The sequence below is a fragment of the Lactuca serriola genome, chromosome 3 (assembly GCF_051521515.1).
Source record: "Lactuca serriola cultivar US96UC23 chromosome 3, Lser_US96UC23_V15, whole genome shotgun sequence".
NCBI lineage: Eukaryota > Viridiplantae > Streptophyta > Magnoliopsida > Asterales > Asteraceae > Lactuca > Lactuca serriola.
This window is the reverse complement of record NC_136410.1, coordinates 209,297,443-209,369,531: the sequence shown is the minus strand read 5'-3', so window position 1 is coordinate 209,369,531 and position 72,089 is coordinate 209,297,443. Positions and strand designations below refer to the sequence as shown.

Below are 72,089 nucleotides of genomic sequence, written 5' to 3'. Positions count from 1 at the left end.
CGGCCATTCTTTCCCAATCAACCTCATGCCGGTCCAAATTAAAAGTTTCGACGTCATAGTCGGCATGGATTGGTTATGTCTTTTTCGCGCCAACATCCTGTGCTTTGAAAAAGCAGTTCGTCTTAGCCTTCCTAACGACGAAACATTAGTGATTTACGGCGACAAATCAAGTAAAAACCTTCGTATCATTTCGTGCATCCAAGCTCGAAAGTGTTTACGGAAGGATTGTCGAGCATTCCTAGCACACACCGTCGATACGAGTCAGGAACTGAAGGACATCAAGAACATTCCAGAAGTACGCGACTTTCCCGATATCTTTCCAGAAGAACTACCGGGATTACCACCACAACGCCAAGTCGAGTTTAGAATCGACTTAGTTCCAGGGGCTACCCCAGTAGCAAAATCGCCTTATCGCCTAGCACCAGCACAGATGCAAGAACTTTCCAGTCAGCTTAACGAACTCCTTCAAAAAGGATTCATTAGACCAAGTTTCTCACCTTGGGGAGCACCGGTCCTGTTTGTAAAGAAGAAAGACGGATCGTTCCGCATGTGCATCGATTACAGAGAACTGAACAAGCTTACTGTCAAAAATCGCTATCCTCTACCCCGTATTGACGACCTATTTGATCAACTTCAAGGAGCAAACTACTTCTCGGAGATAGATCTACGATCCGGATATCACCAATTACGAGTGCTAGAAGGGGATATTCCCAAGACAGCCTTCCGAACTCGTTATGGACATTACGAATTTGTAGTGATGCCGTTCGGATTAACCAACGCACCAGCAGTATTTATAAACCTAATGAATAGGGTGTGCCGTCCTTACTTAGATCAGTTCGTCATCGTCTTCATCGATGATATACTTATCTACTCCCGAAGTAAGGAAGAGCATAGTCAGCACTTACGAAAAGTCTTAGAGACATTGCGATCGGAGAAGCTCTATGCGAAGTTATCTAAATGCGAATTTTGGATTCGAAGAGTCGAATTTTTGGGCCATGTTGTTAGCGAGAAGGGGATACACGTGGACCCTTCCAAAATTAAGGTCATTGAGAACTGGTCGGCACCAAAGACACCTACAGAGATTCGTCAATTTCTAGGTCTCGCCGGCCACTATCGCAGATTCATAAAGAACTTCTCTAGCATTGCGAAACCTCTTACTACATTAACCCAGAAAGGCGTGGCCTTTGACTGGGAAGCGAAACAAGAGAAGGCGTTCCAAACGCTGAAACAGGCCTTGTGCACCGCACCGATACTATCCCTCCCCGAAGGTATAGAAGATTTCGTAGTGTATTGCGATGCATCAAAACAAGGACTTGGTTGCGTTCTTATGTAGAGAGGGAAGGTTATTTCTTATGCCTCCCGACAGCTTAAGACACACGAAGTGAACTATACGACCCACGATCTTGAGTGAGGAGCAGTGGTATTTGCTCTGAAGATCTGGAGACACTACTTATACGGAACAAAGAGTACTATTTTCACCAATCACAAGAGCCTTCAACACATTTTTGATCAGAAGGAACTCAACATGCGACAACGATGATGGGCCGAGTTACTCAATGACTACGAATGTGAAATTCGTTATCATCCCGGCAAGGCCAACGTGGTAGCTGGCGCCCTCAGCCGATAAGAATACACTGGACGGAGAGTCAAATCTCTGACTATGACTATCCATTCCCACTTATCCACGCAAATTAATGAGGCTCAACTGGAAGCTTTGCAACCTGAAAATGTGGTGAGTGAATCCCTGAGAGGAATGGACAAGAATCTAGAAATCAAGGGTGGCGGGGCATATTATCTCATGGACCGAATCTGGACGCCGAAACATGGTGGTTTCAGAGACGTAGTCATGACCGAAGCACACAACACGAGATATTCCGTTCACCCAGGTTCAGATAAAATGTATCTGGATCTTAAGAAACTGTACTGGTGGCCTAACATGAAAGCAGAAATTGCTACCTTCGTAAGTAAATGCCTTACTTGCGCTAAAGTTAAGGTCGAGTATCAGAAACTGTCAGGATTACTACAACAACCGGAGATACCAGAATGGAAATGGGAGCGGATTACTATGGACTTCATAACCAAGTTGCCCAAGACGACGGGTGGACTCGATACCATATGGGTCATCGTCGACAGATTGACCAAATCCGCGCATTTCCTACCAAAGTTCCCTGGGGACTAGGCTAGACATGAGTACAACCTACCACCCACAAACAGACGGGCAAAGTGAGAGAATGATACAAACTTTGGAAGATATGTTGAGAGCCTGTGTGATTGACTTTGGAAAGGCATGGGATTCCATTTACCCATTGTCGAATTTTCATACAACAATAGTTATCATACAAGCATAAAGGTTGCTCCGTTTGAAGCCCTCTATGGTCGAAAGTGCAGATCCCCTCTGTGCTGGACTGAAGTTGGCGATACCCAGTTAGCTAAAGGACGAGTTCCTGAAAGCACTCTCACCGGTCCGGAAATCATACGAGAAACGACAGAGAAGATTGTTTAGATTCGAGAACGATTGAAAGCCTCTAGAGACCGACAGAAAAGCTACGCTGACCAAAGGAGGAAACCTTTGGAATTCCAGGTAGGAGAACACGTGTTATTGAAGGTCTCACCGTGGAAGGGTTTAATACGCTTTGGAAAGCGGGGGAAACTAAATCCAAGATACGTAGGGCCTTTCGAGATTCTTGCCAGAATCGGCCTGTGGCTTACAAACTTAACCTACCGCGTGAACTTAGTAACATACATCCAACCTTCCATGTCTCGAACTTGAAAAAGTGTCTGTCCGATGAGACTCTTGTTATTCCACTCGACGAGATCGAGATCAACGAGAGCCTCAACTTTGTGGAAGAACCGGTAGAAATCATGGACCGAGAGGTCAAACAAACAAAACAAAGTCGCATACCCATCGTGAAGGTTCGGTAGAACGCCAAGCGGGGACCTGAATTCACATGGGAACGCGAAGATCAGATGAAACAAAAGTACCCTCACCTTTTTCATATTCACTAGTATCCTTACCACTTTAAATTTCGGGACGAAATTCCCTCTAACGGGGGGATGATGTGACAACCCGAGAATCGAAGGTCTCGACAATGGTAATTTAGCGGTAAAAAGTCTGGCAAAAACCGACGTCAGATAAAGAAGTTATGAATTTCTAAAGAAATTCCTTAAACACGATATTTTAAAAATAAATAATAAAAATAATTTCGAAATTTGCTGACGGAATCTAAATGAAAGTTGTAGAGCGTATTCTCACCTACGCGTGGGTATAAAGACCATCGAAAACGGAATTCGTATGAAGAAGATATGAATTTTAAAAGTTTATTAATTAAATAAAATATAAATTTAATTATTAATCCTTGGTATTATCCGAAGGGGAGTCATCATATAGGGCCGAGTTATGCCCCGCGTAAGCTCGTACGCCCCGCGTACTAAAATCCTAGGCTTCGGATTGTCCACGTCTCGCCCTATGCGAAGCTATGCCCCGTCCCATCCGAGTCCGAGGCAGTCGAGGATCCTGTCATGCGTGACGTACGCGTACGCCCAGCATACCCTCGTACGCCCCGTGTACCGAGGCGGTTCCCAGCCCTTATAAAAGGGATGCGAGGGTTCCGAAGAAAGGGATCCATTTCTCTCATTTCTTTTGCGTTCTTGCCTTGTTTTTCGTGCCCATGCTAACCTGAAGCCCTGGTCATTTTGCTCAAGTCCCGAAGATCGTTTGTACTCCCGAGAATCCCGAGAAAATCCGTTTTCCCGAGACGAAATTCTGCCCGGTTTCTATCTCGCTTTCTTCAAACTTTCAAGTGAGTTCATACCCCTTAATTAACCTTTTAAATGTTCTATAAATGCTTTTATATGCTTTCAAGGGGGGAATACAAGTAAAACACACGAGTATCATCGTGTGTTATATAAAGAATTATTAAATACTTTTATTTAACCAAATCATATGTGATTTATAAACTTTATAGGGAACTCTCGTATATAAAATATATTACAATAGTATTCTATCTTTTGAAATATAAATTGTTGTAATGCATGTATAAACTAAACATTTTGCTTAGATTATATGTATACGTGTCTACCTTAGACACTATAAAAATCTATACTTTCATATCAAGTGATTCATTTTCTAGGGATTTCTAAACAAATGAGACACACTTTTAGAAAGCTATAATAGGTATAGTTTTACGAGAATTTTGCTAACTTGTACATACTAGAAACACAATTTTCAAGAAGTCACTTTCATATACAAGAACAAACGAACATTTTAACACGTAAATTTGTTTTTATACTAAGACTTGTGAGACATTAACTTCACGTACGTTCGAGTACCCATTTCAGGTCCTGTATTATATACCATAATCCCTTGGAGGGGGAGCATGGTGTTTGTGTATAGATCTATACGGGCTTGACAACCCGCGCCTTGACTGTTAGATACATTCCACTATTTGGGGTGACAAACGTCATAACATTCCAACGCCTGAAGAACGTTGTGTATAGGCATTCCGAGTCAATAGTATGGTTATAAAACTCACATGGGGTATTAAAAATACATTGATTTACGAGGTTTTCAAACATATTGGTTATTTTACACATACATACATTTTCTAGAAACAAACATTTGTCTTGTTAGAAGGCTACATTTATGTTAGTAGAAAATATGGGATTTTCTAGAAACAAACAAACAAAAACAAAACATTTCATTTTCAAACAAACATTGTCATTTAATACTTATGAAACTCACCAGCTTAAATGCTGATCTACTCTTTCAAAACTACTTGTATGTCACACGGATTCAGTAATTACAGGTATCAAAACAGCTTTTGAAGAAGGGACGCTGCGTCGTCAGTTTAAATTCATATTTTGGCATCATATTGTAATTGGTTTTGAACATGTACTTTTAACAATGTAAACTTTCAATTATATATATGATGGTTGTATTGCTTTCTTTACTATGTATTCATTTGTTATGCTACCACATGAAGTCATCCGCCCCCGAACGTTTCCGCCGTTTCGGTTTGGGAGTGTGACAGACGTCATGTAGTATCACAACCAATGTACATAGTAAGCGTAGTAAACACAACCATTACAATACATAGAAGTATTTACATTTGTTTGAAAAACAAAGTTATACATGTTTGTAGATATATACATCCAAAATGAACAAAAGTTAAGACGTGTCTTCTAGACGCTCCGTCTTCTCCAAAAGATCGCGAGGTACCTGTCTAATGTGGACCTGAGAATACAAGCAGTTTGAAAATCAGCACAAAGCTGGTGAGTTCATAAGTGGTTTGTTTTCTGAAAATGAACAAGTTTCCTTTAGTTTTCTGAAAACGAACAAGTTTCCTTTAGTTTTCTGAAAACAGTTGTTATCCAAGAAAATCCCATATTTTCTTATAAGAAAAGTCTAGTTATCCAATGTTACACAGTTTGGTTAAGAACAATTGAGTTATCCCAGGAAAAACACTTATTTTCCTAAAAGTTGGTTATCGAACAATTGAGTTATCCCAGGAAAAACACTTATTTTCCTAAAAGTTGGTTATCGATCCGGAATGAAGTGTACAAGTATCTACTATACTTGCATTGTTAAGAGAAGTTTCCTGAAAACCTGGTTATCCTTGTAAAGTGCATTAGTTTTAACACGTATATAAAACTAATAAGCAGAAAGTAAGCCAATTACTAGGCTCATTATTACGAACAAGTAAATCTCTGTTATCTAAATTGCAAGTTCCATAACCATACGATAGACTAGATATGGCAATAAGAAGTCCAATATATTTATATGACTTTTGTCACCCTTGAACCTTTCGGTTCGACTGTAGCTTGCAGCCAGGTGCGGGGTAGTCAGCCCCGTATAGATCTATACACTCAAGTCACGTTCTCCCTCCAGGAGATTCTGGTTACAAGGGCGGTCCTCCACTCGCGTATCTCTGTGGAGTGTTTCTGAGGACGTGTCTCCAATTTTTAAGAATAACAAATTTACAAGTAATAACGCGGAAAAAATCCTGTTTCAAAAGGTGGTCCTCTACTCGCGTATCTCTATGGAGTGTTACCGAGGACGATTCAAAAGTACTAAGCTAATGCTTTTAATAGTAATGACATGGAAAATCATTTGTGAAATATAAAATATTACATTTTATAACAAGTTTCACAAACAGTTTGGAAACTAACTCTACAAGTTAAACAGTTGGTTCATACGGGTTCCAGTGTTAAAAGCATACGATATATGAAACATTTCAAATGAAATAATAAGTTTGAGTACAAGATATTCTTATACTTTTGCTTGTATTCCCCCCTGAAAACATTGAAAACACAGAAAAAGGTGTAAGGGTATGAACTCACCAGACGAGAAATGTGTCGGCTAGGAAGCTAAGTGTCAGTTCGGGGCTTGATTACACGCGAGGTTCCTATGTAATATGAAGAGAAATATAATTGTATCTAATTAGAGTTTGAACTACTAATTAGATAAGAATATACACTCCGAGGCACGAAAACACTTCATTTCAAGTGTTCGGGGTGATCCGGGTAGCATCTAAGGGGGTGTATGGCCTAAATCTGGAGTTTTCTCTTCAAGAGTAAACTCCTAATGGAGATTATGGCCCATAGAACATATCCCCATGAGTTTACGGCCGTAAACTCATGGGTGGTGGGTTCTTGGTTTCTAAATGGTCTTATAACACTTGTGGGGTGATGCTAGGATTAGTTCTAAGGCTATGAAGGGGATTTGATCAACATATGGACCATTTATGGAGTTTACGGCTGTAAACTAGGAGTTTACGGCCGTAAACTCTCAAGTACTCGTTCCTTATGTGTTTTGGTGTCCCTAGGTTAAGTACAAGCGTTTCTAGTCCAAAGTACAAGCCATGGAAGGAAGTTAGGGCACCATTTGACCACCTTATAAGAGTTTACGGCCTAGGAACCATTTATTGGGGGGTTTACAGCTGTAATCTCCTAAGAAGATGGTTTCTTTCATGTTTAAGGCCCTTAACACATTGGTGGATGGTTCTAGACATTATTCCAAGGCTTAGGAGGTGTTTAAGGGGCATTTTAACACCTTAAAAGGTGTTTACGGCCTAAGAAAGGGTGTTTACGGTCCAATCATGTTCTTGGGCCGTAAACTCGTGTTTACCCCTCAAATGTTAAGGTTTTGGTGTTCTAAGTCCAATCTTGTAAGCCCCTAAGTCATATCTAAGCTCCAGAAGTGTTTTGGAAGGGTTTTGGGGCTTCAAAACCCCATTTATGTGTGTTTATGGCTTGGGGATGTTCCTGGGCCGTAAACACAAGTTCTTGGTCCTTTTTCATGAATTAAACACGAATTTGAAAGTCGAACATGTTATACTATGAGCTAGGATAGATTACATACCAAATTGGAGCTTGAAAGGGGTGATTTCGGATTAGAGATTGAGTTTGTAGAGAGAGAGAGAGAGAGAGAGAGTGGAAAAGTCTCAAATAAGGCTCACTCAACTTTATATATGGTTTGAGTTTGAGGCTCAGTGGAAATGTACCCGATACTGACGTTAAACAAGGCTTATGGTTGTACCCGATTAATTTGTCGTAACCCGACGTGGTCGAAACTAAAAATTTTCCAAATAATAATTGGGGTGTTTTCATGCGTTACTAATGGGTTTGAACACTCACGAGGTCATAATGAAAGTATCAAATTAAATAATCTAATTCAAGATGTAAACGGAATAAATCGATAAAGACGAGTTTTATTGACAAATACGGGTTATAGCGATGGAATAAACTTCGGGTTGTCACATTATCCCCCCGTTAGAGGGAATTTCGTCCCAAAATTCAAAATTAAGATACAAATCATGGATTTGGAAAGAGATGCGTGTATTTCTGTTTCATCGAGTCTTCGTGCTCCCAAGTGAAATTGGGTCCCCGCTTGGCATTCCAACGAAGCTTCACTATCGGGATGCGGCTTTGTTTCGTACGTTTGATCTCTCGATCCATGATTCCGATGGGTTCTTCCATGAAGTTCAGGTTTTTGTTGATCTGGATCTCATCAAGTGGGATTACTAGGGTTTCATCAGATAGGCACTTCTTAAGATTCGAGACGTGGAATACAGGATGGATGTTGCTAAGCTCTTGAGGTAGTCGGAGTTTATAGGCTATAGGACCGATCCTAGCGAGGATCTCAAAGGGTCCTATGTATCTCGGGTTAAGTTTTCCGCGCTTTCCAAAGCGTATCATGCCCTTCCAGGGCGAGACCTTCAACAGGACATGATCTCCAACATGGAATTCCATAGGTTTCCGTCGTTTATCGGCGTAACTCTTCTGTCGGTCTCGTGAAGCTTTCAGTCGATCTCGAATTTGGATGATTTTCTCGGTGGTTTCGCGGATGATTTCAGGACCAGTGAGAGCATTGTCGGGGACTCGACTCTTGGCTAGCTGCGTGTCCACTACCTCGGCCCAACACAGAGGGGATCTGCACTTTCGACCGTAGAGGGCTTCGAACGGGGCAACCTTGATACTGGTGTGGTAGCTGTTGTTATACGAGAACTCAATCAAAGGTAAATGGGTGTCCCACGACTTTCCGAAATCGATGACACATGCTATCAGCATGTCTTCCAGGGTCTGGATAGTTCTCTCACTCTGTCCGTCAGTTTGAGGATGATAAGTTCTACTCATATCCAGCTTAGTTCCAAAAGCTTTCTGAAGGGACTGGCAGAACCTTGAGGTAAACCTGCTATCTCGGTCGGAGATAATGGACACAGGCACACCGTGCAGTAGGACTATCTCTTGGATGTAGACTCACGTGATTCTTTCCATCTTGAATGATTCTTTGATCGAAATGAAGTGAGCGGATTTTGTCAAACGATCGACAATTACCCAAATGGTATCGTACCCACTCGGAGATTGGGGTAACTTGGTGATGAAATCCATGGTAATCATCTCCCATTTCCATTCAGGTATCTCGGGCCGCTGGAGCAGACCCGAGGGCTTCTAATACTCGACTTTTACCTTGGCGCAAGTCAGGCACTTGCCCACGAATGTAGCGATTTCAGCTTTCATGTTTAGCCACCAGTATTGCTTCTTGAGATCCAGGTACATCTTGTCCGAACCCGGGTGAACAAAGTATCTGTTCTTGTGAGCTTCGTTCATAACTACTTCTCTGAAACCTCCGAACTTTGGGGTCCAGATTCGGTCCATGAAACAATAGACTCCGTCACCTCTGATCTCAAGCTTCTTATCCATTCCTCTCAAGGCTTCATTCGACACGTTCTATGGTTTGAGGGCTTCTAACTGGGCTTCTCGGATTTGCATGGATAAACGGGAATGGATGGTCATCGTTAATATCTTCTCCTTGCAGCTTGAACTCTCCTTTCGGCTCAGGGCATCTTCTACCACATTGGCCTTGCCTGGATGGTAGCGGATTTTGCACTCGTAGTCACTGAGTAGCTCTACCCATCACTGCTGCCTCATGTTTAAGTCTTTCTGATTGAAGATGTGTTGCCGGCTTTTATGGTCAGTAAAGATCGTGCACTTAGTTCCATAAAGATAATGTCTCCAAATCTTCAGTGCAAAGACTACAGCTCCTAACTCCAAGTCATGAGTCGTGTAGTTGACTTCGTGTGCCTTCAGCTGTCTCGAGGCATAAGCAATAACTTTTCCTCTCTACATAAGCACACAGCCTAAGCCCTGATTGGACGCATCACAGTAGACGACGGAATCCTCCGTCCCTTTGGGTAGGGAAAGGATAGGTGCGCTGTACAAGGCTTGCTTTAACGTTTGGAACACAGTTTCTTGCTTTTCACTCCAACAAAAGGGTACACCTTTCTGTGTCAGAGTAGTCAGGGGTTTGGTGATTATGGAAAAATTCTGGATGAATCTCCGATAATAGCCGGCGAGACCCAAGAATTGACGGATTTCTGTGGGTGTCTTCGGTGCTGACCAATTCTCTATCACTTTGATCTTGGAAGGGTCCACGTGTATACCATCCTCGCTTACCACGTGACCAAGGAAAGCTACTTTCCGAATCCAAAATTCGCATTTGGAGAATTTCGCGTACGGCTTTTCAGATCTAAGGGTTTCCAACACTAATCTCAAGTGTTTTTGTGATCTTCCTTGCTACTGGAGTATACAAGTATATCGTCAATGGACACGATTACGAACTTATCCAGAAAGGGGCGACACACCCGGTTCATCAGATCCATGAACACTGCCAGTGCATTGGTTAGACCGAAGGGCATCACTACGAACTCGTAGTGTCCATATCGAGTCCTGAATGCTGTCTTGGAAACATCATTCTCATGAACTCGAAGCTAATGGTACCCTGATCTAAGATCTATCTTCGAGAATTCTTGAAGTTGATCGAAGAGGTCATCTATTCGAGGAAGAGGATACCGGTTCTTGACGGTCAATTTGTTCAACTCGCGGTAGTCGATGCACATCTGGAAGGATCCATCTTTCTTCTTTACAAACAATACCGGGGCTCCCCAGGGTGAGGAACTCGGTCTGATGAACCCTTTGTTGAGTAGCTCATTAAGCTGGCTGGATAACTCCTGCATTTCTGCTGGCACTAATCGATACGGAGATTTGGCTATGGGGGTAGCTCCAGGAATTAGGATGATGCGAAACTCAACTTGACGTTCGGGAGGAATTCCCGGGAGCTCTTCAGGAAAGACATCAAGAAAGTTACAGACTTCGGGGATGCTCTCGAGGTCTTTAACTTCCTATTTCTCGTTGATTACATGGGCCAGGAATGCAGAACACTCCTTTCGCAAGAGCTTTTTAGCTTTGATGCAGGAAATGATGCGAAGCATAGAGCTAAGCTTATCGCCATAGATCATGAGAGTCTGGCCAGAGGGGAGATTGAGACGGATGGCTTTTTCGTAACAATGGATATCAGCATGATTGGGACTCAACCAATCCATGACAATGATAACATCAAAGCTCTTTATGGAGACTGGCACAAGATCGATGGGAAAAGAATGGTCGTTCAATATAAGGGTACAACTTATGAATATATCGTTAGCGCTTTCTTTCTCACTGTTAACCATCTCGACGGTAAATATTTCGGTTAATGGTTGGGGATTATGTTTAAGAAGGCGTTTGAATGAATGGCTAACAAAACTATGTTCAGCACCAGAATCTAAAAGGATACTAGCATAAGAGTTGTCAAGAAGGAATGTACCCGAGACAACGGTGGGATCGGCGACTGCCTCCTCTCGTCCCAAAGCTAGGACTCTCCCAGTGTTGCCAGCTGTTGCCGCCTTGGGGCAGCTCCTCTTAAAATCCCTGACTTCACCACATCCGTAGCTGGCCTGACCGACACCCGCTTCGGAAGATTGATTTGTTGATTGGGTTGGCGCTTTGCAGAATCAAATCGTATGCCCCTTTTTACCGTAGTTGGAGCATGACAGATCACGACAGGGGCCGGGGTTATGGTGGAAGTTACACTTATCGCATCGGGGAAGGGTACCAACATACCTACTGGTAGGTGCTTGAGTTGTAGAACCAACGACAGAAACAACAGCAGGGGCAGTAGCAGCGCGGACTGCCACCGTTTGCTGCTTCTTCGAGGACTCCTGAGAAGGTTGACTTTTCTTCTTCTTCTTCCAAAATTTCCTTTTCTCACCACACTTCTTTGTCGGTTCAGGAGTGGTGGCCGCTTCCTCAAGGTCATCACTATGATCAATCAAAGTTTGCGCTAAGCTTTTGGCGCTGTCGTAGGTATCTGGCTTCGCAGCTAAAAGGTTACCCTTGGTTGGCCGGGTCAACCCCCAGATCAACCTCTCTATATTTTTACTCTCCGGGGTAACCATTCCCGGGCAGAGAAGTGCCAAGTCATCAAATCTTGAAGTGTAAGAGGCGATATCGGAACCTTTCATCTTCAGGTTCCAGAATTCATGCTCTAGCTTCTACATTTCGCCCGACGAGCAGTACTCTGCAAGAAGAAGTTCCTTCATGGCCTCCCAACCCATAGCATTGGCTACAGGTAGGGTTAGGGATTTGACTCGGCCGTTCCACCAAGTCAGGGCTTTATCAGTGAAGGTGCAGGCAGCGAACTTCACCTTATCAGATTCGGAGCAGGCACAGATTTCGAAAATAGATTCGATTTTCTCGAACCACCGAGTTAGGGTAATGACACCTCCAGTGCCATCGAAAGATGTGGGTTTCGTGTTCATAAAGTCTTTATAGGAACACTCCTTCCGGTGTCCCTAGCTACCTTCTTGGTTTTGGGATTGGGTACCCCCTCCTGAACCACCGGAGCCACCGGAGTTCATTTGAGACATGGCGGCTGCCACAGCAGCAGCAACAGCTGCTTGGAATATCACGAGATCAAATTGAGGAGGAGGTGGTGGTGGAGGAGGATTTTTGTTCTTTGAGCTGGGTCTTTTCCTTGGAGGCATCTTGATCTAAAAATAGCCAGGAAGGAGAGGATTATAAGTCCTCTGAATTGAATCAATGGATATGGAATAAGAGATATCTCATTATGACATATATAGGGCTCTATAAGCGATAAGCAGGAAAGAGTTATCAAAGCAGATAAACTATCGCTAAAGAAGGAACGAGTAACAATACTCGGAATGAATTTCTACAACGTATTCGGTTTTTAGCTAAAATACTCGCATAGTATTTTATGTTTCGCTGCGACAATGACTCGATGTTTGAGTATTAGGTAAGTTTTAGGCATGCTGCACACCACAGTCACTCCCAAGCACATGTTGGCCGTGTCTCGAATGAATATAGTTGATCATGCTATATTGACCCTAGACACGACTACATAACTGCCCAGGTTTAACCGCAGGGTACAACACCCAATTACTTATGTTTTGTTCTACTCGAGGTTACGGATTCTGGCGGTTAGGTATACTTGTATACTTTTGAAAAGTACTTATATTTTAAAGTATACTTTTAGTTCAGAGCACTTCAGCCCCTTAGTGTTTATAGTCTTATACCATATTAGGTTCGGTATACTAGTTCACTATAAACAAGGGCTCTGATACCAATCTGTCACACCCCAAAACCGATGGCGGAAACATTCCGGGGCGGAGGACGTCATGTAGTATCACAACCAATGTACATAGTAAGCGTAGTAAACACAACCATTACATTACATAGAAGTATTTACATTTGTTTGAAAAACAAAGTTATACATGTTTGTAGATATATACATCCAAAATGAACAAAAGTTAAGACGTGACTTCTAGACGCTCCGTCTTCTCCATAAGATCGCGAGGTACCTGTCTAATGTGGACATGAGAATACAAGCAGTTTGAAAATCAGCATAAAGCTGGTAAGTTCATAAGTGGTTTGTTTTTTGAAAATGAAGAAGTTTCCTTTAGTTTTCTGAAAACAAACAAGTTTCCTTTAGTTTTCTGAAAACAGTTGTTATCCAAGAAAATCCCTGATGGAACCTTGACCCTGATAAGACCTTGCTTCTGCTTCACGGATGAACTCTTCTTGGTTTCCTGGTTATCACTGCAAGATCACAGAGAATAAGGGTCGTCAGCCGCTTTCCGGGAGGGGCTCCCGGAAGAACGCTCCGACGGTCAAGTAAGGGGATGATTTAGGGTTTGTGTATGCGTTCTCTAGAAGGGCTAGAGAACTTACCTCACTGGTCTGAGAATGCATCCTTTTATTCCTAGCGCTCCTGCCTGGTCCGTACCAGATATGATCGCTTTTGGGGAGACAGGATCAGAGGCGCTAATTGGAGGGTCGTGCGCCCTCAACCGCTAGAGCGCTCTCATTGGCTCCGACGATAATGCTCTGATCCTATTGTTTGTCTCCTGACCGTACCTTTTGTCTTGGAGCAAGGAGCGTCAATTGGCGGGCGCGAGCCTTCCGCCTAGGCGTTTCGCTCCCGGGGGCGCCAGCGGGTGCTGAGCCTGCTGGGCTGGGCCTGGCTGGTGTGCCCGGCTCTAGGGCTTGGACGCGGCTCTACTGTGCTTCCCTAGGCACGCCATCAAGTCCCCCAGTCCAGTAGCCGTAGCGTTGCAGCGCTAGTTACGACGTTTTGGACATAATTGATTGACGCGTGTTCGTTTTCCTCTATCCGCCACTTCGTTTTTAATGGCGATGTGACTGCGCGTCACTGCTGGCAGTTACGTCATTATGTCAGACATTTAAATGTCCCGCCTCTTCCCCTTCTTTAAGAGGGTATTTGCACAGTTTCTTTCGCTTCATCTGTTCCTCCCTTTCTCTTCGTGCTCATCCTTCTTTCCCTTTCATGGCTAACCTTCTCGGAATCGTCCCTTCTGTTGTCGAGTATCGACAATTGGAGACCACGTATGGCTTATCTTCCTTAGAAGGTGTGGAATTTCCCTCTCCTGGCTCTAGCATCTTTTCCCCTCCCCCTGGCAAAATTGGGGTTTTCCTGAAAACCCTGGACACCGGTATACGATTTCCCCTGACCGACTTTCAGGAGGAAGTCCTTCAAAAGGATGGCTGTAGTCTTCACATGTTGACCCCCAATGCTGTTAACAAAGTGGTTGCCTTCGAGATGATATGTAGGGCAAACGGGTACCTTCCTGACTACTTTGTCTTCAAGTTCTTCTTTCGATTCCGCATCACCGGAGACAAATGTACCTTCTCCGTCCGGCGAGGGGGACACGCCTTAGTTCCCGATGGGCGTACCCCCAAGAACTGGCAGGATAAGTGGTTATGGGTGAATCAGGAGCTGGTTGGAAGTGGCCGCTACCGTGCCAATGCATTCGCTGATACCATTCCTAAGATTTTCCCCCACAACCAAGGTGTTGCCGATTATCTGAAGAGTGTGCATGTATCCGCCGAGGATTACTCTGAGGCGCTTCTTTCTGGGGTGGGGATGAGTCCTTCTTGGAGGCGGCGTGGCAAGATGGCGGTGTTCTTCTCCGTCGTTGATGGTCAATGTAGTATCTTCCCCCTTTTCTTTTCTTGTTTCTCCTTGTTGCTTCCATGTTTTTAATATTTCCATTATGCTTTCCCCCAGGCACTGAGTCTTCTTTGTCTATGGATGAGGTGTTGCGTAAGCGCTATCGGAGCAAACTGGAGTTTCGTGAGGTAGACCTGGTCTGTGGCCTGCCCCCTCCTCGCCGGGCAGACCGGCTTGCTCTGACCACTGCTCCTCCTGTTCCTCCAGTAAGCTCATCAGCGTCTGAGGAGGATCCGCTGCACGCTCGCCCCATCTCCTCTGTCATGCCCCTGGGCGGCGTTCCCTCTTCCTCCCTGGAAGACAGTGAAGATAGCAAAGGAGGTATCATTGCTGATGTTCGGCGGATGCAGGCGAAACGGAAAGCTATGCAAGCCATGGGCGATCCGGTTACTGGTGCTCCCCCTGCCACCAAGAGAGTGCATACTAGGCGCAACTTTTCTCGCCTGCTGAGTTCGATGAGTTCCACACCAGTGAGTTCCACATCCACTGGCGTGGTTGTGATTCCCGATGATGATGCGTAACAGTCTGAGGGAATCAATAGGGCGACTGAACAGCCCGTTATTTCAGATTTTTCTTCCATTCCTTCTCCGACTATCCCGTTTGTTCCCTCCAAGCTTTCTCCGGCGAAGGGCTTTGGCCCCCATGGGCCGGTTACAGTTTCCAAAGATGGTGGCCCTGGTGATGGTGCTTCTGGGTCTATGGTTTTTGTGCCATCTTGGGATCTTCGCAACGATTCTTGTCTTTCTGTGCGTGCCAATGCTTTGGAATTCTCGCGCCACGCCTTCCCTCCAGCTGCAGTTGGGGATATGGAGGCGATGGGTAATCCTGCCCTTGCTCACAATATGGCTTACGCTGCTGCACATGCCATGTTTTATCTTGTTGCAGGTTCCCGGCGTATCCATACCCTTGGCAAGGTGGAGGCCACACATGCCACCTGTGGATCGCGTGTGGCTAGTTTGGAGCATCGTCTGAGTGAGCTTGGTGATGATCTTCGTTCTTCTGAGAAGAAATGTGAGTTGCTGGCATCCGAGAAGAACATTCTTGACGAGGCTAGGGCTGCATTGGAAACCAAGGTCGACTCTCTCACACAAATGAATGAAGGTTTAATGATCCAGGTTGAAAGTCTTGAGCGTGATGTTGTCGATCGCGACAAGCTTGTATCGTCACTGCAGTCAGATGTGGACGCTGCTCGGCGAGACTTGGATTGGTTGTTGCACGTCGGTGTTGTTCGTATTGTTGATAAACTGATAGAGCACCCTGACTTTACCAACGCCATCAGTCTTATCCGCCATGCTACGTACATGGCTGGGGTTGAGTCTGTTTAGAAGACTTCAGGTGGCGGTGGGAGTGGGTAGGCGGTTGTTGGTGCGTCTCCTGTTGGTCTCGTGGTTAGTATAAATGATGCTCTTTTGTCATTCGCTAGTATGGATCATGCAAATCTGTTAGGTTTAGGGGAGGTGGGTATTGAAGGTTTGCGGGAGTTATGCTCCTTTGGTGGTTCAGAGGGTACGCCTGAGAGTATTGTAGTTCATGAGATGGTGCTGGTGACGGGTGCTGACATAGAAGGTGATGTTAAGGATCATGGGTCTGGTGGTGGTGAGCGTGATTTTGGGGCGAGTGCGGGTGATGGCAACGTTAGTGAAGTTGTTGTGGATGATGGAGAAGGCGATGGTGGGGTGGTTGGGGAAAATGCTGGAAAGAGTGTTGGGGAGGAGGCTGTGGCAAGTGAGAAGGATGTTCGTGGGGATGGTCTGGAGTCGTAAGGTTTCTCTCTTTCTGTTAGTTTAGTATGTGATGTTTTGCCTTGTAATGTTTGAACTTCTAAATAGTATTTCGCTTTCCTGGATGTATATTTGGCCTGTTTTAGGCATTATCTATTGTCTACCTGTTTTGTTTTGTGTTTGGCTTGCTCGTTTACTGTGCACTATTCAGGATATACAGCGCCTTGATCTACCGGGCACTTTGCTTTGCCCTTGCTACCATTGACACACTAAGTGTCCATATTGGAGGCACTTAACATCCATGATTGGATTTCACATGTAATTATTCAATCATTACACTAATACGCTAAGTATATAAAAATCAGCAATTGCATTATCATTTCATTAACCGCGGGTTTTTTGAATACACTAAGTGTTGAACTCATGACGCTTAGCATGGTATTTTTAAATACACTAAGTATTGGACTCATGTCTCTTAGCATGGAATTATATATACACTAAGTATTGAACTCATGTCTCTTAGCATGGAATTTTAAATACACTAAGTATCAGGTTCATGTCATTTAGCATGAACAAATATACTCTAAGTATTTTGGGTGCGATACACTCAATGAGACGTCAACCAACTGGGGGCGGAGCATATTATTTCATGAACTGCATTTGGGTACCTAAACTTGGGGGATTCAGAGAGGTAGTCATGAATGAAGCCCACAAGACGTGATACTCCATCCATCCAGGTTCAGACAAAATGTACTTGGATATTAAGTAACATTATTGGTGGCCTAACATGAAGGCAGGGATTGCCACCTATGTTAGCAAATGCCTTACTTGCGCTAAAGTAAAGGTGGAATATCAGAAGCCCTCAAGACTATTACAACAACCAGTAATTCCCGAGTGGAAATTGGAGAGGACTACTATGGACTTTGTGACCAAGCTACCCAAGTCATCAGATGGATTAGACACGATATGAGTAATAGTCGACAGATTGACGAAATCCGCTCATTTCCTGCCAATAAAAGAATCCTACAAGATGGAGAGGTTGACGAGGATATACATCAAGGAAATTGTGAGACTCCACGGAGTGCCAGTGTCTATCATCTCAGATAGAGATAGTAGATTCACTTCGCGTTTTTGGCAATCACTTCAAAAAGCTCTAGGAACACATCTCGACATGAGCACTGCTTATCATCCACAAACGGATGGTCAAAGTGAACGAACCATTTAGACACTTGAATACATGATTCGCGCATGTGTGATAGACTTTGGGAAGTCATGGGATACCCACTTACCCTTAGTTGAATTCTCATACAACAACAGTTACCATACGAGCATCAAAGTTGCTCCTTTCGAGGCGATGTATGGACGTAAATATAGCTCACCGTTGTGTTGGGCTGAGGTAGGTGACACCCAGCTAGCGAAAGAACTGACATCAGAGAAGACATTAACGGGACCAAAGATCATACGTTAAACAACGGAAAAGATAGTTCAAATCAGAGCTCGACTACAAGCATCACGCGACCGACAGAAGAGCTACACCAATAAACGGCAAAAGCCCTTGGAGTTTCAAGTCGGAGATCGGGTGTTGTTAAAAGTCTCTCCCTGGAAAGGGGCTATTCATTTTGGAAAATGGGGAAAATTGAATCCACGATACATTGGACCTTTCGAGATTCTTGCCCGAATTGGTCCAATGACGTATAGACTGCAGCTACCCGCTGAGCTCAGCAGTCTACACCCCGTGTTCCATGTTTCCAATCTAAAGAAGTGCTTATCCGATGAAACCCTCGTCATTCCCCTTGATGAAATAGAAATCAATGAGAATCTCCTGTTCATCGAAGAACTAGTCAAAATCATGGACAGGGAGGTGAAGCGTACTAAGCAAAGTCGCATTCCAATTGTGAAGGTACGGTGGAACGCGAAGCGTGGGCCAGAATTCACTTGGGAATGCGAAGACCAGATGAAGCAGAAGTACCCTCACCTATTCTCGCATTCTCAAATCTAGCTTACAAAAGAATTTCGGGACGACATTCCCTCTAACGGGGGGTGACGTCACAACTAGGAATTTTGATGCCTTGTAAACATCGAACAATGATAACAAATGTGAACCAACAATGTGAAAGCATGTATGATGCTTATTCAATAACAACAAAACTTCAATCAAACACTGCAAATAGTCAACAAAGAATTAGAAACCCTAGAAATCCCGGTTTAAGTCCATTTTGGACTAGGATTTCCTTATTGGGCCCAATGGGCCAATAAGCTTCCAATTTGACTATCTTGGGCTTAGAACTCTTAAATGGGCTCTAACTAAACCCACTTCCATTTATTTTATTATTTTGGGCCATATTGGGCCTAGAATGAAATAAAACACCTTAATGGACCTTATTCGGCCATAACTAACCTAATTAGCCCTAATAAGCCATAAAAATCATTTTTAGATTTATTTTGGGCCAAGAATCATTTAATTGGGCCATAATATGGATTAAACACCAAAGGCCCAAAATTTCATACTCTTTCTCTAATTCTCAGCCCAACCTCAAGCATTAAGAAAGAAGAGTTGACTTTCCATGCCACCTTATTTTTACATATTGGTCTTCCATGCAATTCATCCCATGTTCCCATGCACACATCACTTCAACACTCTCTCTTCCTCTCTCTTTTCTACCTTCGGCCAAAAACCACAAAGAAACACACACACATCTCACTTAAACGCTATCAAAGAAACTCTCTCCATTCTTCATCAAGTTTTTGAGATTTAGGAAGCTTTTCAAGGAGATTATCCCACAAATTCATCATCTAAGGTAAGATCATGCTTGGATCTATGATCTAGATTCTTTGTTTTATTCAAAATCTCTTCCTAATCTATTCAAACTCATGATCACTCTCTTAGAAGCCTCTAAGTTCGAGATCCTCCAAGAAGACTTGCTAGGATCGAAACTTTCTTCATTTCTTCCTTCAAAACCGAAACCACAACTCAAGGTGAGTTTTATACCTCTCTCTCTTTGATTTTCTTATGTTTTATGGGGGAGAATACAAGAAAATGTGTAGATCTATGTGTATGTGTATGCTATGTGTGATTTTATGCATGTATGTATGATTTTATGTGTTTTTGTGACGAACATGTAACTAAAAAGGGGTGTTAATTCGAGATCTATGACATGAGAAAGTAAACAAACATGATCTAAGTTATTTTACACCAAACAAGTCAAGATTAATAACTTATAAGATTGTGTTAAACATACTTCAATATTAAAACCCATTTTTGGCCTTAAATTGTCAAATATACAAAAATTTGGGTTAAAAGTTGCCAAATCACGGTTTCTTAAGGGTCAAAAGAGTCAAAACAATTTCAATAATTGTTTTTCTAAATATTAAAATTTTCAAAGGACTTGAAATGTAAATTTTTAGCTTAATGGGCTAATTTTGGGCTTTTCGGCCCAATAAGCCCAAAAATTGCGAAAAATGACATTTAAAAGGGGCTGAAATTACAATTTCTTCAAAACGGGGGATAAAAAGTGTAACAAAACTATTTAAAGGATTGAAAATGCTTTTTATTCCTAAAAAGGATTAAAAAAATGTAAAGTTTTTGGATTTTGGGCTAAAAGTGTAAAAATTGCAAAAAGTTGGGCTGTAACCGGAAAATATCATTCTGGAAGGGCTGAAACTGTTAACAAAATAAGTTTCGAGCTAAAAATGTCATTTCAACAAATCTATGATGCAAAAGTGTCAAGGAAATGTTTTAAGGACCTAAAATGACTTTTCTTTTATATTAAGGACTACATTTGTTATCTTACAAAAGAAAGGGGCTGAAAAGGTCAAACCACTATTTTTTTTAAACCAATTATTTTATTTATAGAATATTGAGTCAAAAATACTAATCTACGGCTTACCAATCGAAAGACAAATACACGTATAATTTCAAATCATCGTTATTTACAAATCGATCTGTCTCGGGTCGATACAAAACAACAATTGTTAAGTCGAACTCTCTAATAGATATGCGATACCTAAGACAAGTAAACATTCGACACTTGGGCTTGAAAGTCTCAAATCATTCTTGTTGGACCTTGCAAGTCCATTAACATGATCTTTGGGCCCAAGGGATAATGCTTACATGTTATTGGGCCTTCTATGACCCAATTCCATGTAAAGGGACCTTAAATGGCTTCTTAAGTGCTATTGGGTCCTAGTGATCCAGTAGTATTGTCATAAGGTCAAAGTAATCAAATGCGACATGGGCCAACGTGTCTTTCGCATCCTCGATAGCCTAAAATAACTCACGGAAGTAGCAGGACTTCGTACTCCTCTTCCCCTCGTTTGTTAAGCTTATGAGTAATCAAAGTAAATAGTTTCAGGTTGTTAATCATTAGTAATCAAGGTCGTTTGGATTAAGTGAGTGAAAACGGGCGACGCCTCTAAGGATCGTTCGCAGACTGTAGTTATAACTAGTCATTATCATGCACGGTTATAACAACTCACAAACCTTAATTAATCCAACACCACCCGAGTAATCAAGGAAGAGTAATCAAAATCATTCATTGTGGTCACTACAAGAAAAATGGGCATCTGTGACTAAAAATTTAGAGACTGATTAATGAGTCTCGAATACCATGTATTTAGGACTGATTAATCAGCCCTTGATTCTATTGGGGACTGATTTCAATGTGTGAATCATTAGAGACTGAACAACCCTATTAGAGAATGAAATTCAGTCCCTAATATATTTGCAGTGAAGTACGTTTGGAGGATATCTTATTAGGGACCGAATTTCAGTATTTGATATACTTACTCAATTTTTACATTGGAGTGAAGCCTCGTAGGGACTGAATTTCAGTCATTGATAGACTTACGATGGTTTTCTTTTTTAAAGAAACTTATTAGAGACTAAATTTCAGTTTTTGATAGATTTGCACCAATTATGAGTTTAGAGGGAAACTTATTAGAGACTAAATTTTAGTCTCTAATAGATATATATTAATTTAAATGTTTAAATAATTCGAAATCTATCTTTATTCCATTTATTAATTATTTTCATTTTTTTTATGTCCCCTTCTCGTTTCCCCCAAAACTTTCATTTTAAGAGCCTTTTATTTTTTTATTCCCTCCTATTCTCCCACTCCCCTCTCACGGATTTATCTTGGCTGTCATCAGTTATATTTTCACAACACCCGCAAATGGCAGTCATGCCTAACCAAAAAACCCTATAATCCCTAACGACTAAAAACCCTATGTTCATCGCTGCCGCACCATCGATCCACTCCACTGTCGTAGATCCTCGCTCTCCACGTTGCAGTTGCCTTCAATGACCTTCGCTCTATGTCGCCACCACCGCTTCGTTGATCTAGCTCGACACCTCTATCGACGACCGTCTCTTCCGCACCCTTTGATACATTTTCCTGATCTCTTATTAAAAATGTGCAATGATTAAATCTCAGAGGTAGGTTTAAGATCTATTCATTTGTTCGGGGAAAAACATTTGCAATTATAGATCATTTCTACTTGATATTTCTCAGACAGTCATTATTTTTCACTCAAAGAGTTTCGTGTGTCTGTGTTTGCATTTAAATGCTTGCTTAATGTTTGTTTTTGGGATAAGAGATACAACAACGGAAGATTTCAAGAAAAAAAAACCGAGACATCTCTTTTTTGCGAGATGTTTCTTTACTAAAAATAGAATTGTGGAGTGTTTGGCACCTTTATCATTTTTTGCGTGTGTTTTCATGTATTTAGGTCATCTGAGGTTTAAACAATTCTCTATCGCTCTCTCACACAAAAACACAATTACAACACACAATCACAAGCATAGTTTGCATCTTAGGTTTTTATCACATGTTGTTACAATTCACAGCCTGCACGCAAATGGCATTTCAGTTGCTCAAAATTCCAATAGTTAACAGGCTCTCATTGCTTGTTAAGATTGAAGTTTGAATCTGATGTAAAATTTATGATTTCATAGATATGATAGAGAAATGAAGCTATCACATGGTTGATGATATGGCTTATGTTGTTAAAGTTTGAATCTTTTGTTGTATCTGGCTCTAGATTGTTTTTCTATAAGGCTAATGATTTGTTAGAAGAAAATTTCATACAGGGTGGGATTCTTTTTTGTTTCCAGTTTCCCCTGTGGAATGGAGGTACTCAGGTGAAAGACATAATGATAGCATATTATTTTCTAGTGGCTTCAAATTGTTAGCAAGTTGATCCAAGTAAGAGATGATGTGTAATGTGTTAAACATTCATGAAGAAAAGTGTTTGTGGGCTTCTAGGTGATATCTATGTGATTTGCAAAATTCTTAAATGTAAGAAAACGGGGGATACATTAAAGAGGACCATTTGGAGAATGTTGTTGGCCTAACATGGAAATCTAATATATTTGACTTTATGTTTACACTTAGAGCTATCTTGTGGGCCAACTACCTTATATCCATTTATCTATGATTATTGTTTGTTTGTTTCAGTTCAAGTAAGTTATTGATATACCCTTCATTCTAACAGCTGCAGTTTGGTATGAAAATGTATATGTAAACAAGAGCTATCGACGAGGGAAGCTAAACCATGGAAGGAAAAGAAAACTCCATTGTGATTTGGTAAGTTTATATGATTTTGGTCATCCCAAGTTTGACTCTGAGACAAAATTTCTGTTAGTTTACATTCTTGAGAATTTTTAAAGTTACTTTAATAATGTAGGTTCTATACATGTAGGGATGTTATGGATAATTATTATAATAACTATTGTATTGTGTTGTAGTATCAACTAATTCATAATTTTTTTCATCTTGTAAGTCACATGAAAGATTGAAATGGATAATTATTATAATAACTGTTAACTCACGGCTAAAACAGCCTTTCAAAACAAAAAGAAGTCAAGGCCAAAACTGCTTGGGACCGAATTTGCAACTTTTGAAAAAATACGGTGACCAAAAATGTAATTTACTCTTTTATTTATTTTTTTCTCTCTTTCGCTATTTTCTTCAAAGTTCATTTTTTTGTTGTTTGTGCAAAGAAATATTTGCTCAAAAGGAATGTTAGTTGGGCTCAAAACAATATGAAGACCTCGCTTAAAATGGTATGCCATAATTCATGAGAAAATGGTAATGTATTTGTTTTGCCATTTAAATATGTTTTTTTTTATCTTGTTCCATCTTGTTATATTTGACAAAAAAATATGAGCCATATTTTATTATTATTTTCAAATGTAACAGACCATCATTTTTGGGGCAGGTCAAGATGCTAGTAGATTTTTACAACCAATCAAGTGAAGTAACCTACAACTGAAGGAGTATTTCAGTACTTTCTATCAGTATAGTTGATATTTTTATGTTGATTATACATTTAACTTCAGTTATCTTAAGAATAGATATGTAAAATTCCAATATACAAACAGTTTCTTTTTGTTATATACATGCTTTGTTTGTTTCTTATTGGCTTCTTCTAATAGATACAAGTATGTAAAAAAAAACATAATAGGAACTAAATGACATTGAATCGTAGACCATTCTCTAAAAAAACAAGGTTAGAGACTGAATGACAGTGTATCTAAAATTGACATTCAGTAACTGAAAAATCATATTAAGGACCAAATGATATTGTATCTGAGACGGATATTTCGTCCTTTAAAAATTAGGTTAGAGATTGATACTGAAAAAATCATGTTAGGGACTGAATAACATGGTATCTGAGATTAATATCTAGTCATTGAAAAGTAATATTTAAGACTAAATTAGATAGTTTGGAAGACTGATATTCAGTCCCAGAATGATAGTTTTAAGGAAAGATATTCAAGACTAAACTGAACATGATAATATCAAAGACTAATATTTAGTCTTTGAAATATAGTATCTGGGACTAATATGACATAAAATAGAGATGTCAATGAAACATTAGAGACTTAATAATATATTATTAAGAGCTGATATTTAGTCCCTAAAAGATAATATCAGAGACTTATATGACATCAAATTGGGGATTTGATGAAAAAAAATTAGAGACTAAATGAGATATTGATTTTTTGTCCTTGATAGTTTGATGTATTAGGGACTGATGTTCAGTCTCAGATACATAAAAAATAGACTATCTAAGACTAGGTCTCGGGGACTGGATGGGGACTAGCTAAATCATTCTCTGATTCTCATCAGAGATTGATTATTAACCATCGGAGACTGATTATGTCAGTCTCCGATACCCCTTTTTCTTATAGTGGGTGGTATAACAATTCGAGAAACCATTGTATTTTATGTTTTGGGATACATCGGGTTTTTTGGGGAAGTTCAACATTTTCACTTGTACGATAATACTAAGTTCTTCAATTATACATGTCTTTTTGAAATCATCATGCATATATGTACGGATCTTCACACTTTTTTTACAATGGTCTTTTCAGAAAATATCGGATTTTCTAGGTTTTACAAACTACACAAACCATTTTACCACAACATACTTATGAACTCACCAACATTCCATATGTTGACCGTTTTTCAAAATAACTTGTATTCTCAGGTAACATGTAAGCCAGGGAAATAAGTACCAAGTATGTTAGGGTGTTTTGCTTATGAAATCTATCAAACAATTTATGTATGGATTTGTAAAATAATGTACTTGATGTGAACAATTCCAGTTGTAATATATTGATGCATGATGATGTTTATGTTATGATTCATGTATATTCATTGTCATGATATTCAATTTAAGTCACGCGAGCCCTCGGACGTTTCCGCCGTCTGGTTCGGGGGTGTGACATAAAAGGTCCTTAAACAAGCTCTCTCAAAGCATGGGGCCTTCTTTGAGTGCAAGAGCCACTCCTTTCTGCCTTGTAACCCCTCTAAGGACCTAGATCCGAAACATCAACTCCAAACCATGCTTGCAATCATGGTTGGTGACCAAAATGGCTTCGAGAAGCCCTAAAACTTCACAAAACGGGATCTAGCAAATGGAAGAGCAAGGTACAAACTTTTTACCTTCAATGAGCTGAAAATGGTGCACAAACTCGGATCCCTTTAGCCTCCTCTTGTTCCTTCAATGTTTTCCTTCCCTCCTTGGATCATAAAAGCACCAAAGTTACTCCAAATGCCTTAGATTGATTCAATAACGGCTAGAGTTTGCTATGGGGGTCTTCTGGGAGCAAATGGGACGAAGGAGGCCGAGTTAAAGTGTTTAAATATGGTGCAAACCCTCAGATTAGGGTTTTTGTCCAAACAGCGTCTACTCGTCGAGTCCGGGACCCGAATCGCCGAGTCCATCGCTTAAGTCCCATGTCCCTTCTCGCTTTTACTCGACGAGTTTGACCTTCAACTCGCCGAGTCCAAGGCCAAAATGCAAAGTATTTAACAAAAGAATACGTACCAAGAACCAGGTGCTACAAATATCCCCCACTTATTTTAGACTTCATCCTCGAAGTTTGCTGCTCGATCCTGAAACAGCTCGGGGTAATGTTCCATCATCTCGTCCACCGGCTCCCAAGTTCACTCCGACCCCTTCCGGTGCTGCCATTGCACCTTTAGGAGTTCCACTATTTTGTTCCCTAGATCCTTCGACTTCCGGTCAAGGATCGCTACAGGCCGCTCGATGTAATTCATGCTGTCATCAACCTGAATGTCCTCCAAGGGTACCACTGCTGAGTCGTCCACCAGGCACTTTCGCAGCTGAGAAACATGGAAAGTGCTGTGTATCTGACTGAGTTCGGCTGGCAAATCCAGCCTATATGCCACCTTGCCCACCCCGGCTATAACCCTGAATGGTCCAATGTACCCGAGTCCCAACTTGCCCCGCTTCCTGAATCGAATAACGCCTTTCCATGGCGATACCTTCAGGAGAACCATATCCCCGACCTGGAATTCCAGGTCTGATCGGCGCTTATCGGCATAGCTTTTCTGCCGACTCAGAGCAGTCTGAAGCCTGCTCCGGACCTGCTGGATCTTCTCTGTCTTCTTGAGCACTACCTCAGTGCTCCCCATTACGCTCTGGCCCACCTCGCCCCAACATATCGGGGTCTTGCACTTCCTCCCATATAGCATCTCAAAGGGAGGACGATCAATGCTCGCATGATAACTATTCTTATAGGAGAACTCTGCCAATGGAAGGTAGGTATCCCAACTACCCCGAAGTCTAACACGCATGCTCGCAGCATTCCTCCAGGGTCTGGATGGTCCCCTCGCTCTGACCATCCGTCTGCAGGTGAAAGGCGGTGCTAAAATGCAGACGAGTATCCAGCTCGTCATGTAACTTCTTCTAAAACCTGGAAGTGAACCGCACATCCCTGTCCGAAATCACAGAAACTGGCACACCGTGTCGCGCCACCACCTCCCGGATATAGATGTCGGTCAAATTTTCGGCTGAGACGCCCTCTTGAATTGGGATAAAATGGTCACTCTTGATTAATCGGTCGACAATGACCCAGATCGAATCCACTCCCCGCGCGGTCCTGGGAAGTTTGATGATAAAATCCATCGTGATGTCCTCCCATTTCCACAGCCGAATATCCAACGGTTGCATCTTGCCGTGAGGTCTCTGATGCTCAACCTTGACCTTCCTGCAGGTCAAGCACCGCTCCACAAACCATGCCACATCCCGTTTCATGCAGGGCTACCAATAATCCAGACGAAGAAATCTATACATATTCATCGCCCTGGGATGAATGGAGAACCGATATTTGTGCGCCTCCTCCATCAGAACTTGGCGCACACCCCCGTGGTATGGCACCCACACCCTATGGTGTAGTGTCAGTAATCCTCGACTGTCATAGTCGAAGGAGGAAACCTGCCCCACGATCTGCTCGCTCTTCCGATGTTCCTCCTTCACGGCCTCCTGTCGGGCCTTCCGAATTCGCTCCAACAACGGAGTCACAACTGTCATCCTCAGATAGATATCCATGATTGGCGCTGCCTTGCGGCTAAGCGTGTCGGCCACCACATTGGCCTTCCCGGATGGTAAAGGATCTCGCAATCGTAATCCTTTACCACGTCCATCCACGGATGCTGCCTCATGTTTAGATTCGGCTGATCCATGAGGTACCTCAAACTCTTGTGGTCCGTGTAGATGGTACAGCGAAAACCATAGAGGTAATGTCGCCATATCTTGAGGGCGAATACAACAACCCCCAACTCCAACTGATGCGTCGGGTAGTTCGCCTTGTGAGGCTTCAGTTGCCTCGACGCGTAGGCGATGACATGCCCTCTCTGCATCAATATTGCGCCTAATCCTGAGATGGATGCATCGCAGTACACAACAAAATCCTCCATGCCCTCTGGCAGGGCTAAGATTGGCGCCTTGCACAATCTCTGTCTCAGTGTCTCGAACGCGGCCTGGTACTCAGGCCCCAACGAAAGACCACGACCTTCCTTGTTAACCTAGTTAGGGGTACGGCTATCTTGGAGAAATCCTGGATGAATCTTCGATAGTAGTTGGCTAATCCTAGGAAACTCCAAATCTCAGATGGAGAATTCGGAACCCCCCATCTCATCACGACCTCCACTTTGGCCGGGTCCACTGAAATCCCGTTCTGGTTGACGAGATGCCCAAGGAACTGCACCTCGCGCAACCAGAACTCACACTTGGAGAACTTAGCATACAAGTTCTCCCTCCTCAAAGTCTTTAGAACCTCTCACAGATGCTCCTCGTGCTCCTCGTGCGTCTTGGAGTAAACCAAGATATCATCAATAAACACTATCACAGACCGGTCTAACATCGGTCTACACACGCGGTTCATGAGGTCCATGAACACGGCAGGAGCATTGGTGAGCCCGAAGGGCATCACCACAAGCTCGTAGTGGCCATAGCGCGTCCGAAACGCAGTCTTCTATACATCCTCCTCTCTGACCCTCATCTGATGATATCCTGAACGTAAATCAATCTTGGAGAACCAAGATGCTCCCTGTAGCTGGTCAAAGAGGTCATCAATCCTCGGGAGTGGGTAACGGTTCTTCACCATTACGTTGTTCAGCTCCCGATAATCTATACACATCCGATGCGACCCGTCCTTCTTCCTCACAAACAGAATCGGGGCTCCCCAGGGAGAACTACTCAATCTAATGAATCCCTTGTCTAACAGCTCCTGGAGCTGTGTAGACAACTCCTGCATCTCAAGAGGAGCCAACCGATACGGTGCCTTGGCTATCGGAGCCACACCAGGGACTAGGTCGATCCTGAACTCCACCTGCCTCTCCGGAGGTATCCCTGGCAACTCCTCAGGGAATACATCCGTAAACTCTCGCACTACGGGCACATCGCCCACTGTCGCCTTATCCGCCTCCCTGGTATCCATAAGATAGACGACATATCCTGCACAACCCTATTGAAGGTAACGCCTAGCTCTCGCTGCTGAACATACTGCTGGTCCTTGCTGTGGCCTCTCGCACTGAACTACAAACTCTCCCCCACTTGGGGTCCTGATCCGAACCAGCTGCTGTGCGCAATCTATCACTACCCCATTGGGGCTCAACCAATCCATGCCTATAATCACCTTGTTCCCTCTCAACGGAATAGGAACCGGGTTCACCAGATAACACTCCTCGAATAATCTCAGCACATTGTGTCGGAATACCGTCGATGCTCGCACCGATCGGTCATCGACAATCTCTACCTCTAAAGGGCAATCCAACATGCCCGAAGACTCAGGAAACTTCTTGCTAAGCGCAAGAGAGACAAATGATCGGGAAGCACCTGAATCAAATAGTACCTGAATTAGGATACCGTTCACATGGAACGATCCTAAATAGAGCACACACATAGCATATCAAAATCACAGCAGCACATCATAAACCATAATGATAAGAAATCATACCCGTCACCACATTGGGTACAGCGCGTGCCTCCTCGGTAGTCAACTGGAATGCCCGACTCCTCACCACTACAGCCTCTACCTTGCCCTGCCGGCCATTAGTGATCCGCAGGGTAGCTGGAGCTGGCGCCTTCACTGGCGCTGATTCTGCTGTCAACTGGGGGCAGCTGGCCTTCTTGTGGCCCCTCTGGTTGCAGTGGAAACACAGCAACTCAGACGTCTGAATAACCGGTGCAGGGGCAGTACAATCCTGCTGAAATGCCCCGTCTTGCCGCACTTGTAGCAGCCCGATGATCCCAGTCTACACGCCCCCTCACGTGGCCTGTCGCATTTCCTGCAGCGGCCCGGTCCTGACTGGCCTTTCGGCCTACCATCTGATCCCTTGGGCTTCTTCCCCGAAGCCCCAGTCGTTTGACCCTCCTCAACCTTCCTCTTTCGGACATGCTACAGATCGATCTCCCTTTCCCTTGCCCTGGAAATCATGGAATCCAGGGTAGGGCATGCTGAAAAACTAACATGCTCCCGAATGTCGGCCCATAGCATGTCGTGGTAGCGGGTCCTCCTCATATCCTCATCTCCCACATACTGGGGCACCAACAATGCCCTCTCCCGGAACATGGCGGTGATCTCCGACACAGTCTCTGTGGTCTGTCTCATGTCCAAAAACTCCCTAGGCAGATGCTGAAGCTGTACAGCTGGCGCAAACTCTGCTCAGAACTGGGTCACGAAATATGACCATGTCATAGCCTCAACAGCCGAGGCTCCCATAGAGTCACCAACCGACTCCCACCAATCCCTAGCCCGATCCCTCAAATACCCTGCTGCAAATCGTACCTTCGACCCCTCGGGGCAGAAGCTGGTCAGCTGTGCGGACTCAATGTCTGCAATCCATCGTCAGGCAGCAATGGAGTCCTTCACCCCATGGAAATCTGGTGCACCACTGCCCCTGAAGTCCTTAAAGGACAGTATGCGGGATCCTGACTGGCCAGATGTCATATCACTCCTGAACGCCCTGAGGCGGTCCTGCATCAGCTCAACTATCCCTTCCTTGATCGACCCGAAAATGATAGGGGTCGACTCAAGGATGCCTCTGGTGATCTCTGACGTGATGAACTCGCGTAGCCTCTCATCTACTGGCTCGGAACCTAATCCCGAACCCGATCCCTCTCATGAACTGCCAACTGCTGGCCTCGGACGTAGTACCACCATTCTGCAATACATACAGACAACCATTAGTGATACTAATATCTCTAAAGGGATCACATCTACTACAAGTTCCCTGGTCTCGCCTCAGCCCACCTTAATTCGGGTACGAATCCTCTTCTTTCAGTAGTATGGGCCCATACTACCTTCCACATCTATCCGTACCTTCCTCAAGGACAACTTTGACTCCACCAGATCCCCTTCACCACTGCTGATCCTCTGTTATTCCCATCCTAGGCTTACCCTAGGGAAAATCTCTAACTCCACCCAAACCGGTCCTCAGCTGCTGAAGGCCTCCTTGTAATGCCAATTAGCCATTACCTGAATACAATCACATGTGATGAGGCTCAGATAATCCTTCAAGTAACAGACTCGTCCCTACAACGGTTAGACTCAAACAGGAGCTACGCAATAGGGCCAAATCCAACACTCTGAGATTATTGAACCCTGATCACATGTGACGTGATGTATTCACCTAATGACTAACTCCCATCACTCAGAGTCCCACAAAGCACAAAGCAAGCGGCATTCAAACGCAGGAAAACTACTCAAGCAAATCTGTCCACATAATGAGAAGCTGAACTAGCATATAATGCTAAGCTCATACTACCAGGCATAACCTAAACATGCTATCCTACTACTGTCTACTCAATACTATCATGCAATTCTCATAAGCTAAAGCACATAAAGCAGGCACATAAGGCACCATTCCTAGATCCTTAGTCCTATTCTAGCATGCTGTTCTACTGAAACTGATAAAACATAAGATAACTGGTATGGGTACTGTGGGGAATACTTACTTGAGCTCGGCCGGTTGCGCACATCACACACTTGTTCCTTCTCAAAACTCTTTTATCTTAGCTTTTAGAAAGTCATTTCCCTTGTAAAAATATTTTAATCCCTCGGTTTGAGTCCAGACCCCCCCCCCCCCCCCCCCGAAGGTGTGTCCGAATCCCTCAAACCAGGGCTCTGATACCAACTTGTAACGACCCAATTTTCACGTCCAAAAATTTCATTTTTGATTAAGTGATTTGCAAAACATTTATAGCAAAATATCATCCGATCATATCATTTAATAAAAACATGTCTTGTATCTGAAAACCGAATCATAAAAACGTAATAATGTCAGAGTACAAATCCCAGAACAACTCATAGTGCGGAAAGCATAGAGTGTGTGTGTATGATGTGTCGCTACCGCGCCAACTCCTCCCCCTTCGCTGAGGAGGTACCTGAAACCAAAACTGTAAAATGTAAGCACGAAGCTTAGTGAGTTCCCCCATCATACCACATACCATACAATCACATAGCATACATACTGCCAGACAATTATGGGGTGCCCGACCTACCCAGTACGACCATTCTGGGGTGCCGACCTACCCATGCGACCATTTTGGGGTGCCGTCCTACCCGTGTCAAGCCATTCTGGGGTGCTGACCCGCCCGTCGGTCCTAACAACCGACCCTTAGGGACTCTTCCACCCCTTACTGTCACTATCACATATATCATAACATAAACATATTATCAGACATATCTAGAGTGTCCGAATTACCCTTCGGTCCTAACAACCGAACTTGGGGACTATTCCCCTCCTACTACCACTATCACATATAACATAACATGCCAGCATATAAACATAACATCACATACTGTCAGACATATCTGGGGTGTCTGACTTACCCTTCAGTCCTAACAACCGAACTCTACTACTATCACATATAACATATCATGCCAGCATATAACATATCAGGTAGTTGCAAAACTAGATGATATCACAAAGATAATCATCTAACATACGACCCTTACTGGTGGGCCGGCATTATAGCCGTAGACCCACTGCTACCGGAAGGTAACTCATCTCGTAGTAGCTACTGATCTACACGGGAATCCTCTGACTACTACCGCTGCGGCTCCGGAAATCCTCTGACTATCATTCCCACAAAACACTTAGTCATACACTGCTCACTTCTCTTAGGGTAAAATCACCATTTTACCCCTGACCAAGTCAAAGTCAAAGTCAACTTCCAGTTGACCTGACTCGCCAAGTTGGCTCGCCAACTTGCCGAGTCCCTATCCTTCCATTTGTCCTCATACCTGTCTCTACTTGTCTACTCGTCGAGTTAGGCGATGACTCGACGAGTTTTCCTTCTAAATGAACATCGACTGAATCCTCATCCGACTCGCTGAGTTGTGTGAACAACTCGTCGTGTTCATCTTCAACTGATACATAGGTCATGTCCTTGACTCACCGAGTTGTATGAACAACTCGTCGAGTTCATCTTCATCCTTAAGAAGATTACCTTGGACTCGCCGAGTCTGTTCATGCACTCGCCGAGTCCCATGAATTTCCAAAACAATGGCTTAGTCTAGAACGTTGGGTCACTCCCTGGGACCCCCTAAAACCTTTCCACACTCAACTGGGTCCTTATGACCCTCAACTGATATGGGTCAGAAACCTTGAACTCGCTGAGTCCAAGAACGAACTCGTCGAGTTGGTCACATCCACTCACTGAATCTTCGATTTCTGGTCTACAACCCTTGACCAAAAGATAGATTTATGCTTCTACAATCGATCTAGCACGTAAAGTTACAACCTTTATGTGCTTGCATGGGACTTTGAGCTTAAAAGGTCCTTAAACAAGCTCTCTCAAAGCATGGGGCCTTCTTTGAGTGCAAGAGCCACTCCTTTCTGCCTTGTAACCCCTCTAAGGACCTAGATACGAAACATCAACTCCAAACCATGCTTGCAATCATGGTTGGTGACCAAAATGGCTTAGAAAAGCCCTAAAACTTCACAAAATGGGATCTAGCAAATGGAAGAGCAAGGTACAAACTTTTTACCTTCAATGAGCTGGAAATGGTGCACAAACTCTGATCCCTTTAGCCTCCTCTTGTTCCTTCAAGCTTTTCCTTCCCTCCTTGGATCACAAAAGCACCAAAGTTACTCCAAATGCCTTAGATTGCTTCAATAACGGCTAGGGTTTGCTATGGGGGTCTTCTGGGAGCAAATAAGACGAAGGAGACCGAGTTAAAGTGTTTAAATAGGGTGAAAACCCTTGGATTAGGGTTTTTGTCCAAATAAGGTCTACTCGTCGAGTCCAGGACCTGACTCGCCGAGTCCATCGCTTAAGTCCCGTGTCCCTTCTCATTTCTACTCAGCGAGTTGGACCTTCAACTCGCCGAGTCCAAGGCTAAAATGCAAAGTATTTAACAAAAGAGTACGCACCAAGAACCAGGTGCTACACAAGAATTAGAAACTAATCCATTAATGCGATCTAATCTACCTCAACTTCAGGTACTCTTGCTATTTTTTTGACTTTTTTAGGGAAATATGGAGGCAAACCTTGTCCTGGTGGTCCAAGATCTACCTTATGCATATCCTCACAGGTAAACCATTACCATATCCATTCCTTCCAAACCGAAATTCTTTCCTGATTTGAGTTCTTCAGTTGATAGATTCAATTGACATTTTGCTCTATATCACAACACATGTATGTGAATCATTCTCTTCAATAGGTTGGATGCAAAATGGGCTGCACATTTTGTGCAACTGGAAGTATGGGATTCAAGAGCAACCTCTCAATAGGAGAGATTGTAGAACAATTAGTACATGCTTCTCGATTATCACCCATTCGCAATGTTGTTTTCATGGTAAATACCTAAAAGTTTTCCTTGAAATTTATGTCACTACAACTGATACCATCATCTTGTATTCAGGGAATTAGAGAGCCATTAAACAACTACAATGCTTTAGTTGAAGCTATTCGAGTAATGACAGCATTCCCTTTTCAGCTTTCACCCAAGAAAATTACTGTCTCAATGGTTTGTTTTGTTTGCTCCATTTTACATCCTCAATATTAGTCTTTTTAAGAACATTTCTAGATTCATATCTATCATTCTCATAATTTATTGTAGGTTGGAATAATTCATGCAATAAACAAGCTTCATGGTTACTTACAAAATATAAACCTAACAGTGTCTCTTCATGCACCGGTTCAAGATATTAGGTGTCAAATAATGCTGCAGCTCGTGCTTTTCCTTTAGAAAAACTTATGAATGCTTTAGTAAAATATCAAAAGAAAAGGTAGCTATTTTTTTGCTTCTTCTTCTTTTTTTTTTTTTTTTTTTTTTTTTTTTTTTTTTTAATTTCCTCAGTGTAAAATTACTAAAATACCCTTCAGGTATTGACTTTACAGTCAACAAAAGATTTTCATTGAGTACATAATGCTGGATGGTATGAATGATGAGGAGCAGCATGCCAACCAACTTCGTAGATTGCTTGACACATTTGAAGTGGTGAGAATGAGATTCAAATTTTTTTTAGCGTAAATTACAATTTTGGTCCCTGAGTGTTGCTGTTTTTTTCAATTTTGTTCCCAAAACTTTTCTCTTGTAATTTTTGTTCTTATTTACATGTGATTCACATATGAATCACATGTTATTCACATGTTATTCACATATGAATCACATATAAATCGTATATGAATTAGATGTGATTCACATTTAAATCACATGTTATTTACATTTCAATCACATGTAATTCATATATGAATTACATGTGATTCATATGTAAATCACATATGAATTACATGTGAGTCACATGTAAATCATATATGAATTAGATGTGATTCATATATGAATTACATGTGATTTACATGTGATTCACATCTAATTCATATATGATTTATATGTGAATCACATGTAATTCGTATGTGATTCACATGTAAATCACATGTAATTCATATATTAATCACATGTAATTCACATGTAAATCACAAGTGAATCACATATCAATTACACATGATTCACATGTAAATCACAAGTGAATAACATATGAATTACATGTGATTCACATGTAAATCACTAGTAAATCACATATGAATTATGTCAATATGCACACATGCATTTTGTGTGAGCAGTCTTTGTTATTTTATTTTCTTGTGAATTTCACATTTGAATCTTAAAAGATACAATCATATGTGAATATCACATTATATAATCACATTTGAATCTTACATGATATAATCACATGTGAATCTTACATGATATATACTTGTGTATTTTTCTGAGTGTTCTTGCATTAATGAATTTTTTTAAATTTTCTTGTAGGCTTTGAAGAATTTTTTGAAAATATTGAAGTGATGAAAAGTGATAAATTGAAGAAAAATATTGGAATGCTGATATGATGAAATGATAACATTATGAATCTTTGTAGTTTTTTTATATTTTATTTTGTATTGAATAAAATACTTGTATTATGTTTATGGATTGATTAATGAAAATGAGATTTTTATAATTTACTTACGAATATTATAGTATATAACAAATATGCATATATGCATTTGAAAAAATATGCATGTATGCATCTAAAACGTTGATTTTTTGGTTAAAGAAATGCAGTTTTGAAAAAAATTGCAATTTTTTTTTTTGAAAAAAATGCAATTTTAAAAAAAAATACAGTTTTTTCTAGAAAAAATGCAATTTAAAAAAAAAAGATGCAGTTTTTTAAAAAATATTTTTTCATTTTTTTTTTCTAAAATTCATGTTTTTTGAAAAGAATTAAAAAATCTCCATTTTTTTAAAAAATTGAAAAATATTTTTAAAAAAAAAAAATCCGAAATTTTGGAGCTATTTTGTTAATTTTTAGTCATTTATATTAATATATTAAATAACACAAAAAAAGTTAAACATTAAATGAGATTGGTAAGATGACGATCATGTCCTTAACGAATTACTTTTGATCCAACGCTCCACTTTTAGTTCTCGGGTTATCGGAAAACTTTGAGTTCTCAACCGATCTCAACCCTATATATATATATATATATATATATATATATATATATATATATATATATATATATATATATATATATATATATATATATATATTATAAATGATAAAAAAAAAACTTTTATTTTAGGTTTTACTTAATGGCCTAATACTAGAATACATAAATACTTAGGATAAAATGATAAATGATAAAATAGCTCTTATGTTTTAGGTCTATTGTACATAAAATGGCCCAACATATAAGCTTCTTCTATCATATTACTAACATTTCAAACATTTGTTTTTAGACCTATATATATTACATGAGTTTATTTAAAACAAAAGTTATATATAAAGGTCTAAATATCTGATAACTTTGAATTTATGAGGAAAGTGAGAAAAATATTGAATTACTAAAATTAAAGTGTTTTTTTTTTAATTTAAATAAATAATTTAGATAAATAAACAAAGGAAACTAATGTGTTTTAATTTAATAATTTTGAAATTAGAAGGTAAGTCCATTAATGAAATTGATATGGATTTATTATTACATTAACTGTAATTATTATATTTAAATATTATGTAAAATTTAATAAAATGAAAAAAAAATCATAAAATGACATGTTGAAAAAAATTAATTAAAAATAACCACAAAATGATACGTGACAAAATGAATGTAAATATAACATGGGACAAAAATATCTTTATTTATTAGAATAGATTAAATGGCTGAAAATTTTTAAGTTATCATAAATGTGTTTCACAAAAAACTTAAAAATTTCAATGGCTTTGACGAAAAACAATTTTTTATAATGAATTCCCTAAACGGATAAAATGTAAGAACTTTTCTATAACTACATATTTTTATTTATTTATACATTAAAACATTTCAGTTTTTTTCCGAAACATTATATATTTGTTTTATTTTCTTATCAAAATATTTTACTTTGAAAAATATACCGATTATACTTTTCTTTGTTTTAATAATACGTTGGATTCTTAATCTCCAAGTGAAAGTATTTTGTATTTGAACATAGTCTAATAAGATAGATTAATATTGTAACACAAAAAACAAAAGGACAAAAGTAAGGTAGCAAGTGTATTTGAAAAGTATTTTGTATTTTGTATTTGGGTTGTGTAGCATGTGATATCTAGCCTAGTTGGGTTGATGCAATGAGTTTTATATCATGTATGGTGTGTGAGGTTGGAGTTTTGTGATGCCACATGTACGAATTTTTTCCTTGGAAATCACATGGGGCTGGGTTTGCTCCTGTAAAGGAGCTCGAACCCTGGGTGTTCGCTGAAATATTGCGGTAGGTTTCCGTTTAACGCATTTTCTGTTTCCAAAAAAAATTTGGGTTGTGTAACAGGTGATCCGAGAAGGATTCTTTGTCGAGAATCGTAGCTCATGAGGTTGGTATCGGTCACATACCACACATGCATCGGTATTATGCACATATTTATACAAACCACTACCATTTGTCACTCCAAAAAATCATTTTGGTTTGGTTAAATAAATATAAAGAGACAAATAAGCAACTTGTTCACTCAACTACCCAACTTAGAAAGCAATTTGCCTTTTTCTTTTCAAATGGAGCTCTCAAAACGCCAAAATTAGCAACAGTCCAAATCATCAAATCATCAATTGCAATTGGCCCCTCCATTGTCTGGTTATAATCAGATAAGATACCCTCACCCGCGCGTATTTAACGGGGTCCTAACAGACTGGAAAGTTTGATTTCCCATGTCCACTCACTCAATGTCCATCCAAAGGGTAAAAGTGTCAATTACTCATGTTCAGTTTAAAAAAAACAAACCAACTTTGTGTATAAAACAGTTACTCAAACAAACATCATCAACCTATTCAGCATTTAAGAAAGTTCAATTTCTGTTTCCACTCACGATTGTGTCCATCCAAAGGGTAAAATTGCCATTTACTAACATTGGGTCCAAAAAAGAAACACTTTGAGTTTGTAACAGGCATCATTTACCCATTCAACACTTAACTAGACAAAAACTCAGGCCCTAACTAGGTAAATCATGAGTGATGCTATATGGCACATTGAGTTGACTCGGTTAAAATGCGTGAATTGTGTACATAATAACAAGGATATATATAGTTGGTGCTAATTCGTTGCCAAATCTAACTTGAATCTGAATTTTTGCTCAGTGAGTCAACTCTGTATTGAAAAAGATATAAAACCGCTAAAGTGAGTCAGTTCATAAAGAAAAAAATATCCAACTATTTTTAAACTGATGATTAACATGGCAAAAATACCATGTGGTCTTGCAAAGGGATCACCTCTTGTAAACCTCAGTGTAATGACAAAGTGAGTTGACTCATTATGAAGATGACAAAATTACCCTTTATGAGGATACACAGGGAGCAGATTCGCGATAAAGGTCAAATTACAGTTGACTTCGCTATATTATTATGGACAAATTGCTAATTAGCGGGTGAGTCAACTCAGCATGAAAAATAATATAAACGTGATTTATGGGAACAAGCTCAAGATTGACAATGAAAAAGCAAAGTAAGTGCGGTTTGACAAAACATCCAACATTTTTTAGAGTAAATTACACTTTTGATTCCTGTTCTACATGAAACTTTTTCTGATATAGTCCAAAAAGTAGTCTTGTTTACAATTTACATCTCCTATTCACCATTTTATCACACTTTTAGTCCTTAAGATAGATGCCCATGTAAATGATTATTTATAAATGGTCAATTTACAAGCTGATGTGTAAATGCCGTGTAATTGAGAGACTAAAAGTGTGATTAAACATAAATTAGGGGCGAAAAGCGCAAAAAGGATTTCTTTTGGACCATATGAAAAAAAATCAAAATAGTACAGGGGCAAAAAATGTAATTTACTCCTTTCTTTAACTAGAATATCGAATGCATGACTCGAACTCAACGGCTCAGTGAGTCGACACCAAGAAAAGTGACATAAAACATGCTTAATGGGGACAGACAACCACAAGATTGATGATAAAAAAAGGAGTAAAAATCCAGCTAGTTTAACTCGATGATTAAAAATGGGAAAACAACTCAGTGAGTCAACTCGATAAGAAAAATGACATAAACATGCTTTTTGAGGACAGACAAGGGGAAGAATTGATTGAAAAAAAAAAGCCAAATACAGTTGGGTTGAGTGCATTATAAAAAGGTGAGTGTGAGTCCTCTTTATTCATGTGAAGACAGAAGTACAAGGTGTCCATTAGAAACTGAGTGAGTAATTGAGAAATGCATCAGCAGCAGGGGTATTAATGACCATTTGTATCAACTCTTCAATGGGCTCCATTGCATTTCCCACTTCTAAAGCTGAGCTTTCATTTAACTGGCAAATTAGAGAAATAAATACATAAATAAATAAACCGCAGGTGTTAAATTACCCAAATATCTGTTTTGTCTGTAACATGTTTGTTTTAACAATTCCTACATCTTAACTCTAAGCTGGCCACATTGCCCAGTAAAATTATAAAGTACATAGTGGCATGATAAGAGTGGTGCCAATCCAATACACATTAGAATTGAAACTCACATAGCATTTGGTATCATGAAATAAGCAGTGGCCATGTTACATAGGTTGAAGGTGGGTCACTTTACCTATCTTTTTATTTATTTATTTAATTTTTTTTTTATAGTAGCTTATATATAATTAAATAAATGTGAGCTATCTAAAAACAATTAACTGAACTACCTAATATTATTGGAAAAAGATATACAACTCAGATTTTTAAAGCTTGTATTCTATACTTTAATAGCCCAAAAAAGTTTAGATATCTATCCTAATAAATAAGAATGATTTTGCCACATGTCATTCTTTCATTCAATTGGCCACATGTCATTTTGTCATAATTTTGAGATATATTTATTTTCCACTTGTCATTTACTTCATTTTTCATTTACAATATATCATTAATTTAATTTCCATAAATTAAACCTATCAAAATGACTGTTAATTTCAAAGTTCAAATTCTAAATTCTAATTTCAATTTCAAATAAATTTATAGTTTAAACTTTTGTGTTTAGCATTTTGTTATAATTTACCCATTTAGTACACAAATTTGATAACTAAACACATAATTTTAATTAATTTATTTTTTGCATGTTTTTTTCTCATAATTTTCAGTTATTTCAAAATTCAAATTCAAATAAATTTTCCATTTAATCATTTATATTAACATTTTGTTTTAATCAACCCGTATAATATATGGGTCTCACACCTAGTAAGTTAATATATATAGTCCAATATAAAGTTAAATAGCCCAATATAAAAGTATATTAAAAATAAAATAAACGTGAGGGACTACTTAGAGGGGCAACGGTACAATAGGAACTCCTAGGGCAAGGCTCCAATTCCAGAGATTTATTAGTCATCAAAGATCTATAATTTATAATTCACAAATCATAATTCAATTGAATGTAGTTCTTTATTTTAACTTATTGCTTCACTTGATCATTGTTCATTTATTCTAATATAATTGATAATAAATGTTTGTTAATAATGAATTGTGGATATAAGAATATTGATTCCAGAATAGGGCTTTTTTTTTTTTTTTTAAACTTATTGCTTTACTTGATCATTGTTCATTTATTCTAATATAATTGATATTAAATGTTTGTTAATAATGAATTGTGAATATAAAAATATCGATTCCAAAATCAGGCTTTTTTATTGTTAACAGTGAATATTGAAGGGTGATTTGTTAATTGTTCAATGATTCAACAACATAAATTTTGATTGTTCCATGATTGTATACTATGTTTTTTTATTTGTTTCAGTATGAATTGATTATTTGATTGTAGTCATTTTTTTGATTATTTGATATTTTGAATGTTGTTTGTAAATTAAAAATTGTGAAATAAGAAATCTCATAACTAACCAAATAAGAAATATCATACCAAAAACAAAATCATTGTTTCATTGATTTTGATAAGAATGATTTTGCCACATGTCATTCTCTCATTCAATTGGCCACATGTCATTTTTTCATAATTTTGAGATATATTTATTTTCCATTTGTCATTTACTTCATTTTTCATTTACATTATATCATTAATTTAGTTTCCATAAATTAAACCTACCATAATGACTCTTAATTTCAAATTTAAAATTCTAAATTTTAATTTTAATTTCAAATAAATTTACAATTTAAACCTTTGTGTTTAGCATTTTGTTATAATTTGCCCGTTTAGTACACAAATTTGATAACTAAACACATAATTTTAATTTATTTATTTATTGCATGTTTTTTCTCATAATTTTCAGTTATTTAAAATTTAAAATTCAAATAAATTTTCCATTTAATCAACCCGTATAATATACGAGTCTCACATCTAGTAAGTCAATATATATTCCAATATAAAGTTAAATAGCCCAATATAAAATTATATTAAAAATAAAATAAATGTAAGCGACTACTTAGAGGGGCAATGATTCAATAGGAACTCCTAGGGCAAGGCTCCAATTCCATAGATTTATTAGTCATCAAAGATCTATAATTTATGATTCACAAATCATAATTCCATTGAATGTAATTTTTTTTTCTTAACTTATTGCTTCACTTGATCATTGTTCATTTATTCTAATATAACTGATATTAAATGTTTGTTAATAATGAATTGTGAATATAAGAATATCGATTCTAGAATCAAGCTTTTTTTTCTTGTTAACAGTGAATATTGAAGGGTGATTTGTTAATTATTCAATGATTCAACAACATAAATTTTGATTGTTCCATGATTGTATACTATGTTTTATTTGTTTCAATATGAATTGATTATTTGATTGTAGTCATTTGTTTGATTATTTGATATTTTGAATGTCATTTGTAAATTAAAAATTGTGAAATAAGAAATCTCATAACTAACAAAATAAGAAATATCATACCAAAAACAAAATCATTGTTTCATTGATAATTCCTTATTTCTTTGTTTTGATTGTTGATTTGTGACTTGGTGCTTGTTTCAATTTATTCAAGTTTTTTTATTTTTTTTATTTTTTATTATTTTTTTAACGCAATGATAAAAAATAGTAGAAAAAGATATGAGGAACATAAGCATATAAAAGTTGATTTAAGTTCACTACGTGGAATTATGAAAAAAGCTATATCAAGATATAAGACCACATCCCGGTACAATTATAAGAACTTCAAATCTTTTTTTGCTTATATGATCCGATCCGATCCAGACGCACCACTATCTTTTTTCTATCCGTTTCATTTAAAAAATGAATAATTTGGTTTTATGTTCTAGATTTGCCACTAAAAATAAGGAAAAAAATAAAATAAAAAAATTGCATTATAACATGTACTTTTGTTTTTTTTTATTATTCTAAATGGATTGAAATTTTTATTTTTTGAAATAAAAAACTATATATATATTTTTTATTTAATAAGAGTTTATTATGCTAAAATTTTAAAATTTGTAAATAGAATTTGGTTGATAATAATTAAAATAATACATAGCATAGAGTGATAATAATATAAGTATATATACATATACCATTAAATTTTACATGAAAAGTTATTCTATTCCTAGAGACCAACAAAACATAGATCCATAAAATGTAATGTGACATTCTAATGCCTTGTTTATTCCATTATTTTGTTTATTACATTTTTTCTTCGGTCGATTCCAACCAACCAAATAGACTCTAATTGTTAATCAAAAAATTCAAGAATTAAATAGAAATTAAGTGGAACAGAGTTGGCAGGTAACAAGCTTTACCCTATTAACTGCATAAATAATCGAAATTAAGCCGCTAATTTAGAAAAATCATTCAATCCTATTTGGGAAAAAAATTCATCGGATTTGAAATCCACTCGTATCATGTGTAGCCTAAATAGATTGAACAAACAAAAGAACAATGGTATGCCTAAAAGCAAATCAGGTGAGTTTGTGACAATTGCCTTAAAAGAAAATTATAAAAGTGGGGTATATATTGGAAATCAATTTTCCACCTTTCTTCACGAATCAACTTATTTATGGAACATGGAAGAAATATTCTTTAATCTACTTTTCCTCCCACTTAACTTAATGTCCAACAACTTTCACATTCCCTTTTAGTAATTATATCAAAATCATATGTTTCATATGTATAAATAATCTAAAAAGATTTATATTAATTGGCTCTTAAATAGAGTCCAAAAACAGAAAAGTTTGAAAGATATGCCAAAACATGAGTTATAAACAACCATCTGTCCTGAAATTTCACAACCACCAATTATTATCTAACTAATTAAAAAAATTTAAAAAGAAAATGTTTGGCGTGATTTCCTTTATTTTCTCATGTGCATAGTTAATCCTCCTATCCCCCACAAAACCCAAAGACATAAGCCAACTTTATGTGCAAAGAGACAACAGATAGAAAAGAGTGGAAGCAAGTATAAAACGCCAAAAGACAGTTGGATAGCCTGTACAATCTCACATGAAAGGAAGCCCTGTTGATGACATTACAGAAGAAAAATTAAAAATAATGCAGGGATCCTCTTCTTTTTTAGCCATTTATGATCATGTGACTTGGTACTTTTTTCTCTAATCAAACGCAGAGTGGGGTTGGGGTTCCCTCCCCCCACACCCACTTGCTTATTCACTCACTCACCTCAAAAAGCTAAAGAATTTATGATATGCTTCCGTTTATAATGTTTTCTTGTTATTTCACATCTCCAGACTCTAACTTCTTTGAACCTAAATCTTTTCTTGTATACTCAAATGGAATTCTCCAAATACCTTGGAGTTGCTGAAGAGTGTAGCAGCAGTGAATCAGGATGGACCATGTACATTGTTTCTCCCATGCATGAAACCAGTTACAACCATCATCATGATCATGTTGATGATGAGATTTATGAGAGTCATGGTGATTATAGCACATACCATAATGCAGATAGTGATGATTCCATGGTCTCAGATGCCTCTTCTGGTCCAATTCGTCAAGGAATCTTGCGTGGAAGCTCAAAGAGACGTGAGTCCAAGCATGCAGTGAAAAGAAACCTGTTGGGAAAGAATGAAAGGCAAGTTGAGAAGAAGTTATATGAGAGAAGGCAAAGAGCTGAGAAAGAAGAACACAAGACAAGGGGTGAAAATAAGGCAAGGACGATTAATTAGGTTGTGTCCGGTTTAATTTGTTCCTTAATTTTTATCTGTTTTTATGGAATTTCAAGACCCTGATATAAGGGGTGGAATCCATTTTCATGCACATACATTTGTTGTTTCAGTATGTTGAAATCAAGGTGCCAAGAATCGAAGCTAATGCACGTAAAAACATGATATTACACTACAAAACTGTGTTCGTGCTCATTGATGTGATTGATAACATTATGATTTCACATGAACATGAACATGCATTTGGTTAGAAAGTAAATGAACATATATAGATAACTGTAGAACCTACCGAGTATTACGATCATTGCATTGCAGAAACATCTGTAGGACCAAAAATGACCAATATGATGATCCAGCAAGATTCAGGATATGAGATTGCCAACAATGGAGAAAGCATTTGGAATTTATGATATAGAGTTCACTAAAAGAAAAAAAATTGTTTGCAATAATATATTGTCTAAAATGTAGATTCCCTTGTTAAAAGTGAGCTTGCAATGGAATTTAAGGAGGAAAAGTCCACTCAATAACATAAATGAGGGAGTTTGGGAAGATAAATTCCTTCGAAATATGTTGTAACTATTGAATTTAACTTTTAGTCCCCACAAAAGACTTGCCAACTTTGTCAGGTTTTGCCTGCTATTTTCCTTTGTCATAAATTACAGTAGAGAAGGTCTGCAACAAAAATTAATCCACATGATGGAAATGTTTTATTTGCAAACTGGATTCGACCAACAAAAAGTACGAATCACGTTCATACCTAAGTATACATCATGATATCAAACAAGATTGTTTAAATTAAAACAAAAAATTGCAAAATTTGGTTCATGTGGTTTGCCGATTTCTATGGGTAAGGTCAAAAAAAAAAAAGATTTCTAGCAACAAACGTCCTTATTTGATGTTTGAGCTGTGAATTTGGTCCCTACCTCTAACTGCCGTTAGAGGCATTCCGATTTCTTCCCCACGTGCCTTGCACACGAGGGTATTTTTGTCTTCTCATTTATGGGGACCATAATTGCAATCGAATTTCTCTTTTTAACCCAAGACTTGAAACCCATCTTCCCCAACGGCTCTCTCTGGGAAAATGGTGACAATCATATGCTTCTGTGGCAAAGATTCTGTGTTGCGCACGTCGTGGACTTCACTCAGCCGACGCTTCTACTCATGCCCTCTAACGGTAAAGTAGTGTTCAAATTGTTGTAATCAAACACCTTATTCCTGCCCTAATTTTGTGTGCTTCATCTTTGAAATGACTCAAAATGTCGATTCCATGGATGGTTTGATCCACCAATGTGTGATCGTACTAAGGCTATCATTTCTAGTCTACTGAAGAGCATGAACAATTTGAAGCTTTTAGTGAAATAGTTAGAAGATGAAATTCAGAATTTGAGGTTTTACCTGAAGATGGTAGTGAAAGATTTAGAAGATGAAGTTTGGAAATTAAAGTTCTACCTATGTTGTAGTTGGATTTTTTTTCCTTGTGTTCTGGATTTGGAATTAGGGATTCAGGTTACATTCTACCTGTGGTGAAGATGAGGTTTTTTTTGGGATCTTCTTGTTTTTGATGAATTGGCCTATGTATACTGTAAAGTCATTTCATGAACCTTGTACCTCGAATTATAATGTATGAAATATTATCTTATTTATTTTTTGTTGTTGTGAAGAATGTAATGATAATACAATACATAAAATGGTAATAAGAAAAGTACAATACCATAATGGAACTTGCTCAGTCTTATTGAATCAAAACGTATAATCCAAATAAGAACATGGAATTCAGTGCAAATTACAATACCATAGAAGATAACCAAAAGAAATTATCGTTACAATCTCCAAGTGTAACAAAAAAGAAGCAACCACATATGAGTTTTGGAATTACAAAATATATTAACATAACTACTAACCACATTTAAAACAACCAACATATTCCAATATCTTAAACAAATTATACCAAAAGATGATTTCAGAACATAACACTACACTTGACTATACTAACTACTCTTGACCATGACCTTCATTAGCTCCTCCACTCTCCTATTGACCTGTACCTTGACCTTAAAGGTCCTTAAGTTGTGTCACTTTTGTTTGCATTTGCCACAAGTGACAGTCCCAAATTTCCTACTAACCTTCTCTAATTCTTTGGTGTCACAACTAGTATTTTTGGCTAGGAAAATTCCGTCCTCATGTAAACAACGACTATTGTAAGGCTTGTGCTAAAACATTAAGGTTTACATTATGATTCCTAATGAACCATCTAATGTTTTAATGCAAAGCGGATATGTACCTCAAATCTCTCCTGTCACACCCCCAAACCAAGGATGGCGGAAACGTCCGGGGGTGGAGGACTTCATGTATAGTATTACAACAACGAGTATAATAGTGCTCAAAGTAAATACAAACATCATAAATATAATTGAAAAAGTTACATCATAGTAAGTTTACATGTTTCAAAATAAATTACATTATGATGACAAAATGAACTGTTTGACGATTTAACGTCCCATCCTCATAATGCTGTTGTTTTCTTATTTCACTGATTTCTTGAGAATACAAGTAGTTTTGAAAAGTGTCAAGAATTAAGTTGGTGAGTTCATAAGAGTTTTGATTGACGAAGAAACCGTTTTCCTTATAAAACCGTTTTCTTTATAAGTGTAAAATGAATGCTCCTATGTTATGCGATAATGTACCCTAGAAAGACCCGTAAATTCCTTCTATAATTACCCAGTGTATATAAGTTATATTAAACTTAAATTAAATAAACCTTCGAATATAATGGGTATGCCCTAGGTCCACAACCAAACAAGGAACAAGAAGTAAGGCGGGCCTACCAATTCTAAGTCGATTATGACTAGATTCTTATATAACTCTAGCATATACACTTAGCAATTATAGTTGAAGCCTAACAATTCTAGATGAATGTAGTTTTAATAGAAATATGTTTCCAAAGAAAGTAAAATATTTTCCTTATAAAAGTCATGTAGTCTTAAATGTCAAGACCGAAATTTACAAGTATTTTTCCATACTTAAAGCAATTTATGCAAGTTTAAATCGACATAAACTCGTTTAATTTAAAAGTAAGAACTCGTAAATCTTATGTTTTGTTAATACCACATGTGAGTTATTATAACCATACTATGACTTAGACGGCCTCGTAATACGATGTGGTCGTGAGGATCACTGATAGGTTGACCGCGAAGCTCCAGGATCAGACAACAGTTGTTCAGACGACGGATGAGACACAGGTAGCCATAGGTTCGGGCAAGAGGCCCAAGTGGTCGGATTTGAGATCGAGGGACTATCAGAGCCGCAGTCGATGCAGGAAGTGTGGTAGGACGCACAAGAGTGCGTGCAGACATAGAAATGGTGGCGATGATGGATATTTCAAGTGCGGCCGGATTGGCCATTTTAGCAGAGATTGTACTGTTATCATCGCCTAGGAACTTGACCCGATATGTTTCCATTGCAGTCGGAGGAGCCACAAGAGGGCCCGCTGTCCGAGTTTATATACAGCAAAGCAGGTGGTAGCTCCTGCCCCTGTGACTTCGAGTACCACTAGCGGTTGCCGGGGCCGGGCAAGGGGCGCCCACGGCTCAGAGCAGAGTATTCCGGATGATTTCAACAAGGATTCGTGTAGCACTGGATGTTGGGGGTACGTATCTTTACCTTCCTGTGAATTATTATTCATGATATCATCGTTATGTTGCTGCATTGATATCAATAAGCATATGTGTTGGGGTATTATATTACCTACTTGTGACGAAGTTTTATGCCATCTGCATACCTTGGAATTAGAATGGTAAATTGGAGGTTGTCCCTTCTAGATCAGGTTACTTTCGAAAGGTGTCATTCGGGATTGATCAGCTAAATCCTTAGTTGTGACAATTTAGAGCTTCTAGTGAGGTAGCCAGCGGACAGTAGGGAAGTGGGTTGGGGATGTGCACCCCAAATGCAGGTTCTCAGGATGCAGTCACTAAAGTAAATACAGTTAAGGATTGAAGGGTGCTCAGTTAGATAGCAAGAATGGTTCGGATCTGTTAAAAGTTAGTTGGAGCGCCGACAGAGGTAAACGTTGGCGGATAACAGATCGCCTTTTTAATGGAAGGAAGGTTGGGGAATCCTTTCGATCAGTGAGCAATAAGGAGTTAGTCGGATCCTAGTAGGGGAGAACCCTCCGAGTATATAAGGGTAAGAGCACGCAGACCTAGAATGAGTACACGACCTCGGAGAAAAAAAGATAGTAGTGTTGTAAGTCTACGGGGGTAGCCGTAGCATTCACTAGCAGTCAGATAGTAGTAGTGTTGTAAGTCTACGGGGGTAGCTGTAGCATTCGCTAGCAGTCAGATAGTAGTAGAGTGTTGTAAGTCTGCGGGGGTAGCCGTAGCATTTACTCGCAGTCAGATAGTAGTAGTGTTGTAAGTGTACGGGGGTAGCCGTAGCATTCACTAGCAGTCAGATAGTAGTAGAGTGTTGTAAGTCTATGGGGGTAGCCGTAGCATTCACTAGCGGTCAGATAGTAGTAGAGTGTTGTAGGTCTGCGGGGGTAGCTGTAGCATTCACTAGCAGTCAGATAGTAGTGGAGTGTTGTAAGTCTGTGGGGGTAGCCGTAGCATTCACTAGCAGCCAGATAGTATTAGGGAGTTGTAAGTCTGCGGATGTAGCCGTAGCATTCATCAGGTTAGTAGATAGCATGAGCGTGTTGGTTGGACGCGGGGGAAGCAGTAGTACCCACCAGTTCCGGTGCAGCAGTGAGGATATGGGAATCCACGGGTTAGATTTCGGATCTCCCGAATGGTTCAGTTATGGTTGATCCGATGATTCGACAGTTGGATCATCACCACAGTTATGAGATCAGGGAAGTAGTGGGCCGCTTAGGTTCATGCACGTTAAGGGCTACCATTGGTTTTGGAACCACCGTTTCTAGTCTTGGATCTGATGATGTCAGGATTCGACGTATGGACCCGGTCGGTTGGATCGGGAGGTTGTTAGGGTCACAGTGACAGGGTAACTAGTGGAAACTAGTTCCAGAGAAGGAATTCGTTTAGAAGTCGTGGGAGCGACTAAGTGAGGAGTCCTTGGACTCCACAGTTGAGCTGGAATTCGGTGTTGCAGATAACCGACATATGATTGGAGACCAGGAAGATCTCGAGATATTTTGGGAAGCAGCCATATAGCCGTTCAGTGTTCCAGACAGTTCAATGTTTCAGGCAGATCAGTATTTCAGGCAGTTCAGTGTTTCAGCAATACTGATTCAGTATGAATGGCAGAGTAGATAGAACAATTATAGATAGTCGAAGTATCTTCAGAAGTCGCTTGGGGCGACTAGGAGATTGCGATGGGGTATAGTGATCGGTTGGAGTCCGGTAACCCAGATATTGGCAGATTAGTTGGACCAGGGTGGTCTCGGTTCATCCGGTAGGCGGATTAGGGGCAACAAAATTTTCAAGCCAGTAATAGTAACGATAAGGGAAATATAGTAGAGGCAACAAGTTGATCGAGGGTGCTACGCCTTTCATAGCAGGTTTGGATAATCTCAGAGGGGAGGGTTTGACCTTGTTGCGCAGCTCTCGTATGAGTCTTAACCGTTGCAGGGGTGAACCTTTTACTCGAAGGATTATCTGATCCATTTGCTGCGACGGGTGCTCAGCACTAAGTTAAAGCAGTAAGAAGCATTCAGTATGTACTGGCAATAGTGACCAGCACTGGGAGTGGCTGGAGTGATGGACATCGTGAAGGGTACGGTCCTTCGCAGTGATAGGGGAGGTAGTTGGTTATGGAATGTCGACTTGGGGAGTCCAGAGGACGCACAAGGAAAAAGGGGGTGAACCCGAGAATATTATCCGCAAGGATTAATGATAGTCAGAATGATCGGGCGAAAGGCGAACAGAGGTAGTCAGCGGGTGTTAGGTTTCACAGACAGAGTGTTAAAGGTAGATCTCAGGTCAGTTGGCTATAGCGAACTTCGAGGACGAAGTTTAGGTTAAGTGGGGGAGAGTTGTAACACCTGAAATCAGAAAGGTCAAGAAAGGAAAGGAAAACCATAAGTTAAAAAGGGTCGACTCGTCGAGTCCAGGGAGAAACTCGATGAGTCATTTCTAAGTCGATTATGACTAGATTCTCATATAACTCTAGCATATACACTTAGCAATTATAGCTGAAGCCTAACAATTCTAGATGAATGTAGTTTTAATAGAAATATGTTTCCAAAGAAAATCCAATATTTTCCTTATAAAAGTCATGTAGTCTTAAATGTCAAGACCGAAATTTACTATGACTCAGACGGCCTTGTAATACGACGTTCTTTAGGCGTCGCAAGTTAAATGACACTTGTCACCTCAGACCTGCCGGTTTAGCTGTTGCATGCAGCTCAGGTGTGGGTTTGTCAGACCCAATATAGATCTATACACAACTATCACATTCTCCCTACAAGAGACCCTGGTTACAATTTACAGGACTTTTGATTTCGTTAATTGGATGTAAGCGAAGCGAATGTCTCACAAATTTATTCATTAACAGATTTACGTGAACTGAAACCTTAGGTAAAGAGTTTGAAATGTAATGTGTAACAACCGAAATCAGAAAGTTCAAGAAAGGAAAGGAAAACCATAAGTTAAAGAGGGTCGACTCGTCGAGTCCAGGGAGAAACTTGACAAATCGGAGCGGGATCCGGGTGTAAAGTAAGTGACCGACTCGGCGAGTCGGCAAGTGGACTCGGCGAGTCTGGTCTGAAGAGAAAAACCCTAAATCCGGGACTTTGTGCACTATTTAAACATATCATTCTCTCCATTAGGTTTCCTTAGAGTCTCTGTCATCCAGAACATAAAACCCTAAGCCTCCATTGTTGCTCATTCAAGATTTCTTGCCATTTTGGGTGATTTGAAGGAAGAAGGAAGAAGGAAATCATTGGGACTTCAAGGATTGGCTTTAGATCAAGAGTTTGTGGAGCTTTACAGAACATTTGAAGGTAATGAGTCGTTACCTTCCCTCTTTCGCATATAGATCAACCTTGGTTATGAGACGTGAGGCTTTTATGCCATGTTTATGAACCAATTCGAGTTAGAAGCCCAGATCTGAAGTTGCTACTTCAGATCTAAGCATATCTTGGCTTAGAGAAGCATAAAGGAACTGTCCTTGGGTTGATTGTAGAGCCTCTTTGTCTTAAACCTTAGTTTATATTAATTTAAGCCTAGATATCTTTATCTACACGTAAAGTTTGCCACTTTACGTGGGGGTTAGGCTCTAGAGGAATGGATCTATGGATTTGAGCCCCTGTATGGCTCGAAAAGCCACTATACGGATTAAGAACTGAAGAGACTCGGCGAGTCACATGGGTGTACTCGGTGAGTTGTATGAACATGAGCATGAACTCGGCGAGTTGGAAGAACAACTCGGCGAGCCTGTTGAAGATTTCCTTGGACTCGGCGAGTCTGGTCGCAGAACCTCAAACCTTTTCTGGTTAAGCCTCGAATCAGTGAGTCAGGAGGTGACTCGGTGAGTTGAGCAGGATGGGACTCAGAGATCGTTGAACTCGACGAGTCTTGGGGTGACTCGGCGAGTTGAGTCGCATTATGAGAGTTTCAGAATATAAGGACTCGACGAGTCAACGGGCTGGCTCGGTGAGTAGAGTCAGTCTGGAGGATGGACTTTGACCAGGGCTTTGATTTGACTAGAGTTGACTTAGTTTGACTGTTGAAGGGCAGTTTGGGACTAAGTTTCATATTTGGTATTAGTAGATCGGGGAGTTTTTGGAGCAGCAGTTCGAGAGTGTATGATAGCAGTTAGAAGGGTATCAGAAAAAACTCTAGTAGTGCAGGTGAGTTTCCTTCCAGTAGGAACGGGTCTACGACCACAATGCCGGCCCATTTAGTTATGCAGTAGTTATATTGCTTGATGTCTTTGTGTTTCAAGCATGTTTTGTGTTATGTGTTATGAGTTCCGGATCCTAGTCCGATGCAGTATGCAGCATATGTGTTCATGCTAGTTGATATGTTTATGCTATGTTATGTTTAATCAGTTCCGGACTTCGGTCCGATGGAGTTTCCTGACTTCAGTCCGATGTAGAGGGCAAGGCCCTGGTTAGTTCTGGACTTCGGTTTGATGCAGTTCCGAACTTCGGTCCGATATAGAGGGCAAGGCCTTGGTTAGTTCCGGACTTCGGTCCGATGCAGAGGGCAAGGCCCTGGTTATTTTCCGGACATCGGTCTGATCCAGTTTCCAGATTACGGTCCGATGCAGTGGGCAAGGCCCTGGTAATTTTCCGGACTTCGGTCCGATCCAGTTTCCAGATTACGGTCCGATGCAGTGGGCAAGGCCCAATATGTGTTTTATATGTTATTTTATGGTATGTGGTAGTTTGGGGGAGCTTACTAAGCTTTGTGCTTACGGTTTCAGTTTTGGTTTCAGGCACTCAATTTTCAAAAGAGGAGCTCGGGAAGATTGCAGTGCATACACCATTTGTTCAGCCTGGGATGTTTATACTCTGATATATTTGACAGTTGTTAAGATACTTTGAGATACATTGTTTATGATTCTTATATGACATTTGATGAATATGGTTTTACTACTAACTTAAAACGAAATTTTCAGATTATGTTTTTGGGATGTTACATAATGAAACATAAACTATACCTATTATAGTTTATTATAATCGTTTATAATGTAAAAGCAACATAAACTATACTTCCTTACTTTATCAAATGTTTATATACAACGGATGTAAACTTTGTTTATAACAACAAATTAATTACCATACTTATGAAGGTAAAAATCCATTTGTTTTCTGATGTATGTCAATACACCAAGATGAAATGACATGTAATGTAAAAACATATATTTACATAATGATACACACCTTGCTCAACAAATTACAAGGTGCAAATGAAATTGATTACATTTTTCTAATGTTAACATTTCTATTACTGTTCTTAGAAAATTTATAGAAAAATCATCAAACGTCCAAATCAGAATCCGTAAATTCTGAGAGTTTGAAAAATGAGTCTAGTTTGTTAATAAATTTTATTATGATTTTTAGTGACCTCCAACTTGTGTGAAAAATTCCATAATCACAGATTGGTCCGGATTTGTTCTTGAAATGAAAGGCAGTTGTGTAAAAATCATCATAAATTGTAGAAAAATCTTATGGAGATGTGCAAGTAGTCATTTTAAAGGTATAAGCCTAAAATGTTTAGTGGATGGATGTTGAAGAAGAGAAGTTTTCTACTCAAGAACACTAAGAAGATGACTTGAAGATTCGAAGATCTAACATGAATGTGATGATGTTTGTGTAAGATATCCATGATTTGAGTAGAAAGAAGTGGAATAATCATGTGGAGGGTGATAGTACTTACCAAAAGTAGAAGAAAAGCTTGGAGAATGGCCTTGAATCTCGAAATTTAGAGAGAAAATTGAGAGAGAAAAGGTGTTTGTCTTTTGGAGGAAAAATGTCACACCCCCAAACCAGAACGGCGGAAACGTTCGGGGGCGGAGGACGTCATATTCAGTATCATAACAGTTTATAGAAAGGAAAGTACACACCACCTTATATAAAGGTTTTAAAAATGTGTACATCGTTGTATTCATTACATGTTCAAAAGATAAATGCATAAACATCTTTCAAAAGAAGTAAATAATGCCAGCGCGTTATTCACCAAAAGTTGATTTCCAAACCTGCTTAACGATTCCCTGAGAATACAAGTTATTTCAAAGAAAAAGTGTCAACAATTAAGTTGGTGAGTTCATAAGTGATTTAGAAACATTGAATGCCATTCCAAAAACGAGTGTATATTTTCCAAGAAAATCCCATATTTCCTTATAAAAGTGTGAAATGCATGAGAATATTGGTATTGAAAAACGTAGATAGTTGAAACAAGAAAATCCCTTATTTTCCTAATAGTTGTTTGTTTAATGTTCAAGGCTAACATTTTGAAGCAATCCACATGCTTTACAAAAAGTTTTAAATATAGATTTATATAATAAACCTATTAGAAGTTTTCAGTTTGTTAGATAATGAATAACCGTAGTAACTATTTATTCATTATTCAAAAGTACTATAGTAGTTGTATATCCGATGAGTTTTATAACCATACTGAACATAATATGCCTGTAGCGACGTTCTTCAGGCGTCGTAGCGTTATGACAAACTGTCACGCCAAAAGACGGACTGTAGCTAACAGCCAGGGTGTGGGATCATGACTTCCCGTATAGATCTATACACATTTGACACGTTCTCCGAACGGGAGACTCTGGTTATAGACAGGACTTGTAGCGATACCTTTTATCTAAAAGGCAGTGTTTGAAGATATACATGTCTCATGGATTCTCAACTAAGTCTGTATTAAAGTGATAGTTTTGTATGCAAAGTTTATCCTTTTTCACAATGTTTGACCAACATAAATCACAAGTTTTTAGAATATATGAAACGGTTTAACAACGAAAGATGCTTTGGTGTTAATAAATAGTTTGTGTAAATCTATTGCATGCAAAGTATAACAAGAGTTTTCGCATAATAGAACTAAATCACAAGTAATTCATTTGATAGAAACGAGTAAATGAGATTTTTACGAAATACACGATAATAACGGTATGTTTACTTGTATTCCTCCCCTAAAAGAGTATAAAAGCATTTAAAATGTATTTAAAGAGTGTTCGAAGGGGGATATGAACTCGCTTGATAGTTTGAAGATATCGAGATGGAAAACCGGACAGAGTTTCGCCTCGGGAAACGGACTTTTCTCGGGATTCTCGGGATTCTCGGGAGTAAAATCGACCCTCGGGACTTGAGCAAAAATGACCAGGGCTTCGGGTTTGAACGGCACGGAAATCGAGGCAAGATCGTGAGAGAAAGGAGAGAATTGAGCATTTTTTTCGGAAAGCCTCACATTCTATTTATAGGGGGGTCTGAGAAGCCTCGTACGTGGGGCATACGCTCGTACGCAGCGCGTACGCGTACGTCATGCATTACCGAAGCCTCGACTGCCTCGGCTTCGGATGGGACGGCGGGTCGGACGGGTCGGTCGGACGGGCGGGTCGGACGGGTCGGTAGCCTCGCATAGGGCGACGTGGACGATCCGAGGCCAAGGCCCTCGGGTACGCAGGGCGTACAGGGGTACGCGGCGCGTACCTCGGATGAGGACGCTAACTCCTCTTCGGATAATACTCGATTTTTGAATTAAATAAATATATAATTTATTTAATAAACTTCAAAAATTCGTATCTTCTTCATACGAACTCCGTTTTCGATGGGCTTTATATCCATGCGTAGGTGATACTACGCTCTACAAATTTCGTTTAGACTCCGTTGGCAAATTCCGAAATTATTTTTATTATTTATTTTATAACTCATCGTGTTTAAGGAATTTCTTTAAAAATTTGTAACTTCTTTATCTGACGTCGGTTTTTGCCAGACTTTTTACCGCTGAAATACCATTGTCGAGACCTTCGATTCTCGTTTAGGTCATTCCGGCCAAAAGTCGTTCGATCTCCGATTCTTGTTTTTAGCTGTCTGCTGCTAAGCCGAACTTGGAAAAATCTTAATTTCAATATACGAAGCCGGATTTGAGCATTCTCTTTAAGTATGATCCCGGTTTAATGATATTACACATAATAGGAATTTAAATAGATACTTTTTGGGGCATTTTAATCCCAAAGTAAATTTTATTACCCCAAGATGGTTACAATACTTGACTTTTTAGGTCAATAAAAAGAGTTGAAATATCGGGTTGTTACATCATTCCCCAATTAGGGGGAATTTCGTCCCGAAATTTTAATACAAAATAGAAGTCTTAGGGACTGAGGAAGAGGTGCGGATACTTCTGTTGCATTTGGTCTTCCCGTTCCCATGTGAATTCGGGTCCTCTCTTAGCATTCCATCGAACTTTTACTATTGGAATGCGACTCTGCTTAGTTCGTTTAACTTCCCTATCCATGATCTCGACGGGTTCTTCCACAAAGTTAAGATTTTCGTTTAGCTCGATTTCATCGAGTGGAATTACAAGTGTTTCGTCAGACAAACACTTTTTCAGGTTCGATACGTGGAATACTGGATGTACTTTGTTAAGCTCGATTGGAAGTTGGAGTTTGTAGGCCACTGGACCAAATCTCGAAATGATTTCGAAGGGTCCAATGTACCGAGGATTTAACTTGTGTGAAAAATTCCATAATCACAGATTGGTCCGGATTTGTTCTTGAAATGAAAGGCAGTTGTGTAAAAATCATCATAAATTGTAGAAAAATCTTATGGAGATGTGCAAGTAGTCATTTTAAAGGTATAAGCCTAAAATGTTTAGTGGATGGATGTTGAAGAAGAGAAGTTTTCTACTCAAGAACACTAAGAAGATGACTTGAAGATTCGAAGATCTAACATGAATGTGATGATGTTTGTGTAAGATATCCATGATTTGAGTAGAAAGAAGTGGAATAATCATGTGGAGGGTGATAGTACTTACCAAAAGTAGAAGAAAAGCTTGGAGAATGGCCTTGAATCTCGAAATTTAGAGAGAAAATTGAGAGAGAAAAGGTGTTTGTCTTTTGGAGGAAAAATGTCACACCCCCAAACCAGAACGGCGGAAACGTTCGGGGGCGGAGGACGTCATATTCAGTATCATAACAGTTTATAGAAAGGAAAGTACACACCACCTTATATAAAGGTTTTAAAAATGTGTACATCGTTGTATTCATTACATGTTCAAAAGATAAATGCATAAACATCTTTCAAAAGAAGTAAATAATGCCAGCGCGTTATTCACCAAAAGTTGATTTCCAAACCTGCTTAACGATTCCCTGAGAATACAAGTTATTTCAAAGAAAAAGTGTCAACAATTAAGTTGGTGAGTTCATAAGTGATTTAGAAACATTGAATGCCATTCCAAAAACGAGTGTATATTTTCCAAGAAAATCCCATATTTCCTTATAAAAGTGTGAAATGCATGAGAATATTGGTATTGAAAAACGTAGATAGTTGAAACAAGAAAATCCCTTATTTTCCTAATAGTTGTTTGTTTAATGTTCAAGGCTAACATTTTGAAGCAATCCACATGCTTTACAAAAAGTTTTAAATATAGATTTATATAATAAACCTATTAGAAGTTTTCAGTTTGTTAGATAATGAATAACCGTAGTAACTATTTATTCATTATTCAAAAGTACTATAGTAGTTGTATATCCGATGAGTTTTATAACCATACTGAACATAATATGCCTGTAGCGACGTTCTTCAGGCGTCGTAGCGTTATGACAAACTGTCACGCCAAAAGACGGACTGTAGCTAACAGCCAGGGTGTGGGATCATGACTTCCCGTATAGATCTATACACATTTGACACGTTCTCCGAACGGGAGACTCTGGTTATAGACAGGACTTGTAGCGATACCTTTTATCTAAAAGGCAGTGTTTGAAGATATACATGTCTCATGGATTCTCAACTAAGTCTGTATTAAAGTGATAGTTTTGTATGCAAAGTTTATCCTTTTTCACAATGTTTGACCAACATAAATCACAAGTTTTTAGAATATATGAAACGGTTTAACAACGAAAGATGCTTTGGTGTTAATAAATAGTTTGTGTAAATCTATTGCATGCAAAGTATAACAAGAGTTTTCGCATAATAGAACTAAATCACAAGTAATTCATTTGATAGAAACGAGTAAATGAGATTTTTACGAAATACACGATAATAACGGTATGTTTACTTGTATTCCTCCCCTAAAAGAGTATAAAAGCATTTAAAATGTATTTAAAGAGTGTTCGAAGGGGGATATGAACTCGCTTGATAGTTTGAAGATATCGAGATGGAAAACCGGACAGAGTTTCGCCTCGGGAAACGGACTTTTCTCGGGATTCTCGGGATTCTCGGGAGTAAAATCGACCCTCGGGACTTGAGCAAAAATGACCAGGGCTTCGGGTTTGAACGGCACGGAAATCGAGGCAAGATCGTGAGAGAAAGGAGAGAATTGAGCATTTTTTTCGGAAAGCCTCACATTCTATTTATAGGGGGGTCTGAGAAGCCTCGTACGTGGGGCATACGCTCGTACGCAGCGCGTACGCGTACGTCATGCATTACCGAAGCCTCGACTGCCTCGGCTTCGGATGGGACGGCGGGTCGGACGGGTCGGTCGGACGGGCGGGTCGGACGGGTCGGTAGCCTCGCATAGGGCGACGTGGACGATCCGAGGCCAAGGCCCTCGGGTACGCAGGGCGTACAGGGGTACGCGGCGCGTACCTCGGATGAGGACGCTAACTCCTCTTCGGATAATACTCGATTTTTGAATTAAATAAATATATAATTTATTTAATAAACTTCAAAAATTCGTATCTTCTTCATACGAACTCCGTTTTCGATGGGCTTTATATCCATGCGTAGGTGATACTACGCTCTACAAATTTCGTTTAGACTCCGTTGGCAAATTCCGAAATTATTTTTATTATTTATTTTATAACTCATCGTGTTTAAGGAATTTCTTTAAAAATTTGTAACTTCTTTATCTGACGTCGGTTTTTGCCAGACTTTTTACCGCTGAAATACCATTGTCGAGACCTTCGATTCTCGTTTAGGTCATTCCGGCCAAAAGTCGTTCGATCTCCGATTCTTGTTTTTAGCTGTCTGCTGCTAAGCCGAACTTGGAAAAATCTTAATTTCAATATACGAAGCCGGATTTGAGCATTCTCTTTAAGTATGATCCCGGTTTAATGATATTACACATAATAGGAATTTAAATAGATACTTTTTGGGGCATTTTAATCCCAAAGTAAATTTTATTACCCCAAGATGGTTACAATACTTGACTTTTTAGGTCAATAAAAAGAGTTGAAATATCGGGTTGTTACATCATTCCCCAATTAGGGGGAATTTCGTCCCGAAATTTTAATACAAAATAGAAGTCTTAGGGACTGAGGAAGAGGTGCGGATACTTCTGTTGCATTTGGTCTTCCCGTTCCCATGTGAATTCGGGTCCTCTCTTAGCATTCCATCGAACTTTTACTATTGGAATGCGACTCTGCTTAGTTCGTTTAACTTCCCTATCCATGATCTCGACGGGTTCTTCCACAAAGTTAAGATTTTCGTTTAGCTCGATTTCATCGAGTGGAATTACAAGTGTTTCGTCAGACAAACACTTTTTCAGGTTCGATACGTGGAATACTGGATGTACTTTGTTAAGCTCGATTGGAAGTTGGAGTTTGTAGGCCACTGGACCAAATCTCGAAATGATTTCGAAGGGTCCAATGTACCGAGGATTTAGCTTTCCACGCTTCCCAAAGCGTATCATGCCCTTCCAGGGTGAGACCTTCAGTAGTACCCGGTCGCCAATCTGGAATTCCAAGGGTTTACGTCTCCTGTCGGCATAGCTCTTTTGCCTATCTCTTGAGGACTTCAGTCGTTCTCGTATTTGCACGATCTTTTCAGTCGTTTCTCTGATGATCTCCGGACCAGTGAGGGTGCTATTAGGGACTAGACCTTTTGCCAATTGTGTGTCGCCCACTTCCGTCCAGCACAGGGGTGATCTGCACTTACGTCCGTAAAGGGCTTCGAATGGAGCGGTCTTGATACTAGTATGGTAACTATTGTTATAAGAGAACTCGACCAAAGGCAAGTGAACATCCCATGCCTTGCCAAAGTCGATTACACATGCTCGCAACATGTCTTCCAAGGTTTGGATCATCCTCTCACTCTGTCCGTCAGTTTGTGGGTGGTATGCCGTAGTCATATCCAACCTTGTTCCCATGGATTTTTGCAGTGATTGCTAGAATCTGGAAGTGAATCTGCTCTCTCTATCTGAGATGATGGACATCGGTACGCCATGAAGTCGTACGATCTCCCGGATATAGGTTCTTGATAGTTTTTCCATCCTATCAGTTTCCTTGATTGGTAAGAAATGGGCTGACTTGGTTAATCTGTCGACGATTACTCAAATAGTATCTTGGCCACTCTGAGTTTTGGGCAGTTTGGTTATGAAGTCCATGGAAATCTGCTCCCATTTCCACTCAGGTATTTCAGGTTGTTGGAGTAGACCTGAGGGTTTCTGGTGTTCTATTTTTATTTTGGCGCAAGTTAAACACTTGCTCACATATGTAGCAATCTCCGCTTTCATGTTTGGCCACCAGTAGAGTTGCTTGAGATCTAGATACATCTTGTCTGACCTTGGGTGTACGGAGTATGGGGTCCTGTGTGCCTCGCTCATAACTACCTCTCTGAATCCGCCAAACTTGGGTGTCCAGATCCGGTTCATAAGGTAGCGTGCTCCGTCACTCTTGATTTCTAAGTTCTTGTCCATTCCCCTAAGGGCCTCACCTGCCACGTTTTCGGGTTTCAAGGCCTCTATTTGCGCTTCCTTGACTTGCGCTGACAGGTGCGAATGGATCGACATAGCTAATGACTTCACTCTTCGGCCAGAGTACTCCTTTCGACTAAGGGCATCGGCTACGACGTTTGCCTTTCCCGGATGATAGCGAATCTCACATTCGTAGTCGTTGAGCAATTCGACGCAACGTCGTTGTCTCATGTTTAATTCTTTCTGGTCGAAGATGTGTTGGAGGCTCTTGTGGTCTGTAAAGACAGTGCACTTGGTACCGTAAAGATAGTGCCTCCAGATTTTAAGAGCGAAGACCACTGCTCCAAGTTCTAAGTCGTGAGTGGTGTAATTGACCTCATGCGTTTTCAGTTGTCGTGAGGAATATGCAATCACCTTTCCCCTCTGCATTAGCACACAGCCCAACCCTTGCTTCGAAGCGTCGCAATACACCACAAAGTCTTCGGTCCCTTCTGGAAGAGAAAGGACGGGTGCACTGCAAAGGGCTTGTTTCAAAGTCTGAAATGCAGCATTTTGCTTTTGTCCCCAGTTGTAGGTCACACCTTTCTGGGTTAAAGCGGTAAGAGGCTTTGCGATGCTGGAGAAATTCTGGATGAACCTTCGGTAATAACCGGCAAGACCTAGAAACTGGCGAATCTCGGTTGGTGTGGTTGGTGCAGACCAGTTTTCGATAGCCTTGATCTTTGAGGGGTCCACGTGGATTCCTTCCTTGCTGACCACGTGACCGAGGAAGTCCACTTTTCTAATCCAAAACTCACATTTTGAGAATTTTGCATAAAGTTTCTCAGTTCGCAACGTCTCTAAGACTTGCCTCAGGTGTTGACTATGTTCCTCTTTATTCTTTGAATAAATGAGTATATCGTCTATGAATATTATCACAAATTTATCTAAGAATGGACGACATACCTGATTCATTAGATCCATGAACACGGCCGGGGCATTGGTTAGTCCGAACGACATCACTACGAACTCATAATGTCCGTATCTCATTCGGAAGGCCGTCTTGGGAACATCACTCTCTAGGACACGCAGCTGGTGATATCCCGACCTTAGATCGATCTTGGAGAAGTAGTTGGCTCCTTGGAGTTGATCGAATAAGTCGTCGATTCGGGGTAGGGGGTATCGATTCTTGATGGTAAGTTTGTTGAGTTCTCGGTAGTCGATGCACATCCTGAACGATCCATCTTTCTTTTTCACGAACAATACGGGTGCTCCCCATGGCGAGAAACTCGGCCTGATGAATCCTTTTCCAAGTAGTTCATTCAGTTGGCTGGATAGCTCCTGCATCTCTGCCGGGGCTAACCGATAGGGTGCTTTGGCTACTGGGGTAGCTCCAGGGATTAGATCGATTCTAAACTCGACTTGTCTTGCGGGTGGTATTCCTGGAAGGTCCTCGGGAAACACGTCGGGAAAATCGCATACGTCAGGCACATCCTTGATGTCCCGGACTTCGTGTTTCACGTCTACAACATGCGCTAAAAATGCATGACACTCCTTGCGTAGGTACTTCTGAGCTTGGATACTCGAGATGATACTAAGAGTGGTACTAGGTTTGTCGCCCAAGACAAGGAAGGTTTCGCCGGTTGGCAGATTAAGGCGAACGACCTTATCGTAACATAGAATGTCCGCACGATGTGAACTCAACCAATCCATGCCAATGATGACATCAAAACTCTTAATCGAGACTGGCATGAGGTTGATTTGACAGAGATTATCGTTTAGAGTTAGGGTGCAGTTTAAATATATCTCCTTAGTGCCTTCGGTTTTCCCGTTGGCCATTTCTACTATGAATGGTTCACTTAATGATTGTGGTATTGGTTTTAGCATGCTTTTAAAGTCGTGACTCACAAAACTCCTTTCCGCTCCACTATCAAACAAAATGCATGCATATGAGTTATCGAGAAGAAACGTACCCGTAACAAGAGTGGGGTCCGCAATGGCTTCATCTTGTCCCATTGCGAAAACTCGGCCTCTTCCGTCGGTATTCCTGTTGTTTGTCTTCGGGCAGTCCTTGCGGTAGTGCCCTGTGTCTCCGCACTCAAAGCAAGCACGGCTTACTCCGGTATTAGCAGTGGGGGCGGATTGTTGGATTGGCTCCTTGCAATAGCGGGCTGTATGACCCTTCTTATTGCACCTGGTGCATTGAAGGTCACGGCAGAGACCGTGGTGGTGGAAGTTGCACTGGTTACATTTCGGTAGTTTTCCATTGTATGAACTTGTGGGGGCAGAGTTGGTAGGTACAGTAATAGCATGGGTCGCTATCACTTGTTGTTTCTTGGGGTTCTCCTAGAGGGTTTGTCCCATCCTCTTGTTCCAAGGCTTACTCTGGCCCTGAGCCTCCCTAGTTGGATTTGCGGCTGCTGTAATGGTACTCTGTTTCACTCCATGGTCGATGAGTCGTTGCGCCAGGCGTTTAGCGCTGTTGTAGGTAATAGGGTTGGAAGCTAGGACATGCCCTTGAATCTGGGGTGACAACCCCCAAATGTACCTTTCGACCTTCTTTGATTCTGAGTTGACCATGGTAGGGCACAAAGCAGCGAGATCGTTGAACCTAGCTGTGTAGGCGACTAGATCAGACCCAACCATTTTCAAATTCCAGAGCTCCTGCTCAAGCTTTTGCACTTCACCCCTTGGGCAGTATTCTTCCAGTAGTAGTACCTTCAGTTCTTCCCAACTCATGACGTTAGCGACAGTGAGCGTCACTGAGTTCACATGGCTTTTCCACCAAGTGAGGGCTCGATCTATGAAGGTGCAAGCAGCGAACTTAACCTTGCTTGTTTCTTGGCACGAGCAGATATCGAAGACCGTTTCGGTCTTTTCAAACCATTGCATTAGTGCAATGACTCCTCCACTGCCATTAAAAGTCTTTGGCTTCGAGTTGGAGAACTCCTTGTAAGTACACTCCCTTACATGGCCCTGGCCGGTGCCACGATTGGGATGATTCGTGCTGCTTCCTGTACCTCCATTTGCATTGGAGTTTATTTGAGAGAGGGCTGCTGCTACTGCTGCTGTGATAGCAGCCTGGACCATTGCCGGATCATAAGTTAGTGGTGGAGGTGGTGGTGGGGTTGCGTTGGTACGTGCTGATCTACGAGGAGGCATTGCGCTGCCAAAAGAAAAAATGAGATATTATAAGTTTCGGTGGTTGCGAGATTGAATGATATTGAGTTAACTATCTTAAATAGATTAAGAATTTGGTTTGGCCAACACTTGGTTTTGATCTTGATTCATTAATAATGTTTGAATGGATGTACTTCTGAATTGTACGGACTACACATAATTAAAACGAGAAAGAGATATGCCCTATATATATTAAACATATAATTGTGTTACATCAGAGTTTAGACAAAACTTTTTGACCTTTCTAAAGGTCTCCGATTACAGAAAGTTTTAAAGAAAAAATAATATTCTTATCCGAAGTCCTAATTTATAACAAAATTTAAAATCCTGGCAGGCACTATTTGCGACGTAGGTTGCGCTTGGAGCTTGACTCCACATCTGATTGCTTCGATTCCATTAGGCGCCGATCAAAAGCGGCTTGTTGCTCTCTTAATTTGGCTAGGGCTGCAATCATCTGTGCCTGAAATGCCTCAGACTGGAGTTGAGCATTATCTTGTATCTTGTCCAGCCTACGGATGTCAGAAGTGTGAACCTGCACTTCCACGTTGACATCCCGGAGTCGGCTTGCTTGAACTCCGGACTGATAGGACTGATTGGCTAACTTACCCACCATTACCAGGAGTGCTCGATCAGCCGAACCTCCACCGCGGACATCATAGAAGTCCCGACACATGCCGTACGGAGGGCGTATGCCTTGTTGTTGGCTCCAATGATGGAGGTGACTTCCCCAGACGGGAGTGGGTCCTTGGAAGTTCCTCACATGGACAGGAGGTTGAATGGGTGGTGGATCGATCACTTCCGGCTCTGAGTCAGTACCGGAGTCATCACCCAATTCTATGGGTTCCTCGTCCTCTTCGGGATCATCTTCGATCAATCCTCCGTTGCCTTGGTTGGGAAAGTAGGGGTCATTGGGGTGGTGAAATCCAGCCATTTGACTGTACGAGAAATAGGGTTATAAGAATTGAATAAAGTCGAAACATGCAAAACATGTAAGTTAAATTAGTTTAGATAGCAAATACTCCTATAGTATTTAAATTCTTGTGTTTGATTCTAGTAACAGTTTGGTAAGTTTTAAAATTTGTTGTCCACTGCAGACACCCCTCGGCACACGTTAGTCGGCTCTCGGACAAATATAGTTGATTAGGCTATATCCTTCCCAGTTCCGATTCCATGTCCCAAGGCGTACCTGTACTACACAACTTATTTATAATACGTCTAAAATGGTACGATGTGAAACTGTTATTAGTACGAAATGAATGCATGCTTACTTTACAAAAACTAAATAAATTTAATTTCAAAAGTATGACTCTTCTCAGAGTGTTTTTGCCCAGATGAGTTTATAGTTGTATACCAAAAATGGTTTTGATATACTTAATTCACTATAAACGGTGCTCTGATACCAATCTGTCACACCCCCAAACCAAAACGGCGGAAACGTTCGGGGGCGGAGGACGTCATATTCAGTATCATAACAGTTTATAGAAAGGAAAGTACACACCACCTTATATAAAGGTTTTAAAAATGTGTACATCGTTGTATTCATTACATGTTCAAAAGATAAATGCATAAACATCTTTCAAAAGAAGTAAATAATGCCAGTGCGTTATTCACTAAAAGTTGATTTCCAAACCTGCTTAACGATTCCCTGAGAATACAAGTTATTTCAAAGAAAAAGTGTCAACAATTAAGTTGGTGAGTTCATAAGTGATTTAGAAACATTGAATGCCATTCCAAAAACGAGTGTATATTTTCCAAGAAAATCCCATATTTCCTTATAAAAGTGTGAAATGCATGAGAATATTGGTATTGAAAAACGTAGATAGTTGAAACAAGAAAATCCCTTATTTTCCTAATAGTTGTTTGTTTAATGTTCAAGGCTAACATTTTGAAGCAATCCACATGCTTTAGAAAAGTTTTAAACAAAGATTTATATATAAACCTATTAGAAGTTTTCAGTTTGTTAGATAATGAATAACCGTAGTAACTATTTATTCATTATTCAAAAGTACTATTGTAGTTGTATATCCGATGAGTTTTATAACCATACTGAACATAATATGCATGTAGCGACGTTCTTCAGGCGTCGTAGCGATATGACAAACTGTCACCCCAAAAGACGGACTGTAGCTAACAGCCAGGGTGCGGGATCATGACTTCCCGTATAGATCTATACACATTTGACACGTTCTCCGAACGGGAGACTCTGGTTATAGATAGGACTTGTAGCGATACCTTTTATCTAAAAGGCAGTGTTTGAAGATATACACGTCTCATGGATTCTCAACTAAGTCTGTATTAAAGTGATAGTTTTGTATCCAAAGTTTATCCTTTTTCACAATGTTTGACCAACATAAATCACAAGTTTTTAGAATATATGAAACGGTTTAACAACGAAAGATGCTTTGGTGTTACTAAATACTTTGTATAAATCTATTGCATGCAAAGTATAACAAGAGTTTTCGCATAATAGAACTAAATCACAAGTGATTCATTTGATAGAAACGAGTAAATGAGATTTTTACGAAATACACGATAATAACGGTATGTTTACTTGTATTCCTCCCCTAAAATAGTATAAAAGCATTTAAAATGTATTTAAAGAGTGTTCGAAGGGGGATATGAACTCACTTGATAGTTTGAAGATAGCGAGATGGAAAACCGGACAGAGTTTCGCCTCGGGAAACAGACTTTTCTCGGGATTCTCGGGAGTAAAATCGACCCTCGGGACTTGAGCAAAAATGACCAGGGCTTCGGGTTTGAACGGGCACGGAAATCGAGGCAAGATCGTGAGAGAAAGGAGAGAATTGAGCATTTTTTTCGGAAAGCCTCACATTCTATTTATAGGGGGGTCTGAGAAGCCTCGTACGTGGGGCGTACGCTCGTACGCAGCGCATACGCGTACGTCATGCATTACCGAAGCCTCGACTGCCTCGGCTTCGGATGGGACGACGGGTCGGACGGGTCGGTCGGACGGGCGGGTCGGACGGGTCGGTAGCCTCGCATAGGGCGACGTGGACGATCCGAGGCCAAGGCCCTCGGGTACGCAGGGCGTACAGGGGTACGCGGCGCGTACCTCGGATGAGGACGCTGACTCCTCTTCGGATAATACTCGATTTTTGAATTAAATAAATATATAATTTATTTAATAAACTTCAAAAATTCGTATCTTCTTCAAACGAACTCCGTGTTCGATGGGCTTTATATCCACGCGTAGGTGAGACTATGCTCTACAACTTTCGTTTAGACTCCGTTGGCAAATTCCGAAATTATTTTTATTATTTATTTTATAACTCATCGTGTTTAAGGAATTTCTTTAAAAATTCATACTTCTTTATCTGACGTCGGTTTTTGCCAGACTTTTTACCGCTGAAATACCATTGTCGAGACCTTTGATTCTCGTTTAGGTCATTCCGGCCAAAAGTTGTTCGATCTCCGATTCGAGTTTTTAGCTGTCTGCTGCTAAGCCGAACTTGGAAAAATCTTAATTTCAATATACGAAGCCGGATTTGAGCATTCTCTTTAAGTATGATCCCGGTTTAATGATATTACACATAATAGGAATTTAAATTGATACTTTTTGGGGCATTTTATTCCCAAAGTAAATTTTATTACCCCAAGATGGTTACAATACTTGACTTTTTAGGTCAATAAAAAGAGTTGAAATATCGGGTTGTTACAAAAAATGAGAAAAATGAGAGAAATGAGAGGAGAGAGGAGGGTTTTCTAGCACTTGACCAAGTGTGTTGCTGGAAAAATGGTGGGAAAAGTACTATGGTATGACTAGGTATGGTGGAAGGATAAGGGTTGGTCATGGAGTGGCCATGGGGTGGTTGCTTGTGTCATACACTAAAGCAAAGTCAACACTCCACCAATAATACCCCACCCACTCTTCATGGATAAGTATTATGCCCCAAAACGTGATTAATTATAAAATAAGGGGTTTTATATGTTAAAATATGTGTTTGGGTGAAAATCCTGCGTTAAAACGATCAGAAACGGGCTTAAAATGCAAGACTAGTCGAAAACTGGGAAGCAAAAGCGAAGTCTGCGAAGCGTCTCGCATGGGGGACTGAAGGTGCGAGGGTTCGCTCCTTTAGAGGGTGGGACTGAAGCTCGGTTGTGAGGATAGGACCGAAGGTGCATGAAGCGAAATGGCCCGAAGGCGAGATGAGGCGATGGAGAAAGGAGGGTTCGGTCCAAGAGGACCTTCGGGTTAGGTCTTATGCGAGGTTCGGGTTCAGCTCTTCCAGCTTCAGTTCTTAGCAGGTTCGGTCCCTATAGGGGACCTTTGGTTCTAAGAGGGTTCACCCCATAAAGAGGGGTTTCGGTTCCTTAAGGCTATTTTGCCCATTTTTACCCCGTTTTAAGTGGTTTTTGACCCGATTAAGGGTCGGGATGACCCGAATGATTACAAAAAGTCAAAGGAACTTTTGAGAGAGATTTAGGAGAGATTTTAAATAGAGAGAGATAGAGTGAAAGAGATTGGGAGAGGCTTCTTTTGTGACCTTTTTGAGTGTTTGGCTTCGCAACGCAAGGTCTGTAAACCCTGTTAAGCCATGTTTAAGGATCTTACAGACTCTCGTTGAGTATGCAATAGTGTTTTATCGCTTTGGCTCATTACTTACCATAGTTTTAGGTTAAGGAAATCCATATATACGAACTTTTCAATTGGTGATTTCTCATTAGAATAGTGAGTTGTACAGAAATTACCTAACGTAAACCCTAGTACACAAGGGTTAATTCAGTCGACCGGTTTGACTTGTTGACTTTAGTTGACTTTGACTTGACCGGAAACTGACGGTTGTCACATCATCCCCCCGTTAGAGGGAATTTCGTCCCGAAATTAGCACTTTGACCGGGACTTCGAGAGTTGAGGAAGGATGGGGGTACTTTTCGGAGTATAAGAAATTGATATAGCGGGGACCAATCCGCCTGATGTTACTTGACGACCTTGGAATTTCTTATTGTAACTTGAGCTAAGTTGATTTAAAGGAGTTATTGTTTTGGAATGATAGTGTATTCTATGCATGCCTTTATACTATCCGTTTTATTCTTGCTATTACCACTACGAATATTTCAGGTTGTAGTTAATGAGTATTAGTACTATCAGGTTTTCGACAATTAATGACAAAGTTGGTAGTATAAGCCCTACCAGTTCTTTTATAATCGCTTGGTGTAAACTAGTCGTATATCATTAAGGTTGGAAGGGCAGTCGAATGAGTGACTCCACCTTAAGCCCACAACCAAACAAGGAACATGAAGTAAGGCGGAAATATACATTATAAGTCCATGGAATCTTAATGATATATGACCATAATGTTTACACTAGCCATCATAGATTCGCTAGTAAAAACCTTGTGTTTTTATATACGTGATAAGATTTACTTGGATTTGTCATGTTCTCTAGATCTATGGTTGATAAACCCTAAGTTGACACTAGTCTTAGCAAGGATTTAATACCTACATGTGGCGGTTAGAAGCACGTACCACTATTCATGGGTGGTTCCGGGGGAGTTTCTCCTGCGGTGATCATAAGCACCCTTCTACCGTCACCATCAGTCCTTGCCCTTGGATAGTCTCTCTTAAAGTGTCTTGCTTCACCACATTCGTAACAAGTTGGACTGGTTCCAATGCCGGGGACCTGGTTGATGGGTTATACCGGTGCTCTACAGATACAAATAGTGTGCCCCTTCCTGTTGCAATTCTTGCAATGCATCTCCCGACAAACCCCATTATGATGGAAGTTACACTTGTTGCATTTCGGAAGGGTTTCAGCGTATCGATTTATGGGTGCTGGAGTGGCAGGAGTTGTGGCAGCATAAACAACAACAGTCTGTTGCTTCTTGGTGGAGTCCTGGGCTGGTTGGTCATTCTTGTTGTTCTAGAACTTCCTTTTGTTGCTTCTCCCTCCATCTTGCTCAGGGGTGATTGTTATAGTGTCATGGCTGGCCATATGGTCGATGAGTTGTTGTGCCAACTCCTTGGCACCGTCGAAGGTAGTTAGTCTTGAGGCTAACACGCTATTCTACATTTGGGAAGACAATCCCCAAAGGTATCGTTCCACCTTTTTGTCTTCCGGGGTGACCATAACGGGACACAGGAGTGCTAGATCACAGAATCGGGCGGTATAAGTTGCAAGGTCAGAGTTTGTCATCTTGAGGTTCCACAGTTCTTGCTCCAGTTTTTTCACTTCGCCCCTTGGGCAATACTCTTTCATCATCATTGCCTTCAAATCCTCCCAGCTCATCGAGTTAGCCACTATAAGTGTTAGTGACTTAATGTGGCCGTTCCACCAAGGCCCGGGCGGAGAAAGTACAAGCTGCAAATCTGACCTTGCTTGCTTCGGGGCATGCATAAATTTCGAATACCGATTCGATCTTTTCAAAACATTGCATCAGTGTGATGACTCCCCCGCTTCCATTGAAAGAATCGGGTTTGCCATTGGGGAAGTCCTTAAAGGAACACTCTATCGAGTGCCCTTGGCTTTCTTCTTAAGTGGAGTTATTAGTACCACTCCCTATCCTTTTGGTACCGTCAGTGCTGATTTGGGACATAGCAGCTGCCACCGCGGCTGTGACCGCAGCTTGGAACATGACAAGATCATATTGGGGAGGTGGCGGTGGCGGATTTGTTTGCGTTCTGCCAGTGCGTCTAGCGGACCTACGAGGCGGCATCTTTCTGTTATATAATTTCAAAGACAAATTCGGTATAAGTCTTTTAGTAATGGTAATTAGTCGGGCGTCGTAAAACTAGGTTATTAGTTTTCAAGTATAGTATTTCCCTATTGTTCGAATGTGGCAATCAATTCATAATAGAGGTCTATATAAATAAACTTATAAATTTGGTAGTAATGACTCGAATGAAATCTTGTAATCTTTGTTCCACGCCTGATCCACTCCCAAGATCACTTGGCATATACCAGTTGCGTATAATTAAGGTCCAATAGGCCGTTGAACTTAATGAGTCTGCCCTAGGACCACAACCAAACAAGGAACAAGACCTAGGGTGGACTCACCATTTCTAAGTCGATCATCTCTTAATTACGCCTAACCTGGAGGTATAAATTAAGTAATCTTAGAGTCACCATAAGAGTATCGTTTTTAATACTAGGTTATGAAATATTTGGTAAACTCCCAATGAAATAAAACGTATGCTAATTTCATTGATATAGTCTAGTACATAAAGTTCTGGAAAGTTTGACCTTATAAAAGGTCCACATTACATTATGGTACAGAAAAAAAAATTTCGACAGTGACGCGACCCCTTGAACGACATTGTCTCTGAATTTGAAAGGTCGAATTTATGTATATGACGGGGAAGTGTTGAAACGCACGCCAAGAGTTTGAGTCTGTAATGGTATGTCAGTAGTGTACACACTACTCGTGGTGGGTGGTGGTTCGTGGACCATAGGAGGAAGATATGAAAGTCTGCATTGCCCTATCCTCTGCCCTGGCTTCTGTTATTTGATGTCCTGCTTTTACAACAAGTTTTCTCTAACGCTGTTTGACGTTCCCGATACTCCCTAATGTCGGCTCGAGTTGCGGTCACTTCCCTCTGAGGGCTCTAAAGTGTTCTTTGATATGTTTGTGGCCTCCGCTCAAGTGACGAAGGAGAATTGCGGCGATCTTGGTGGTAGCACCAACCTCCATGATTTCAGCTGACCGATGCTCGTGTTTGTATGCTCAAGTGATTGATGCGGCGTATTATGACAAGGAGAGCCATGTCTACTAATCCCCATTTGTGGAGGTTGTAAAAGCCTCATCCATGCCATAGGGAGGGTGTTGACCTTGTTCCTAACTTTGTCTTTGTAAATCTACGACTTATAGAGGCGTCGGACCATGGAAGCCTCGTCGGGGTCTTCTCCCATTTCGTCCTTTCCTTTATTTTCCTTCGGTTTCTCTTCCTCTAGCTCCTCTTCCGAATTATCTTCGGGGTCTTCCTCTATTAATTCTTCAGGATCCTCTTTGAATTTCTATCTAATCCAACCACCATTTTCCTGGTTAGGAAGAATAGGTTCTCTTGCTAGTTGAGCTCCCGACACGTTGCTGGTGCGAGAGTAGGGGTAAAAGAGATGATTAATAGACGTCTAATCCTATAATTACTTATAGGGGGTGATCCTCATTAGTCACTTCTATGATCACATAATGCGTACCGGTTATACATAATCTGAGATATAATAGACCTTCGAATAAATGACTCTACTCTAGTTCCACAACCAAACAAGGAACTGGAAGTAGAGCA

The 72,089-nt window shown here is 40.2% G+C and overlaps 1 long non-coding RNA gene and 1 pseudogene across 1 annotated transcript; both read left to right on the top strand.

Moving 5' to 3' along the window:
* The first annotated feature begins 21,696 nt into the window (after positions 1 to 21,696).
* LOC145093561 (uncharacterized) lies at positions 21,697 to 24,002 on the top strand. The gene is made up of 2 exons (XR_013702917.1): positions 21,697 to 22,880; positions 23,077 to 24,002. It is a non-coding gene; the product is annotated as an uncharacterized LOC145093561 (long non-coding RNA).
* Positions 24,003 to 33,749: 9,747 nt separating this feature from the next.
* LOC145096003 (uncharacterized) lies at positions 33,750 to 42,567 on the top strand (annotated as a pseudogene).
* Positions 42,568 to 72,089: the final 29,522 nt, after the last annotated feature.